This window comes from Brachypodium distachyon, chromosome 3 (assembly GCF_000005505.3).
Source record: "Brachypodium distachyon strain Bd21 chromosome 3, Brachypodium_distachyon_v3.0, whole genome shotgun sequence".
NCBI lineage: Eukaryota > Viridiplantae > Streptophyta > Magnoliopsida > Poales > Poaceae > Brachypodium > Brachypodium distachyon.
In genome coordinates this window covers 48,607,082-48,674,159 of record NC_016133.3, presented here as the reverse complement: position 1 = coordinate 48,674,159, position 67,078 = coordinate 48,607,082, and the positions used below count along the sequence as shown (strand labels likewise).

The following is a 67,078-nucleotide window of genomic DNA, read 5'->3' as shown; positions in this document are numbered from 1 at the left end:
TGTATTTCTCGCCTAAATTGATGTGGATTTGGTCGTGTTTGTGCCTGTGCAGGTTTTTGATGAAGCTGAACAACGAGACGGTGACCATCGAGCTCAAGAATGGCACCACCGTCCACGGCACCATCACCGGTATGATCTCTGCCATCTTTACTAAGACTAGGTTATTATTTATTTTATTTTATTTTGGGGGGGGGGGGGGGGGGGGGTCGTTCAGGATTTACGAGGGTTTGCTGGATTAGCGACGGTGTTTAGATAACGTGATTTAGGTTGGAGATTTGTTTCCTTGCATGGGCTTTGTGAACGAAGTGTGGCCTGTTCGTTATGGGTTCTGTACAAACTAGTGGATTTTTGTGCTTAGCTTTTGTGTTTGCGATGCGAATCTATGGAAATGGGGCAAGCAGAACTGGTGGTTGGTCTTCATCTATGTGTTCGAGTTGCTGCAGTGTCCAACTAGTGCAGATTTGAGCCTCATTTTCCCGTGCCCTTTCAGATGACCTGGTTGAGTAGTCAAGCATTTTGTCTAATTTGCTTCATTTTTGCATCCCTCTGTAGTTAAATTTGTTAGCTTTGTAGTTTGTAGTAGTAGTGGAGGTTGGGAATTCTGATGGGAAATGGTTGATTGGTTTGCTTGGGTCAAATCATTGCAATATCCCGATTTCAGCAGGTAATGTTGCTTATTACTTTGTAAACTAAACATATATTGGATAACTGTTTAGCGATGAGAAGACGATGAAAACCACATTCTTAGATTAAATGCAGAACTTGGAATACAAAGACAAAGACAAGATCAGACGTAACCTAAAATGTATTTCTGTACAGAATTATCTTCATTGTGTTATGCATCCCTTAGCTTTTTGTAGGAAAACTTTGAGTGGACAGTTTTCTATGTCTTGTTAAGTAAGCTTTAATTGCTTTTAATTAGACTGTCTGTAACTTGACACAAGCTAATAGATACTCCAAAGAAAATTTCTGGTTGATGGTCTAGTCTTGTTTTCCATGTCCATTCTAAGTTAGGTACTGGTGAAAATTGAGAGTGCACCATCTATAGGTTCCATAGACCCTGCGTATATCTATCTAATAGACATCGGTGACAGAGAGCATGTTAAATCATTTTACAGACTTCATTGTGTTTGATAACATGAGCTAATTGACTAAATCAATTTTGCAAATGTAATTTTGACAGTGATAATGCGAAGTATGTAGCGCTCGTTTCTGAGCTGGTTATAGAATACACAGGTTTCTAGGTTATGAAAATCTAATTACTTCAGATAAGTAAAGTTGATCTTGCTCAGAATTATACTACACCATCCAGTAAGTAATATCAGCAGGATGAAACAGTCTCGTTGGTTTGTTGTTTTAACAGCGTTTCACTCGATTCGTTTAAAATCACGCTAATGTTACTATTTCATGACCAACAGTAAGTTAATAAATACCACTTGTAGAATAACTTCTTTCCAGGAACGTGGAGGAAATGTTGTTTTAGATTTTCTTTACTTCTAATGTATCTAATGTCATTATATAGGAGACCTTCCTGCAAGTACCTTATTGGTATGTGAATCTATAATGACATGAGATATGTTGTTCGAGTGAAAGGCTAAGAGCACTACATTTTCAAAAGCTTATTGGTCTTGCAGCCATATCCATGTGGTAGCATTTCTGATGGAGCATTTTCATATGAGTTTATAAAAGATTGCCTTTTATCAATCTCTAGGTACTCCCTCCGGTCGGAATTACTTATTGAAATATTACATGTATCTAGACGCTTTTTAAACATAGATACATTTCATATTTGGGCAAAATTGAGACAATTAATATGGGTCGGAGGTAGTAGCTTTTTTTTTGCCTCAGCATCATGTGTTGTGGACTGCAATCATCTTGAAAGTGTATTCATTCAAAAAGCACTGTATGATGTGTCCTGAATTCTTGCCCGTTTTGTAGGTGTTGACATCAGCATGAATACTCATCTGAAGACTGTGAAGCTCACATTGAAAGGGAAGAATCCTGTTACCCTTGATCACCTTAGTGTTAGGGGAAACAACATTCGCTATTATATCCTTCCTGACAGCTTAAACCTGGAGACTTTGTTGATTGAGGAAACACCAAGGGTGAAGCCTAAGAAGCCTACTGCAGGTTTGTTATGTGTTTCCGCCGGTGTTTGGTCTACTTATTTTCACTGCCGCTATTGTCTGATCAAACCTTTATCTGAAAGCAGGGAAACCTATGGGGCGTGGGCGCGGCCGTGGTCGTGGGCGCGGTCGTGGCAGGGGACGCTGAGCTTTCTTATCTTCGTTGGAAATTTTGCACTGCATGCTTCTGTGCAATGTAATCTTCTCTCTTGCCAGTTGTACGGAGTAATATTCTTATGAGCCAAGATGTTGATGCCAGCTGTTCTTGCTGTGCGTTTTATGTTGGTGTTCGACCTGATGTTCAAGAGAATGCTAGCTCGCATTGTCAGTTTACTGTGTAATGATGCTCTTCTCACTCTTGCAAATGTCGTCAATTACATCTCTGTTTCACAATGCAATGTTTGATTGGTACCGTGCATGATAAAAAGAAGTGCAAGGTTTTAGTAATTTTGGAAATCAAGCAATGCTTTACCCCATTACGTTTTTCAGCGAGCATGCATTGCAATGGCAATGCTTTGACAAATATTACGAGATCTGCAAAACATTGTTAAACAGGTGCTGATGAGGGTATAGCAGTATAGAACAAGTCTAATTGCTACATTTAACAGATTTGTTATAGCATAAGGCGCCGATGGAATTGATAGATTTTTCAGAGATTTTTTGTAGATCAGTTTCTTGCTCTTCTCTGTTGTTGATCTTCTTCTCTTGGTTCTCCGTTCCGATTGCTAGGCACGAAGGAAAATGATGAGATGCATTAGAAGTAATGCAATGATTAATTCGTTAGTTGTAGTGAAGAAATTAATCAATAGGATCGCATGCATGTAGGAAGCAGCATCATGATTGTTCTTCCAATCCATTGATGCATACTTGTCCTTCCGGTGTAGATTTGTTCGCTGGCTTGATTGATTCAGAGATCGGTTGCTTCTGATCTATCCTCTATAAAAGCATGTGCGCGCATGCTCTACGCATGATCGATCTTAGGTCGATTTCTTCTTTGCCTGCCATGTACAGAGGCCTTCCGTGATACTACTTCTGCTTGTTAGGTCAATTGATCTGATCTCTATGGAGAGCAACATGCTGAGAATAGAGATGTAAAAGATATCGAAAGTAAAGCAAATGATTAAAGCGTGTATTCTTTATTGATGATCATTGTATATAAAGGATTACAAGCGGTGCCACCAAAAGGCGTCTATTTGAAGAGATGTTGGTGGCAGATACATATTAGAAGAAGAGGGAAGGGATGTATCCTGGATTCCTACATATTTAACATGTGCTAAATATAATTCTAACATATTTTACTTTATAGAAAGATTGCAGAGACAAATACCGTGAGTCTGGCAAAATATTGTTGCACGGGATCCAATCAGAGTACAGTGCCAGTGCGATTGCCATACAACCAGGTTTGTGGTCCACGAAGCATTATTACATTGAACAAATGAATATTCACATCATTTCATTTAGATACAGACACAAACTTGTAGTAGCCGTAGATGTATGATGTTTACTTTACAGAAAGATTGCAGACTGTAGGCAAGTACCATTGATGAACATTTGCTCACCGATTACAACGTCAATGGTGCAGAGAACAACGATAATCTGGCCAGCTATTTCTTTTCCTTAAACTCACTAGGCAGCATCAAAATATTGCAAGGAACATGTTTTACACATGGCTTCATCGAAAATTGACTTAGCTGCAGCAGCCACCGCCTTGAGAGGACGAGCCAGCACCACCTCCGGATGCGTTGGGGACAGCGTAGCCAACCTTGATTCCGTAGGACTGCAGCAATTAGGAAAAATAACATTATAAATTCATAAGATAGTTGCAGGACAGGAAAACGGCATCTCATGTGATCAGAGCAGTCCTACCCTAGCAACTTAAACACAAAAGCAAAAGCAAGCATATATATCAGAATAATTCAAAATAATTACCCTCCTCAGGACCATGAAAGGTAATTGAAATGTTGGTATCATGTTCGTCAACACCATCAAAGGACGAAAACACACATTATTCGGAATACTAAAAAGGTTCTCCTCGGGAAGAAAAATATACTCCACTAAAAAGGAAGCCCCAAAACTACACAATTAGATTGTAAGTAACACAAGAAGATGCCTAATGACAATAATACAGAAACATGTATCAAGCAAAGAATATAATTTGAGACTGATATGATCAACACTCATCAAGTTGATGGTTTGATGATAAAATGCCCACGTGAATCACATGATGTCACTTGCAATTGCTACTGAGCACAAATGATGGAATTTGTGGACATGCCCAAATATGCCTGTTCTCCCACCCAAAACATAGGTTCTTACAACCTGATAAGACCCCCTCTAGACTTTTGTGAGATTTATATGGATCTGTAATTCTGCAGCTCTGAAAACCCCTAAGGTCACACATGGAACACGCAGCGATGTCACCTCGAAAATCTTTGTATTTTCTTAATAGTAAAAGATTGTCACCTTTTAAATGTTCTGACAAATGATGCGCACTTCTTTGCAGTATAAAACATAAAACTACCAGATGGATGGCACAAGGACTTAATATCAGATAAAGAAGATTGAATTCATTTATTTGATCTCAGTAGATCTCAGTAGTTACCTTTGATTAGGAAACAGGAAGAGACATAAATAAAAAGGAAATGCAAGCAATTAAAAACTAACCTCATTAGATACATCAAAAACACCATCTTGGATTTTCTTGTATATTGTCCCAGCGGTCTTAATAAATGCCTGCATCAAACAGAAGGATGTGAGGATTTTTCAGAGAAAATGTAATAACACAGAAATGCATTCACAATAAACCATTAACCATACCTCCTCAACATTTTGTGCTGTTTTTGCAGATGCCTCCATAAAGACCAGACCATTCTCCTTGGCAAACTGTTCACCTTCCTCGTAGCTGACAGCACGTCTATGAGACAGATCACATTTGTTTCCGATAAGCATAACTGTCATGTTGGCATTTGCATGCTGCCTTGCATCCTCTAGCCAGCTTGCGAGATGGTTAAAAGTCTCCCTCCTAAAGTATGGTTAGTCCAGTGTAAGCGTCATCAGTATGCACTATGCAGGAATTTGAACACCATAAGATGTATATTTCCAAACCATTAAAGTACCTGGTGATATCATAAACCAAAAGCGCACCAGCAGCCCCTCTGTAGTATGATCGAGTTATAGATCTGAATGATTCTTGGCCAGCCTGTAATTTTTAAGAGATGATAGTATGAGACGGATGTGATTGGTGACATCAAACTCAACAAGCATGGTATATCCTGGACTACAGAAACAGGCACTCAGCATAATCAGATGGTGATTTAGTTGAGCAGTCTCCACTACCAAACCTTATTGTGTAAATAAGCAAAAGCAAATGAGGACATACGGTACAATGAACAAAATAAAAACATGATTAACTCATAAAGTCAAGTGGCTATATAAGTACCCCCTCCGTCCACAAAACAGTTTCACCATGGGATACGTTCAGTCAAACATTAGAACTCTAATAAAAAGTATCTTTTTGAATATTTAGATTGTCTCATAAAGATCATACTAGCAGGTTTGTCGGAGAAACACTATTGCTTGAATCTTATTAGGCTTTACATGTATATGACATTGAAATAGGTGATAAATGTCATGTTTACATATACAGATCAATGTTGCATTTAGAATGTGCGCCAATGCAGCAATCCCCAAATCAGGACTCACTGTGTGACTGGAGGTAGTAATCCATATGTTGACAGGAAAGAATAACATCTAACCGAGATAACTAAAAAAAAAGTGAATTAGCAAGGACAAAACTTTCTTTTTCTTCAGTGGGAAGGACAACACGATTGAGCACAGAATGTTTGACTCCCGGAGAGAAAGACAATAGTACTACAATACACAACCATAGAATCATCAGCTCAAAACCGTAAGCAGTAGCAGGAAAAAATAACCACCATTGTGAATTGCTGACCAGAACTCAGCAAAATTCAAGACGTTTCTTGCCTAGACACAAAGGTTCAGGGATTCCTACAGCGCATACCACCTTAGTTCCAACTCGCAAGGAACAGGAACGGCACAGCATACGGAAGCAAGCAAGCAAGGTAACTAGCAATATTGCAATAAACAGAGCACGCACCGTGTCCCAAATCTGGAGCTTAATGGGCTTGTTGTCGATGGTGATCATGCGGGCGCCGAACTCGACGCCGATGGTGAGGTCGTGCACGGGCTGGAACCTCTTGTCGGTGAACTGCAGCAGCAAGCATGACTTCCCCACGCCTGCAGGAAAACCCAATCAATCACGACGCGCACCGAGCAAGCAAATAAACACACCCCCGCACGCGCGAGCGCATGGCGAGGCAGATCCCCCCGCGCCGCGCCCATAGCCAGGAAACCAGAGCTTATCAGTAGCCGCGCGGATCCGATCCTAGCCACCCTACCCACACGTGTGTACTGGAAATGGACAATCGAATGACGTGCAGATTGGGGGAAGAGAGGGGGGGATTGTGGTAACCTACTAACCTGTGTCACCGATGATGATGTACTTGAAGAGGTAGGCGTACGACATCTTGGATCACGGCGTAGGCGGCGGCGGCGATTGGATCGGAGGAGCAGCTTGTGGAAGGATTCTAGCGGATTCGGTTGGTCCAATAGCAATAGGGCAGAGCCGGAGGGAAGAAGGAAGGGGAATTTGCTTGGGGATGCTGTCCTGCGTGGAAGGGTGGGGAAACGAGACGTAAACCGACGCGCGGCGACAGCTATTTGGCGCTGGCGACGTGCACTGAAGAGGGAGGTCGACCAAAACTCGAGAGGCAGGCAACGGTGCGCCTCGCTGGATACACCTCCGTTGCTCGATCGGGCCTTCGGGGCTAAGGAACTTTTTGTGCAACATTCATAAAAAAAAAAAAAGCTGGAATTTTTTTAATCGGATGGCTACGACTGTCGACTCAGAAATAAATATTTTTAAGTTTGCAAATTTTGAATGTATATAAACATGACTTAGTGTATAGATGCATTCAAATTTAGTCAAAGTTGAGACATTCTTTGTTGGACGGAGGGAATATGTTTTTACCTCTTTGTGGTTGAATGTGAACAAACATCCTCGATCCAAGGTGACAAAAAACAAAACTTGAATGCAATGAGTGAACAGCTTACTTGTCAGTTGTCACTAGGTAAATATTGCGATGCGTGACGAACAGGTCAAACCATGAACCAAGAGAGCTTACCTAGCGAAGGCAACATATTTTGTCTGAATGATAATGCCGCAGGTACGACTGACTTATTTTGTTACACCCAAGAGTGAATTACTACATTTGTTCGGGTTTATAAGGTCTGAGTGTGTTCCAAAATTCACCAATGTAACTAACAAGATACATATTATATTGCACGAAAAAATATCATTCCATTTATAGTCAACTGATACTTTTTTTATATATAACTTACTCCCTCTGTTCCATAATTCTTGTCGAAATATTACATCTATCTAGACACGTTTTAGGAATAGATACATTCATTTTTGAGTAAATTTGAGACAAGAATTATGAAACAGAGAGAGTATATTCTATTAGTTCGAATTGGTGACATTGAAACACGTGCAGGTCGGGGGAGACAGTAGTTGAGTTTCGCTTTTTCCAAAAAGACACACATCTACTATGAAGGTCACCAGAAGTATAAATCACCTCAAACATAATAAAAATTAGTAAGAGGTACCTAGACCATTGAACAATCCATATCGCAACAACAACCGATGACGCGCTGCGGTCGCTGCTCCCCTACCAGAATCTGCATGACCTTGTTGATGACATTCAGGAATCCTCGTGCTTGTGCCCCTATAAGGACCAACGCCTCCGAGCTGCAACGGTACTTGTCAAACTCTTGAATCCATTTGGAGAATCTGACACTAGTTCGCTCACGCACGACAAGAAATCCTATCCTCACGCGCAAAGATGGTACGAATTTAAGGGGAGGAGCCTAAAAGACATGTGGGCCGGTCCATTTACAGATGAAACAATAGGCGTGTCCCATGCACTAGGCTGGGAGAGAGCAGGCTGGGAGCCTGGGACGTCGGACTGCCGAACTAGGCCTTTGTGACGGCCCATTCTTATAAGGACGAGAGAAAGATATGCCCCAAATAAGGATGATCGCGCAGCGAAAAAGCGATAAAGAAAAATGGCCCATGCAGGTCTCGAACCTGCGACCTTCGCGTTATTAGCACGACGCTCTAACCAGCTGAGCTAATAGGCCTTTTTCAAATGTTTAGCTAGTCCACCCTATAGTAATATTCCTATTAGCGACCTAGATAAAACAGAATGTGTTGTGTTGTGTGCTTGCCGAGCCTGGTATCGCGGGCTTACCCCGGCTTTGGAGGGCGTGGTTGGCATGTTGCTTGTCTCGTGTTTGGAGAGACTGTCACCAGATTCGTCGCCCACGTACGGTTGCCTGAATCGGAGACGACAACCTGAATTGACGCTGCTGGTTCTCTCCCGGATAAGCATCCCTCCTGCCAGCTTCATTTTTTTTTCCCTCTCCGACAAGACCCTTTGGCCTTTGCGTGCCCAAAGAGAACCCCCGCATGTAGTTCTGGGCAGCTCTAGCGGGTGAAGAAGAAGAAGTTGTTGCTGCGAGCTCCGGATTTGTATTCTGTTTCGGTCAGTCATCCTCTGATCGATCCGATGCACGTTTTGCGATCTGCATATGAAGATCGTTCGTTTTCGCAGGTGTTAACATCCCAAGCCTATCGTGAACCATGCTGCATACCAAATTACCAATTGCCAATCGATCGTTGACTCGGCCGAAGACTGCAAGGTCCCCGTCGCCGTCGCGCTAATAATTCAAACGAGGAGAAAACCACGTCTGTCTTTTGGACTGATTAGTCTACCGCAGTTCGCGTCAGGGGAGGAAGCCTTCGTCGTCACCCCCTCGGTCCAGCTGACCAGATTGCCATCATTGGAGTCTGGACCATCATTTGCCAATGTACACAACAGTTGTTTGAATTTTCCTTTTGTTGGCGCGAGATGGCAACATCATACAGTTGTGTATATTCAGAATCACATCGCGATTTTTTTAGTTGAGTTAGAACACCTTCTAACCCTAGCCCCCGTGCTCCCTGGGCGACACAGGTGGCGACTCCCACCCCGCGCCGCCACCAAGTCCCCTCCTCCCCTTCCTCGGCGGCGGGGCCTCGTTTCTGTGGTCGGGGTGCGGCTTCCGGGCTAGCCGTTCGCGGCGTGCTCCTTCCAGGCTCCATGGGCGTCCGCGACGAGCTCTCCATGGGTGTCGTCGGGGCAAGTCTCCCGGGCTGGCCGGCGGCTTGCTCCGCGCGGATCTGGGATCTCGCACCCCCGATCTGCTAGGGGCAGCCGGGGGGGGGGGGGGCATGGAAGGGCGAGGCGTGGGCTTCCATGGCGGCAAGGCCGCGAGGGCTGCAATGGCGAGAGCCGGCGTGGCGCAGGCTGCCTCCGAGGGTAGCGGAGGCACGGGCTGCCTTTGGGAGCAGCGGAGGCGCGGGCTGCTGTGGAGTAGTGGGGGGCAGCGAGTTGGCTGGGTTGGCCGGCAAGGTGGTTGGGGTCACGGATTTGCAGGGCGTCGTGCGGGCGTCAGATGCGTGGCTACTGTTGAGGCGTTCCGGCCGGGTGGGCGTTGGGCTCTGTGGTGTGCGGCGAGCTCTGTTGCTGCCATGGAGCGGCGGTGGAGGAGGTTCTGGTGAGGCTTTCTGCTTGGGTTCATGCGTTTTTTCTCTCGTCGGTGGTGGATTGTTGGTGGCTGCAGGTGAAATCCTTGCATCGACGATGTCGGTGCCGGCGACGACGGCGTCCCCCGACGTCGTTTTCCTTCTTGAAGGCGTCGTCGCGCATCCCACGGTAACCCACCCTTAGCATTCGAGGTGTCTCCGAACGAAAGCTCAGATCTAGTTTACTGGACCGGGCAACGGAGACGGTTTAGGACGTCGTTTTCTCCTTGGAGGCGTTGTCTTTGGAGCCCTCATCTGACAGCGGTGAATGTGACGCGGTGAGTTGTGGATGGGCTTCGCCAGAGAGTGCGGCTTCGGGTAGCACGGGCTCGCCGATACGTGAGTTGTACCTGTCTAGGTGACCTCTTCTTCGCTCCGGTCACCGGAGAAGCCCGGCTCTGCCTACCTTCTTCTGGCGTTAGGAGTCGTTTCCTGTCCGTTGTCGTTGGAGCGAGTGCCGGTTCACTTTTGCGTTTGTGACTTGTTTGTCGGTTTTGCTTTGTACGGTTTTCGGTTCGGTTTTTCTTATAAACGGAGCCATTCTATTCTTCTTAATGAAATGCAGGAGCACCTGTCCTCTTGACGAGGTTCCGTAAAAAAAAAATCGCATCGCGGTCGGGGAGAAAAAGGTTCTGTTTGACCGCCCTAAAAATAACAATGCGAATCTCCCAAGTTTATCACGAAATCGTCAAAACCTTGGAGCTGAAGGAGCACACTGGCTTGGCCACCAAGTTGGACACTTTGGAAATCAAAACCCACTGCACACTGCGCGCGTACTCTCCGCTGACCGCTTGGCCACTAGGCTAGCAGCGGGACAAGCAGTACTCCTTCGGACCTTCCTATCTAGCGCCCAGTTCGTTGGAATCTTTCGGACGCGGTTTCTTCCGCGTCAGAGGAAACAGGGGAAAGCGGAAGGACAAGACCAGAATAAAGCCAAGTCTTGTAAACAAGTGGCGCTCCCGGCTAGAGCACAAAGAGTAGCGCTCGCTTATAAAAAGGCCCGCGGCCTAGCAGGGGAGGACACACACTCTGCTTCTCACTTCTCACAGTCCCCAATTCTCAATTCTCACCACCCCCACTGGAATCAATCTCTCGGCAGTCGGCACACAGAAGCAGTCAGCAATGGCGGTGAAGCAGAAGATCGTGATCAAGGTGGAGATGGCGAGCGGCAGGTGCCGGTCCAAGGCGATGGCGCTGGTGGCGGCGACGCCGGGGGTGGACTCGGTGGCGCTGGCCGGGGACGGCAAGGACCAGGTGGTGGTGGTGGGCGAGGGCGTCGACTCCATCAACCTCACGAGCGCGCTGCGCAAGAAGGTCGGCCCCGCGGAGATCGTGCAGGTCGGCGAGGCCAAGAAGGAGGAGAAGAAGTCGGCAGATGCTGCCGCCGCGATCAACTACCCTGGCTACTGCTACTACCCGTACCACTACCCGCCGCAGACGGCGCTCGTCTACGAGCAGCACTACCCTGCCGCTGTCGCCGGCTACGGGCACGGGTACCCCCTGTACGCGGAGCCGGAGCGGGACAATTGCTCGATAATGTAGAACAAGCTGGTAGATTAGCACGTTATAATCCTTATACTTGCTGGTTTTTTGCAAGCCGTGTGGAGACGAGCGCCATCCCAATTTAACGGCGACTGCGAGTGAAGATTATGCATAGTCTGTTTGTTCTGTGATTTAGGAGTACTTGTGAGGCCTCCATGCGGGCTCTCGAGATTAATCGATCCTGAAGCAGTAGGCCGCGACAGACAAGCTTGAAGTTCATGTATGTTGAAACTGCAAAGGAGGCCAATTGGGGAAAGCATGTTGCTCCCAATAAGCAAAGCCATGCCTATGTGCCACTGTTAGGACTTGGCTTGGGAAGCATCAACGGTACAAATGTGTAGATTTCAAGTTTTCAAACATGGAATGTCTGAGATGATATTATTTTATCGAGAGTTTGTATAAGAGAGATTGGTACCTAATTATTTTTGCCGAAATTAATTACATTTCGAACAATTACATTCGTTATCTTGTGTACCTAGAAAAAGAAACCCATTCATGTTGCTCACTTCTTCTCCATTTCACTTCCTCTCCATTTCCACGGTTCAAACCCTCCTTTCGCCATACATACATGCGCGTTACTGCTGACCATTTGATCACGAGTAAAAATAATAAAAGAGTAAGAAAAATTAATGCAAGCCATTCCCTCGTACTCATATCTGTTATCGTGAAGACTAATAACCATTTGATCCTCACGATGGAATCTGTGTACAGAGCCGCAAGAACACCTAGGAAAAAGAGAATATCATCTTGTGAATTGGCCTAGTATTTGTGTACCTAAAGATAGTGGAGGATTAGGGATCTTGGACTTGATTGCAATGAATCAGAATACTCGAGGAGTCGAGGCTGAATAGGGTGAGCAAGAAATATTTACAAAGACACGTCTTGTTGCAACAAAAAAAAGGAATACCAAAGGATCACATTTTTGGCAAAGCTTGATGTGAGTGAATCATACGTAGTACTCCCTCCGTTTCTAAATGTACTAAAACAACGTCAAGTATTTAGGAACGGAGGGAGTACGTTTTAGTACATTTAGAAACGGAGGGAGTACTTTTCAACTGTTCTCTAAAATAAATCCATAGGAGATGAAGCTGAAACACAACTTTGGGAGGATGCTTGGATAGAACAAACTCCATTGGCTAGTAGATTCCATAGATTGAACACTATCACTTTCACTAAATGTGTGACTATGAAGCAAATCAAATACTCCCTCCGATCCCTCCGATCTATATTAATTGTCGAAATATTACGTGTATCTAGATACTTTTTAGTCATAGATACATCCATATTTAGGCAAATTTGCGACATTTAATATGGATCGGAGGGAGCAGGTATGTTTTGACATTATTCGGTTTAGGATAACTCCGTATGATAAGACATTTGAGCAATGTTAGGAGTTGTGTGAGATCGCAAATATGTGACAATGAGTCGCAATAATGATACTGTGAAATGGACAATTGGTCAAGAAACGCAGTTCTCAATAAAATCCTTATATTTGCAGCTCAGATATGGTAGCTTGGTGGGTTATATATTTTAGTGGAAGTTGAAAATACCTCTAAAGATCAAGATTTTCGTGTGGTTGATGCTTAAAAATAGCATCCTGGGTTATATATTTTAGTGGAGTTGTGTGCAAGTTTCGGATTTTTTTTTTGACGGTTTCTTTAGTGAAAATATTGAGGGGACAGGCCATTTGTTTAAACTTTCAAAAGGTTGAACATCATCATAATAGTAGACCCTTTTCATACCACTGAGAGTAGCTAGCACATAATCTTGTGATGATATACTAACAGAAAGTGCCGTTATAACACTTGAATGATTGTTAATTTGTCGTAACGATATACTAACACAACACTCCTTACATGCAAGTATCGAACTGCTCCTGCGACTATGTTTTACCACACCCTGGTTTGAACGTTGGCGATCGGACTTGCAATTCGGGTCGTGGAGTTGTATTTTCAACGGTTTCCTCTGTTTTGGACGTTACGAGAATCAGAATTGGATGCGCGTCCCAGCAGTTGTATAGGTTTCGGTCAAACGTGGACGCCACTGGCTTTGGATGAACCATTCCCTAGATTACCGTCGAACGCCATCGCAACGAGCTCTCGTCTGACCGCCGAAGATCCATGCACATATCAGCGCAAAACAGTAGTACCTCGCTGGCGGAAGAGATGTTTCAGGACGGACATGTCCAACGAACTCTCAACTCTACCGACCCCCCCTAGGCACTAGCTTAGCTTAGGCCAGTGCCGATCAATTATTTACTCTGCAATTAACTGGGCACAGTGTGTGAACCCGTACGTCCCGCGTCCTCCCCGTGCGCGTCCACTTCAGCGTTCCTCTAGGGGGGAGGGTGCTGCCGTGTGGCATGGACCGCGAGTCGGTCGTCTCGGGGTCAAGCTCTTTTGTTGTTTTCCGAGGGATCCTTCGCGAGATCTCTGCATTCGTAGAGATTGTGGTTGGAGGGTTGGAGCCGGACGTTAATAAATAAAGATGTAACGGTGTTTGAAAGTTAATAAAGAAGTGTGTTAGTGTAAAAGAAAACACAGACGCAACCACTCGCTTTCGCTTGGTGCGCGAAGTTGTCACATCTGAAAAATTCCAAGCGTGCTTAATTTGAGCTGTTGGTTCAATCATGCTCTCCCTTTCCTTCCCTTTGAAAAAAAAAGGAAAGAGGAAGAAGGGGAGGAAGAAAGGTACGTTACGTTTTTCTGGGCTAATCTTGTGTTTGTTTGCAGTCCCCATGGGTACGTACAATTAATCCCATGCGTACGTATGCCTGCATGTGCTCCTTGATTAGCGTAGCATCGCACCTGGTTGGTTGCTGCGAACGTTCAAGGAGGCCATTGGGCAGTTAACTAAGTAAGAAACACTACTACACGTACTAGTACGCGGTGCCGCGTTACCCGGCCCATTTTTCTTTTCTGTTGCTGGAACATGAATGCGACGCGTTAGCTGAATGATTAAACGCCTGGATCACCCACAGATCTGCGTTTCCGTCAGTAACTAACCTTTTGTTTTTAGAGCAACAGGGCTGAGCGTCGTCCCTGTTCCCTTACTCAAGGCCGGTACTTTCGAGTCCTGACACCGGTAGTAGTGCAAAATACATACAGTAGTAATTACGCGTCGGTAATTAAGAACCAGTTGCTTACCTGCTTAACAAAAATGTATCACAAGTTCAGAGCCATATACAAACACGTCAGTACGCGTAGTCACTGGAGATCACCGATTAACTATCCCGGGGGTCAGAGTGTGCAGCAGCGGAGTGGTACTCGCCACTCTAGTTCTTAATTTCCCTTTGATTAGCTAGGCCCGACAGAGCCATTAAAACGGCGAGCACACTCGGTTCCGTGTGGAGCTCAATCGATGGACATGTGTGAGGTTCAGGTACAATATATCAGCGTCACGAATATTCAAACTTCTATGCCGACCGTATTCTTCCATGAAGGCGACGGCTTCGTTCCGCCCACCTGCCACGGCCTGAGGACCGGCGACTATAGGTCACTATCAATATACGCAACACGTCGCCGTACGTACAGAGGAGGCTGACATAACTGCTCTGCATGAGCGAATATCTATTTTGCTCGTGAAATCAGGATATGAAATCGACTGCAGGCGTTGCTGTCCCGCAGCGAAGATATTTGAGAGTCTCGGATATTGAATACACTCAAAGATGAGGAATTAGTAATCGATGGAAGACTTGCGAATGCTTGGCCGCTACGTTGCCCACTGACTAGTCGCACTCGTGCGCACACTCGCACTTGGGTAGATGACGAAGCTGTAGCGTACAGAGTGCAGTACCTGGAAGTCCGGGAGGGAGCACCGAACACGGTTTAGTGCAGCCGAGTCTTCTCTTGAGCTAACGGATCCGCGGAGCCAAGTCCTAAACAAATCCTCGACCCCCTGACCAAGTACAAGTTCAGAACCTCGCTGTCTCTAATCGATCCCCAGAAAGGCTTTTCTCTGCGCTCCCAGCTCCTATATAACTCCATCCCGGCGGCTTCTGATCTGCCACCTCCACGGAAAACCCTCTACAAGCTAGTCCTCGCTTCCCCCACTTTTCTTGCTTCCGAACCTCCATTAGCCTAAAACATCCCCACCCCGCCTTTTGTCCTCTGAATCCCTGTGATAATGGCGCAGAAGATCGTGATCAAGGTGCAGATGACTTGCGACAAGTGCCGGTCCAAGGCGATGGCGCTGGTGGCGGCGTTCGTGGGCGTGAACTCGGTGTCGCTCGCCGGGGACGACAAGGACCAGGTGGTGGTGGTCGGCGACGGCGTGGACTCCGTCAAGCTCACCAGCGCGCTGCGCAAGAAGGTCGGCCCCGCGAAGCTGATGCAGGTCGGGGACGCCAAGAAGGAGGAGCCGGAGAAGAAGAACAAGAATCCCGAGCCCACCGTGGTCGAGTACACGTCCTACCCGTGGCAATATTACCACCAGCCGGCGCCGGTCGTCTACGAGTACCCCGCCTACGGCTACAACTCCCGGCCGGGAACCTGCTCCATAATGTAGAACTGTAGATACAAACTTGTAGAGGTCGGGAGGAGATCGAGAGATATACCACGGATATTTTCTGTTTTTTTTTTTTTGATTTCTTTTCAGGGTTTAACTTTGGTGTTGGATTGCAAATGCCAAACGTGTGATCTGTGTTGTGCTAATAGGAGTATATTGATTATTGAAGTGGTGTTGTGATTAGTCGATGGATTTCATTTCACGTGCTACAAGCAATATATTTCCTAGCAAAACGTCTGGGACCAAACTAGCTCCAAATTAAGGATCATGGGGAGAGATTAAGAAACGGACGTCGCAACGACCCAGGTTTTCGAAGAGAAGTAAGTTGATAATGACGAGGACGGAAGTACTGGTTCAAAATCTTCCGATGGTTGGTGGCTCGATCAGGCTGTTGACAAACTGCATAGGAGGCCCTTCTCGCTCATAGAAGATTAATCACGCTGAGAGGTTGATCCATTCAGGGTGTGATCGAGGCTTTTCGGTACTCCTCTACTACTCAATCTTTTGTCCGTTCACCAATGATAATTTTTCGTCCCCTGCTTCTCAAAATGTACACAAATAGTCATAAAAACAATTGTGTATACTCAGTTTTCGAATTCGGACATCAATTGTTTCTCGCCCCATGCAAAGCAGAATTAGAGTTGACTTGATAGTTATTTTTATTTTTGGCACAAACGAACTGACTCAAGTGGCTCAAAAACTGATGTTAACTTGTCAGGTTGATTGCAATTTCGCAGCCAAAGTATTGACACGTCAGCACTTGTACTACTTCAGAGTTTAGATAGGACGAGGGGGCCATTGATTTTCCGGTTGTGACAGTTGAGAGATGAAAACATACGAAAAATAGTTAAGGCCCCATTTGAATATTTTTCGACAAGTTGAGGAGATGAAAAAACGCTTTTTGATGAAAAAGCAATCTATTGGCGTACTCCGAAGATGACGGACCTCCGGCACCCATTGAGTTTTCATAGAAGAACTAATTACCTTAGACAAGTATTTACAGTACAATTGTACTACTTAAGGGCCGCGATTAATTCATAAAGCTATGCAACAGACGTGCACCGAAACCCAACAAACACAGCCCTCTGCAGCTCTGCTTATGAATCAAGGGGGTCGATCTGCTGGCCAATAGGAGCAGCTAGTGGTCTTCGATGTATGTTTTTTCCTGTCAAATGATTGTGTTAAGGTATCCTTTGCTCATTGCCAACGTGAAGCTAACGGTGTTACTCATGAGTTGTCTAGATTAGCAAATTTTCTCCCCCAGCGAGTGGCTTCATGATCCTCCTAATAGTATCTACATGATCTAATCGTGATTTCTAATGAATAAATTGGTATTTTACGTGTTCAAAAAAAAAAAGCCCTCTGTTCTGCCCATATGTAGGCCATAACCATCTGCGTCGGAGAGTTTGAAGCTCAATTCTCTGATTTCTCATGAAAAAATTAGAGGCGTTTTATGGTAGGGACGAATGAATAAAAGCTCTCCATTGAGCTGATCTAATGGCTTAAATCTATCAATACTGGAAAACCAAAAAAGTAGTATTTAATTTTACTACTGGTAAAAAAGGTAAATCGGGTAGAATTCCAGACAAATCCCCAACGACCCATATGTATCCACGCCGGTGATTTGATTTGTTTTGATCTGATGAGATTGTCTTATACTCCCTCCGATCCTAAATTGTTGTCGAAATATTACATGTATCTAGACGCTTTTTAAGAATAGATACGTCCATATTGGGTCAAATTTGAGTCAAGAATTTAGGATCAGAGGGAGTACGTGATAAGTGTGACCATAAAATATATTTTTTAAATATTTGATGAAAAAAGAGTCATTGATTCACCTCTAAATCTGAATTGTAGTACTCTTTTAGTATTGATTTGTTACATAATCATGTCGCATGGGAAAATATGTATCCAGTTTTTCTTCATTAAAAATGTTTATTGTTTTAATCCAAAATTCATGTAAGATTTGAAATAAACAGAACAACCTTATAACCTCTTTGATCAATTTGACGAGACAAATCTAACCATCGATCGTCTCGGTGTTCTCAAATGACTCACTCTATAAAAAATCAATTTTTGGTTTATACGTCTCTCGGAATTCTTTTTGTTCCTTTTAATTTTCTTATGTAGTCATGTGTTTCATCAAAAAAAAAATCTGCTCGGTGGTCTATACAATGTTTTAAGCAAAAGTTGGTTTGGAGGAAAAAAAACACAATGACATTTGTCATGATATTTTTAACAAGGCGTGTGAATAATTTCTTATATGCATAATAGATCTCCATTTTTTGTAGAATCTCACGCCTAATCTATTAATTACCTTTTTAGGAATATAATATATTAATTACCTAATTAGCTTCTTGTGAGAAGACAAACAAATCTACATATATGGAAAGCTTGACGGAGAATATCGCCTATAATACCAACTTCATTTGAATTAATACTACTCTCCTAGCACAAGTAAATTGTACTCCCTCAGTTTCTAAATACTTGTCGCTGTTTTAGTACAAGATTGTACTAAAATAACGACAAGTATTTAGGAACGGAGGAACTACAGTGAAAGTGTCCAAAAATTAAACGCTCAATTCTCCGTGTTTTTCGAGAAAAACTCAACTCTCCGAAGCGTTTCTCTTTTGGTTTTTCCGTCCGTTGCTTTGCCCGGACCAATCGCTCGTATGGACTGGTCTTCTGGCCTGGCGGCCGTCGCCCCATAAGTCAGAATCGGATCGATCAATCTCGGTGCCAAGGACACACACCCAGGCACTCGATCACGGAGTAATGGTGTTGTGCGCCTTCCTAACTGTTAAGAGTTAACAGGCTACGGGGCCTAGACTACAATTAATCCCATGCGTACGTATACTGCATGTGCTCCTTGATTAGTATAGCATCGCAGCTGGTTGCTGCGAACGTTCAAGGAGGCCATTTGACAGTTAATTAGTTAGCTGGGTCAGAAATACTGCAACGCGGTGCCGCGTTAGCCGGCGGCCCCTTTATTTCTCTTCTTTTGCTCGAACACATGGATGTGCGCCGCGTGAACTGAATGATTAAATCCCTGGATCGCCCACAGTTGTGCGTTTCCGCCAGCAACAGGGCTGAACGTCGTCCCTGTTCCATTACTCAAGACCGGTAGGGAGTACTACTTTTGAGTTGGACATGAAGGGGTCGGCGTGGTTAGGGTCGAACCACCGGATCGCTGTACCGGTTCAGCAAAAGCAATACTATGGATCACAGGTTCGGCCCACAAAGTTTTTGGGTCTAAATGGATTCTGAACCAATTGAACCAATGGTTCACCGAAACAAACCTTCCCATCGACACCGAAACAAGTGAGGTATTCATTAGCGGTGTCTCCAGCTATAAGGTGTACGATAAGATCTCCAGCAACGCCTATTTCACGTGTAAGCAACTCTCATGGTGATATTCGGATGGAAGAGAATGAAGATGACGACGATGATGATGATGATTACATAGTTGATCAAGATGGAGATGGAGATGGAGATGAAGATGAAGATGAAAATGAGGATAACAATGCGATTGAGATTGCTGCAGCTGTAAGCACCAAAAAAAAGAGGAAATTTAGAGCCGAATCAAAGGAGTATGTGCGTGTCTATGACGAGGAAGGAGAAGTAATAAAAGGAGAGTGCAAGCATTGCGGTACTAAAATTTCAGCCAAGCAAGGGGCAGGAACCAGTGGGTTAAAAAATCATTTGAAAAGGTGTGAAGTTAGAAAAGATGCTCTTGGGGTATTGAGTCAGCTCAATGCTACTCTCGCGTCACCTAATGGAGTTGCACTTGGACCTTGGAGTTTTGATGCTGCGGTATCAAGGAGAGAGCTAGTTAAAATGATCGCGCTGCACGTATTTCCTTTCTCAATAGTTGAATTTGTGGGATTTCAAAGTTTTGTTGCAAGTCTAAATCCAGCATTCAAAATGGTGTCGAGGAGAACAGTGAGGAATGATTGCTTAAAAGCATTTGAGGAGGAAAAGAAGGCTCTTAAAGTTATATTTGAAAGTTCTAGCTCGAGGATATCTTTGACGATGGACATGTGGACATCCAATCAAACCTTGGGATACATGTGCGTAAACAGCTCACTTCATAGATGAGTCGTGAAAAATGCAGAAAAGAATCATTAAGTTTGCTGTTTTGGAGACACCACATACTGGAATTGCTATGTACAATTCTGTTTTGAAGTGCATTCAAGATTGGAAGTGTGAAGATAAAAAAATTTCAATCACTTTGGACAATGCTTCTTCTAATGGTGCGATGATCAAGCTATTGAAGCCCAATTTGCTAGCAAAGCACATGCTAGTGGGCAATGGCAAGTTACTCCATCAGTGGTGCGGTGCACACGTGCTAAACCTCATATGCCAAGCAGGGCTTACATTTCTGGACCCTATCATGGGCAAGATTCGAGAGAGTGTGAAGTACATTACGGTGTCTCAAGGTCGAGAGGAAAAGTTTGCTCAGATTGTGAAACAGCAAGGCATTACATATGGCAAGGGTCTGATTCTTGATGTTGCAACTAGGTGGAACACTTCCTACCTCATGCTCAATACAGCCAAGCATTACAAGAGCGTGTTCGACTCTCTTGCTGTCCAAGATGTGCATTACACATATGCACCCACTTTTGATGAATGGGAAAGAGTGGAAGTAATTTGTAGACTGTTGGATGTATTCTATGATGCAACAAAGGTCATTTCTGGATCGAAATACCCCACATCAAATCTGCATTTCCATGAATTTTGGAAGGTCAGGATTAGATTACAGATTGAAGAATCTGAAGTGGATCCATATATATATGACACTGTGAAGTACATGAGAAAGAAATTTGAGAAGTATTGGAACCTATCATGGATGGCATTGTCAATTCCTGTCATTCTTGATCCACAATTCAAATACCCCTTTTTTCAGTTTCGTTTCCAGCAAGCATTTGGTGACAATGCCCCATCTCAATTCTCTAAAGTGAAAAGCTTGTTTGGACAGATGTTTGATGAATATGCCGAAATGAGCAACTCAGGGTCCACACAACAAGAAGGTGTTGATATTGGAATGGGCACGGATAATAATGACTCATTGGCGGACTGGGATCATCACCTAAGTCTTACCACCACCTCTTCAAATCTGGCACGGTCAGAGCTTGATAGTTATTTAAAAAAAACTCCTATTACTCGAAGCGATAAGTTCGATATTCTTAGTTGGTGGCAAATGAATTCGGTTGAATTCCCAATACTTGCCCGCATGGCCCGCGATATTCTTGACGTTCCTGCTTCAACGGTGGCTTCCGAGTCGGCGTTCAGCACTGGCGGTAGAGTCATTTCTGACTATAGGAGTCGACTAACTCCTGAGGCAGCTGAGGCACTCATATGTTTGCAAGATTGGTACAGAGCATCAGGTAAATTGATTGCAACTTCCTGTAATGCTTCAAGTTCACAAGATAATAATTTGTTTATCCATTTTTCATATGCAGGTTCATCTGAGCTGACCATGGAATCAATTGATGACATGCTTGGACATGAAGGTAGTTGAGTGGTGGCACAAAATCTGAGCTGACCATGAAATCATTTAGTGCAGCAGCAAACTGGTTTTGGTTTGATTAGTTTGGTTGTATCTGATTATTCTGGTTGTATCTGACACTAACTACTCCCTCTGATTCTAAATGCTTAATTTAAATTTGTTCAAATATGGATGTATCTATTTTTAAAAAGTGTCTAGATACATGTAATATTTCGACAACAATTTAGAGTCGGAGGAGTACATGGTAGTTTGAAATTAGTGCAAGTTGTTCCTTCGGTATACGAGTATGCAGCTAGCTCAGATGGATTTTGGTAGTGTAAGCTTAGTGCATGTTGTTCCTTACGTACGCAAGTACAGGTTCGAACCTAAAGATCCATTGGATCACGTGGATCACGGATGTTGTGCCGATGGAGCAGATCGTTTTACTCCTTTGCACCTTAGGTACGGGAAATTAGGTTCGGTTCAGAACCGGTACAAACCACGCCCACGCCTAGGACACCGGTAGCAGTGCAGAATAATGCATATCGAAAGGGTATCATAAGAAAGTTCAGAACCACAAAACAACACGTCAGTACGCGTAGTCACGGGAGATCACTAGTACGGAGTTAATTAACTAGCCGGGCGTCAGAGGGTGCCACGGAGAAGCACTCGTCACACTAGGGGTACGCAGGCACGCTACGTCAGCACCACGACTCTTCGATTGGCCGTCTTCTTCAATGAAGGCGACCGCCGACCGGCCAGCCAGTGGCGAACCATTGGCCACGGTGACGACCGGGCGACTAGGTCACTCTCAATATACGCAATACGTCGCCGTACATCCATATTGAGACTGACGGAACTGCACTGCATGAACGAATATTTGGTTTTGCTCGTAAAATCCGTACTCTTGCTCCCTGGTTCCTTCTCGCATTTTCCAAGATATCGACTGGAGGCGTTGCCTTGCCTGTCCCGCAGCAACGAAATTAAGAGTCCCGGATGTTAAACATACTACACTCAAAGATTAGGAATTAGCAAATAGCAATCGATCGAAGGCCCGGGAACGCGTGGTCGCTAAGTTGCGCATTGACTAGTCATACTCGTACGTACACTTGCACTTGGGCACATCCGCACATGCACCTGTAGTGGTACTGTACTTGGGAGTCTGGGAGGAAACACGGTTTATTGCCGTGCCGAGTCTTCTCTTCAGTTGAGCTAACAAAGTAACAGACCTGACTACCGGAGCCAAGTCATAAACGAATCTTGGCTAACTCATTAGAACTTCGCTGTCTCTAATCGATTCCATTCCCAGAAACGCATTTCTCTACGCTCCCAGCGCCTATATAAACCGGCGCCGGCGGCTTCTCTGCCCCTTCCACAGAAAACCCTGTCCATTAACCTGAAACTTCCCCACCCCGTTGTCCTCTGCTAATGGCGCAGAAGATCGTGATCAGGGTGCAGATGACTTGCGACAAGTGCCGGTCCAAAGCGATGGCGCTGGTGGCGGCGTTCGTGGGCGTGAACTCGGTGTCCCTCGCCGGGGACGACAAGGACCAGGTGGTGGTGGTCGGCGACGGCGTCGACTCCGTCAAACTTACCAGCGCCCTGCGCAAGAAGGTCGGCCCCGCGGAGCTGTTGCAGGTCGGGGACACCAAGAAGGAGGAGCCGGAGAAGGTGAAGAACCCGGAAGGCACCACCGTGGTCGAGTACACGCCCTACCCGTGGCAATGTTACCACCCGTACCCGTCGCAGCCGGTGCCGGTCTGTGAGTACCCCGCCGGCACCGCCTACGGCTATCACTCCCGGCCGGGCACCTGCTCCATAATGTAGACACTCATGTAGATACACACCACCACAGAGGCCGGGAGGAGAAATATACTTTTATTTTATATGATTTCTTCAGGGTATAATTAACTTTGGTATAGGATTGCAAATGCCAAAAGTGTGAGCTGTGTTGTGATAATAGGGTATATTGAAGTTTCTTTGATTACTCGATGGATTCATTTCACGTTCTACAATCAATTTCTGAACAAAACGTCTGGGACCACAGGATGACGGGGGAGATTAAGAAAAAGATCGACGACGCAACGACCCGGCTTTTGGAAGCAAAAACTTGACAATGACGATTACGGAAATGGTTTCCAGATCTTCAGACGGTTGGTAGCTCAGGCTGTTGACAAACGGCATAGGAGGCTCTTATCACTCCTACAAATTAAATATTAACTAGCGGGTTGGCCCGCGCAGACTGCACGGCTAGTCTCTTATAATGAAACATCTGTATGTCTTTGTTTCACTTAGGTGTGATTTCTTTAAGGTAATTTAGAATTTTTTTTAGACATCTATTACACTCGTTTATTTTACCCTTCATTATTATTTATGTACATGCGATGTAGTAAGTATTCATTTTTATCCGGCCCAATTTGTACCACAGAGACATCATCCATTGGCATTTACGACAAAAAATAGCCTGTACGTTTCATATGAAATCTTCCTTATTTCTTAGTGCTCTTATCTGGCACTTCATGCGTTCGGTTGCAGTGTCGATCCGGTTCCAGTTGGTGTTTTTGTGCGAGGATGGTGCTTTTGGTCGATAGCTGTTGCCGTCGGAATAGATTCGGTGACGGTGAATCTTTTGATGTAAGGTGGCCGATGGGTCTTGCTAGCCATGTTTTTTTCATCCGATACACAGAGAATCCATCCTGTATTCCTATTGTATTTGTTAAACTCGACCCCCTTTGAGTTATTTATTTCCTATCTGCTTTATCTATGCTAACAACACGAAATCATGTAATAAACACCTCATATCAGTTGGAATGTGACATGGCAGAATGTCACCCAGAGTAAATTGGAGTTGCTTGAGTGTGTTTGGATGGTGTCTGAAGTGTACCTTACCAATTTTTTGGCTACAACCAATTTTTTTTGTTTGCTTGGATGATGACCAATATTTTGGCAAGTCAATGCCTCCTTACCAATCTTAGCTTAAATTTTTTTTGTTTGCTTCTGACTTTCAAAATAAAAATAAAAATTTGTTTGCTTTGTGGCTGCTCGTTGTTATGGAAGATTAGGCAAGATGTAAAGGATGCATGTTGATTTTTTCTCTCTGATATAAATGATTTAGTTTCAGACTTTTGGGGTCATTCATAGATTTTTTTTTCAGAGAGAAAAGTAACTTCATCAATGTGGACATGCCGGAGCCTTTGTTTATGACTTATTGCCATTTTGTTGGATTAAATCTTATCAGTTCTCTCCCTCTTGCTAGATTAAATCATAACCATTGTTTGTAACTTATTATCGTCAGACTGAATCTTGAACCACAAAACTAATGACACACACGATGTATGAGGACAATAGTGCATACCAGGCTGCCATGATGAAGATCATGCAAAGCTAATCGCGGTGCTCTCCTTGTTACGCGAAATTCGTCCGGTGGTAGTCCTAATTCCTAAACCTGATCTGGGAGACTTGATCCACCCAAGAACTCTTTAATACAGAGTTCTTTAATATATCATCTAAAAAAACTCTTTAATACAGAGTGTAGATCTTTTGTGTGTGTTTGTTTGTTTGTTTGAGAGAGAGAGAGAGTTGTATTCGTATTAGAATTACCAACCGGCAATCAGTGAAATTCGCTATGTGGTAGTACTCTGAACCTGAACTGGGTGACATCATCCACCCAAGAGTTAATACGGATGTAGGTCTTTTGTTTGTTTGAGAGAGAAAGAGAGTTGTATTCCTATTAGAATTTCCAATCGGCAACACGTGATAAAATTTGATTAATATTGATATATTAGACAGATTAATCTAGACCGTATGATAACTTTTATAAAATCTGAGCCGTAGAATTTCTGCTACTTTAATTAGATATTAGATCCACCTGCCGCAGCACTCCTACAAAAGGATCACACCCTTTTCTGTACTCCTCTAGCACTACTCAATCTTTTGTCTGTTCATCAATGATAATTTTTGGCAGGCTAGACAGCCTCCCGTCGGTTCGCCCCTTCCATCGATTTATACAGTAGATTAATCAATGATAAGAATGGAGTACTGTAAACTAGTAGTCGTATATTAGTAACGGCACAACACCTGCAGGAATAATACATGTTTTAAGAAAATAGTGTATGATTAATTAATTATTATCTTGGATGACATAATTCATATTTATTCTCATCTTAATAATTTGCGTTAGATGGCGCCCCCTTTCTTTCTCTTCTTTTGCTCGAACACATGGATGTGCGCCGCGTGAACTGAATGATTAAACCCCTGGATCGCCCACAGTTGTGCGTCTCCGCCAGCAACAGGGTTGAACGTCGTCCCTGTTCCATTACTCAAGACCGGTACGGAGTACTGCTTTTGAGTTGAACACGAAGGGGTGGACGTGCTTAGGGTCGAACCACCGGATTGTTGTACCGGTTCGGCAAAAACAATGCTATGGATCACAGGTTCGGCCCACAAAATTTTTGGGTCTAAATGGATTCCGAACCAATTGAACCAATGGTTCACCGAAACAAACCTTGCCATCGACATCGAAACAAGTGAGGTATCATAAGAAGTTCAGAACCACAAATCAACGTGTCAGTACGCATAGTCTCTGGAGTAGTGCTAGCCGGCCGTCGGAGGGTGCCACGGAGTAGTACTCGTCACAAATGGGTACGCAATGTCAGCACCACGACTCTTGGATCGGACCGTCTTCTTCCATGAAGGCGACCGGCCAGTGGCGAACCACTCACTGGCCACGGTGACGACCGCGTCGACCGGGCGACTAGGTCACTGTCAATATACGCAATACGTCGCCGTACATCCATGTGAGACTGACAGAACTGAACTGCACTGCATGAGCGAATATTTGGTTTTGTTCGTACGTAATATCTGTACTCTTCCTCCCCGGCCAGTTCCTTCTCGCATTTTCCAAGATCACACATTCAGGATATCGACTGCAGGCGTTGCAGCAAGGATATTAAGAGTCCCGGATATTAAACATACAACACTTTTTGACGGAATAAACATACTACACTCAAAGATGAGGAATTAGTATCGATCGAAGACCCGCGAATGCATGCGTGGTCGCTAAGTTGCGCATTGACTAGTCAGACTCGTACGTACACTCGCGCTTGGGCACATGTACCTGAAGTGGCACTGTACTTGGGTGTCTTGGAGGGAACACGGTTTATTGGCGTGCCGAATCTTCTCTTCTCTTCTCTTCAGTTGAGCTAACAGACGGGACTACCTTAGCCAAGTCATAAACAAATCTTGGCTCTCCCCTGACTCATTATATTAGAACCTCGCTGTCTGTCTCTAATCGATTCCCAGAAACGCATTTCTGATCTGCGCTCCCAGCGCCTATATAAGCCGGCGCCGCCGGCTTCTCTTCCCCCTCCACAGAAAAGTAGAAAACCCTCTCCAAGCTAAAGCTAGCTACCAATAATCCATTAGCCTGAAACGTCCCCACACCCCGCTAGCTGTCCTCTGAATCCCTCTGACAATGGCGCAGAAGACCGTGATCAAGGTGCAGATGAAGAGCGACAAGTGCCGGTCCAAGGTGATGGCGCTGGTGGCGGCGTTCGCAGGCGTGCACTCGGTGTCCCTCGCCGGCGACGACAAGGACCAGGTGGTGGTGGTCGGCGACGGCGTCGACCCCGTCAACCTCACCAACGCGCTTCGCAAGAAGGTCGGCCCCGCGGAGCTCGTGCACTTCGGAGACGCCAAGAAGGAGGAGCCGGAGAAGAAGAAGAATCCCCAAGGCACCACCGTGGTCGAGTACACGCCCTACCCGTGGCAACATTGCCACCAGTACCCGTCGTCGCAGCCGGCACCGGTCTACGAGTGCCCCGCCTACGGTTACCACCCCCGTCCCGACACCTGCTCCATACTGTAGATATACACCATGGAGGCCGGGAAATTTGTTGAGTTTCTTCAGGGTTTAGTTAACTTTGGTATAGGGGTTGCAAATTCCAAAACGTGTGAGCTGTGTTGTGCTAATAGGTATATTGAAGTTTCTTAGACTGCTTATAGTGGGAGTAACTTAGGCAGTAATATAAGATGTCAACTAGGCATTTTGGTGACATGACATGGTATTAAATGAATAAAGAGAGTGAGGTGGTAACTAGATATGTTATCATAACATCACACAAACCAACAAACCAAAACAAGATGAGTCTACAATCTAATAAATGCATGAAACAATGTATGAGACCACATATATGTTACTACCCACTGTAATTTAGACTAGCAACATATACTTCCCACTGTGACCTTCCTTAGCAAAACGTCTGGGACCAAACGACGCAACGACCCGGCTTTTGGAAGCAAAAAGTTGACAATGACACGGTTGGTACTTGGTAGCTCAGGCTGTTAACAACGGAGGCTCTTCTCACTCCTAGAAGATTAATCGCGCTGAGTTGAGAGGTAGATCCGTTTAGGGTGTGATCCTTTTCTGTACTCCTCTAGCACTACTCAATCTTTTGTCTGTTCATCAATGACAATTTTTGGCAGGGTAGACATCTCCTGTCGGTTCGCCCCCTCCATCGATTTATACAGCAGATTAAGAGATGGGGTACTGTACACTAGTAGTCGTATACTAGTACTGGCACAACACCTGTAGAAAAAAAAAGACATGTTTAAAGAGAATATTGTATGATTAATTAATTATTATCTTGGATGGCATAATTCATATTTATTCTCATCTTAATAACTTGTGCCAAATCAAATGATAATAAAAACAATCAAATGACGCAGTTGGAAGATGATGAACTGTCTACATCAATTTAGTCTTAAAAAAAGGCAATATTTAATTGCCGTACATAAGTTACCTTAGTTTTTTTTTTGAGAATCAGTATTTACTTTGTTTTCTTCTGGGAATCAGTATTTTGTCGTAAAATTGTACTACACTACTTAGAGGCCCAAGATTAATCCATATAGCTATATATGCACTCGACGTGTACCGAAAGCCCAACAAAGCCAACCCCCGGGTCGGGTTCGTCTGACGTGTCATCTGACATGTGGGCCCGACCTGTAAGGAAAAATGTCAACTTGCTCAATCACGTTATTTTGGGCTTGTTGTTATATTATGACTGGAAATGTGTGATTTTTTGGACAAATTAGCAAAAACGGTGTCTACGTGAGAAGACTACCTCAATATGTGTGGTTTGTGAAATTTTCTCAAGAATAAACACAACCCTCTGCTCTGCCCATGTGTAGGCCACAACCCTAAAATAAAAGGTGCTCAATCCTGCATAATCCCTCTCCTTCTTTCTTAATGATGTAACTCTTGGTACTAATCATCAGCAATAAAGAGGGTTTTCCTTTCAAAAATAAATAAATAGAGAATTGAGCACCTTTTTGTTTTTTCAAGAAAAAATCAATTCTCTGATACCGTTCTCTTTTGTTTTTCCGTCTGCTGCTTTGCCCGGACAAGCGCTCGTATGGACTGGTCTTCTGCCTGGCGGCCGTCGCCTCAGAATCGGATCGATCAATTTCGGTGCCAACTGCCAAAGGCAGCTCGCTGATCCAGCCCACCGGTCACCAGCCCAGGAGTCCAGGACAAATCCTTTTTTTTTTGTTTAGAATGAGTCCAGGACACATCCAGGCACTCACTCATGGTGCTGTTGCACTTGTGCACCTTCCTAGCTGTTAAGCGTTAACAGGCCTTGGGCCCTAAACTACTTTGAAAATGTCAAGGAGGATGGCTTGGTTGCAAAAATCACAAATCTGTTGATTTCCTTCCACTAAAAAAAACTGTTGATTTACTACGAGTATTTGAAATATAAAGATCTATAATTTTTGCATAGAGAGAAAATCGATGTAGTTTACGAAAATGTGCAGGAATCAAGAGATAAACCCACGGCTAACGGCCTTGTAGATGTTCGAAAAACAATTACTCCAATGTCTTGTACTCCCTCTGATTCATAATGAGTGGACAACTTTGTACTAAATTTCTGACATTTATTATGAATCGGAGAGAGTAGTAATTGCTTGTTTTCATAAAAAAAAGAAACCACGGAAACGTCTGATGCGTAATCAATCGGTCTACAAAAGAACTTTACAAGGCTTCTACAACACATCATCGAATGGTTGCTTACGTTTGGTTTGACTATAACGACAAAGATGTAACCACTTCCAACCTTCCCCTGGAATTTGTTTAGGTTGGCCATTTGGTACCACCTGCACTGTCGAGTACTAACAGGTCAGGTCGCATTCTTAAAACCAAAGTACTGACACGTATTCTAAAATTTTAAAAGAGCGTAGTACTACTAGTAATTAACAGGTCACCCAAACCAGTGCCCACCGCCCGATCACAAGGAGACTCTGGCGTTTAACGTCCGAGATACAAGTACATGGCGCGCTGTGTGATGCATGTCTCAACCAGGTCAAGTCTTATTTGCAGCGGTCAAGCGCCGCGTTGTGTTTGCTCACCATTGGATGCTTTGCATCAAATCTTCTGTAAACTAGTACTCGGATGTTACAAAAAAAATACGGCACGCGTAATTGCCATGAAACCGACTGGTTGTATAAACCTTCGCCTGTACGGCACAGCAGCGCTAACTATACTACTACTCTCTCCGTCGTCCCACAGCACCATATAAAGCGGGCGGACACGCGCTGCTCTGTGCATCGATCATCACCCATAAACACTCGCTCCAGCTTGGTTGCTTATTAATCAGGCCGTACTCAGCTCAGGATCCAGGTGCAACGATAGCAACAACATGAGGGTACACATCTCTTTACCCTGTTTCGGTTCTGCGTGGTACTAGATTCTAAGGGATTCTTTTGTCAACAACGGTTTTTGACCGATTTGTATCCTGATGGTGTTGCACGTGCGTTGTTGCAGACGGAGATGGTGATCAGGATGCAGGCGGGCTCGGAGAAGGGCCAGAACTCCAAGGCCATGAAGATCGCGGCGGCAATCGACGGTGCGCATCTCGGGAACCGGGATCAGTTTCCTTTGAGTTCCTCTGTTTTCTCACCGAGATCACTCTGCAATTCGCTCAATGTGTTTATATACGGACGTTTCAGGAGTGGAGTCCGTGACTCTGGCCGGGGAAGGGCGGAACCTGCTGCGCGTGATCGGCGACGGCGTGGACTCCAACTACCTGACCAGCAGGCTGCGGCGGAAGGTGGGCCACGCCGACATCGTCGAGCTGCGGACCCTGCAGGCGGGCCGCGACTACCATTCGGCCCAGGCCGGCGGCCCGCGTGGCGACGCCGTCACCACCTACGGCCAGTTCGGTAGCAGTTACCCCGCTGCGGCCAGCTACTCAGAGTACTACAGCCACCAGCAGCGGCCGTCGTACGGGTACTATCCGCCGACGCCCTACTACGGCGGCAGCACCGTCGTGCACCACGAGTACCCGGCGGCCGGCGGCGACCCAAACGGCTGTTGCATCATGTAGCGTCGTACTATAGTACTCGCCCTCGGTTTGGTGATTTTGTTGTTTGTCTCTGCAGCCTATAATTAACTCGTGTGAATTAGCAGCAGTTGTGATCAGTCGGGGCTTATATTTTTTGTTGGCCATCCTATGATCTGTAGTGCTCTCAGTCAGATGTTGTTTGGACTTTGGATTTGTAAAGCGAGGTGTGGAATGCGCGATGTTTTGTGGCAGCTATATTATAACTGTTGGAATGGAAATCCTGCATCGTCTCAGTTTAACTGTGTCAAATCTGGCTATCGCGTACACGCAGGTCGCAGTTGCATGCAAAGACAGAATTGTCTCTGAGTAGCAAAACACGGCCGGGAGAATTCTCCAGGCACTAGCGAGAAATTAATCGGATCAGTAAATTTCGAAAAACCACGCTTATTACGGCTAGGGCTTCACAAAACTACGGTTGGTGCTAACAGTCTCGAAAAAACACAACTATTCGGCCTGTCTTTCACAGAAAACCCAAATTAGGAGAATTAAGGCATTTGATAGTATTTTCGACAGGTCAGGCCCACCTATGAGATGCCATGTGGCCAAACTGGGTCGTTTCGCCACACCAACACCAACACCAACAACTTATCCCTTAATGAGTCGGGTCAGATCCTAATGTGACGTGGTGACGAAAACGAGTTGGTTTGGCCACTTGGCATCTGAGAGGTGAGCCCGACATGTCGAAAATACTGTCAAGCGCCTTAATTGCTCCCGATTTGGGTTTTGCGAGACAAACCGCCCGAATTGTTGTGGTTTCTTTATACTATAAGCAACAACCGTGTTTTTGTGAAACCCTAACCACATGAATTGTGATTTTGTGAAATTTACTCTAATCAGATCGATTCGTTGAGAAAATTACATTGGTTTCTCTGGATGAAGAAAAATTAGTGAACAGAGTATAGCAATACATACGAGGATAGATACTAATTTTTTTTTTGCGCGTAGTTGTTTTTTATTTTTTTCTCATCGATTCCCCTTATGTCACACTGTCGTGTCATTTGATTACGACGTTGCGGTGATTCGCGGCGCCGCTGGGTTCCCCACGTCTCCGCCGGCGACAGGTTTTGGCTTGACTACCAGCAGACGCGCCATCCAAGGCTCAGCGGCATTGTTTTCCGGACGAAAGGACGGTGCAATTGCCAATCGCCATGTCGTGTACGTACGGGGTTTAACATCCAACGTGGCCGTGGCTTGGTCAACTAGTAGAGCACAATATAATACTGCATTGCCGGCCGGCCGTTTCCTTTCCTTGCACGATTTGTAGAGCCCGAGATTTTTAAGCTTGCCATTTGGCCACTTGAACTTTAGTACGCTTGGTGAATTTAATCAGTGTTTTCCTGCACACCAGGAGCTAGTATGCTTTCTCTCCATAACAAGAGACACGCGCATCGCTAAATTTTCAATTTGATTAATTAAATATGTATGTTTTTTAACAAACATTACACCATTATATTCTTTATCGAAAAATCTTTCTAATGATATAATTTTTTAATTATTTAATTTTTATTTAGTTAGTTAAATTGAAAATCTAGAGATACGTGCGTGCCTCATATTATGGGACGGAGGGAGTAGAAAACAACTACTAGTATAAGTGTATAGCCTTCCTAAAAAAAAACACATTGAGAAAATAAGTTGAAGAGGGGCAGTAAAGGGCAAACGAAAGAAGGCGTGAAAAACAATGGAAACACATAAGGAAACTAGTCTGAGCAAATGAACTAAGGAAAAAAAAAGAGACGAAGGTCTTAAATACTCTTTCTGTTTCTAAATTTAAAACATGTTGGTAGTCCTAGATAGTGAAGTGCTCATGGGTTAAAACTAGCATCGAAGTACCGCCTCAGATTTGCCCAACTTGAACATGATTTACTAGCAATTTGTTTGGAATTATCAAGAATAATTTGCAAATGGTGTTTCAACTAGGCATGGGTGTAGGCTGTTGCCATACTTGTCTCGGGCCTATCTCTGCCCCTGCTACTGCCATATTTCTATTCATTTGGTTGTATTTATACTTGTTGTAATAAAATGAAGCCGTTAAATGGATCTGGAACGAACCTTAGGCATGCACGGTCAAGCCATCGGCCAAGGAGTCTCAACAAGTCAATCTCTCATGCCACGGTCATTGTGACGACATTCGCCATAAAACCGCCGTATACGCCAACTCTTCGCTTTACTCATTGCGCATTGGTATCCTCTGTATATACTAAGTGTTGTTCGAATACGATAACAAAACTTTACATTTAAAATTAAGACTTGCACCATTATGTAGGAGTGCTACGCTTCTAAACAATCATGCAACTTATCACTAGTTGAGAACCAACCATCGATCGGTTCGGTGGTTAGTGCCATGGTTGTATCTAGCCTAGTAAGGAGCAAACCCCATATTTGACATCATGTTGTGTCTTACATAAAGATAGATTGTCCTTTCAGTAGTAGATGACGTGCATGTCGATAACGAGGCATAAGGTGACTTCATCAATCTAGAGACTCCACGATTCTAGTCTGCAGCAGGCGTAATATGAGTGTGTGCGTTGGTGGTGCATGTGTGTTTGTGTGCGCGTCTGTGTTGTAATCGGTGATTTTAAGAAAAAAATTATCACTAGCTTATGTCTTTTGACTAAATTATCCTCCATAGTCATATTATGTACATCCTAAATATGTGAAAGTATCCTGAAAAAAATTAAAAAAATGATGTTCTTTGACAATAATTATTTTGAGTAACAAGCTACCGTAGGGATCACGTTTGCTAAATATTAGTACCTTGTTAATGTGAAGATGTTGACGGCTAATAACTTATGGCCGGAGAGGTTGCCTACGAACACTAGAAGAGTAACAACTTGGACGAAAGTATTCACAAATGGTAGTAGTCAGTATGTATTATTTTTTTCATTATAGAAGCGAGGGTCACGTATTTCTTTCTTTTGCAATGAAGGTCATGTATATCTGTGAAATTCTCTCTGGGTAGAAGTCCTCTCTTCGATACAACTATCCAAGCCGGAGCTACCGAACAAAGTCTTGTAGTCAAAGGAGGCATCACTTAAATATCTGAACTTTACAGCTTTTGTTTATCGTTGATGATTGAACTTTTAAAGCCTATCGTGGATGGTTGTTTTACCAACCAATTAAACCAAGCACCTTATATATATGGTTTGTTGTTTCGGTTTATGGTTCCACGTCGATCATAGGAGGTACAACAGGACTTACATAAACAGAATACCTTTTTCATATCAAGCTACTCTTTTGAGAAGAGTGATCACAAAATTAAGCTATGTCTTGTTATATTTTCCTACTCTTTCCGACCGGTATTACTTGTCTCAAATTTGCCTAAATACGGATGTATCTATGTGTAAAAAATGTCTAGATACATGTAATATTTTGACAAGTAATACCGGCCGGAGGGAATAGTAAAAGTGGAAGCTTGATTGTTTCCAAAGCTGCATCAACCTGATACAAACAACAAAGTTTATACCATTGCAGAAGCAATGTACGCAAGGTAATATAAAATGGTTTAGCTTCGTATGCCTTCCTTTTCGAGAAAAAAAAAACTTTGCCAAAGTCAAACTTTTTAAGATTAACCAAATTTATATATACAAAGGATGTCTCAACTTTGATTAAATTTGAATGCATCTATACACTAAGTCATGTCTAGATACATCCAAATCTTGACGAACTTGAGACATCTTTTGTTGGAACTCTAAATTCGTTTCTCTTTTATCAAATCGTCATTATATATATCTTCATATTATTATCTGAGATTGTAGATATTAGTATAGTTTATAGAAAAATTGATCAAAATTTGAAAATATTGACTCAGAACAAGGACACAATATTATTGGTCATGTGTGAGGACCTAGCTAGCTTTTAGAAGTAGAAAAAGAAGAAGAAGGAAGGAGTTACAATATAAGAGTAGTACAGGACCTTCACTCTTTCTGTACTTTGGAGGCAGGAAAAGCACACCCATCTGCACAGCTTCCTTGGGGCGACACAGCAGCAAAGCAAAAAACCATGAGGGTAAACACTAACTCTGATGTTTCTTTCGAAACCTGTACTTTCTTGTTTGTCTATTTCTTCTGTTACTCTTATTCGCGATTCTTTTGTTTTATTTCTTATTAGACATGAACACATCAAATTCAACTTTTGTTTGGCTTACGAAGCGTGTGTTATTTACATCCGTAAACAAAATTTCAGAAGGAGATCATCTTCCGGATTTACGTGAAGTCCGAGAAGTGCCAGACCAAGGCCATGAAAGTGGCAGCGACGGTTAGCGGTGCGTATACACACGATTAATAGAGATTGTCGTTCAGTAATCAGTACGGAGTACTACTGTACTTACTTACTTCCATGGAAGATCTCTTTGCTTTCTGCATATAACCGGGAGGAGCATGGTATGTATATCTATCTGCAGGGGTGGAGTCGGTGACGCTGGCGGGCGGCGACAAGAGCCTGCTGCTGGTGATCGGCGACGGCGTGGACTCGAACAAGCTGAGCAAGAAGCTCAAGAAGAAGATCGGCGCCGCGGAGATCGTGGAGCTGCGGACGCTCGACACCTTCGAGGTCTCGCCGTTGCAGCACCACCCGCACCCGATCCCGGCCAAGGGGGCTCAGGCTCATCCGCCGCGCTCGCCGTACAACAACCAGCAGAGCCAGATGCAGTACAATTACCAGTACGGCGGCGCCGCGGGCCCGGGCCCGCAGAGCCCGTACAACGCTTACCACTACCACCCGTCGCCCATGGCCATGGCGGCGCAAGGTGGGTACGGCTACAGCGGCCAGGGGGAGTACGGCTACGGGCGAAGCAGCAGCTACTCGCGCATGGTGGCAAGGAGCCACCCGGGGAACTACTCGCCGCTCATGGAGAGGCATGACTACTACCCCATGGACCACTCCTTCTCCTCCTCCGCTGCCGCGGCCGCTGCTGGAGGCGGCGGCGGCGGCACCACCACCTACAGGTCGGTGCCCCGCCGCGAGGGCAGTTCGGGTGGCTGCTGCATACTGTAATAGCTAGTCGCCGCCGCGCGCCGTGACGGCCCGGCGTTGCTGTACAGTAGTAGTACTAGTATCATCATCCCCGCTAGCTAGCTCCGTCTCTTCTAGTGAAATCGCCCTGTTCTTATCGGGGTTTTCTTTTACTTGTTCTTGTAATTAGTTTTGGAAAGTTGATTGTAACTGAAAACTTGTTTGTAGCAAATGTTAATTAAGCAGTCTTCGTCGTCGGATGGATTGAACTGGGCAACTGGCAACGGATGTTTCTTGTTTTCATCAATGGGGTATGGACAATGTTTTTGCAATCCGATTGCACAAGGTAAGGGAAGAAAAAGCATCAGGACTCAGGAGCTTGGTTCAACCACAACCAGAAACCAACTGATCCATCAGTTCGAGCTAGCCTAGCTAGTTCATGTGCAAGTGTGCAACATGGTTGCCGTCACATTTTTGCCAGCGGCAGCATTGTAAAACCGACCGTCGATCTGTTTTGTTGTCTGTCTTCTTCTGAAAGTTGTGATGTTGTTGTGTTAATCGCTGCTGTTACAATGGCATGATCAAACTTGCGTACTCATCTGAACTTAGCTAGCTGGCAGCTGGCTGCAGGTACGTGAATATCAGTATATACACGTATTTGATGTTGCCAGGTAGTGTTGTTTGCAACTCCTCATCGAGTTCGCAGAGTAGCTAGGGGAAATCAGATGGAATTTAAAAATAATATTTCTAGTAGCATGCATGTCGCCGTCTGTATGTACAAGAGATAACAAATACAAATGGTGATGAACAACAACAAAGTCATTCTCATCGATGAACTCACTACTCGATCGTCCAGACCCTTTATTTGCTGAGACTATATATTATCATCACTGTGCTGACCCCAGACGCCTAAAAGGATAATTAACTAAGCGTGCCAGAATGCTTGACTGGACTCCAAATCGTTGGCAACTCGGCACTAGCTGCCGTTTTGAGTCCGGTGATTTTCTAAGAGGGGTTACAATCAATTATTAGCAGTACTAGTAGTGAGATAAGTATAAAATGTTAAATGTAACCATCCAAGCTTGGTAATCTACATATATCTAGGTGCGAGTGTGATGATGGCGTGGTGTATCATCCCAGATCTAACAACAATCCATCTCCATGCCAACTTAATTTATATTAATTTCTAAAATATTCTTAATCCCAACGCCTTTTTTACAAAAATCTTATCACTCGTGTCAATCCATGCGATCTTGTCTGTTTGGGCCTTTCCAAAGTCAAGTAAACGCTAGCTTCTTCTAGCTAAAAACTAAAGCTAACTAGCTACCAAATGAAGTCGGCGTCGGTAACCCATATTTCCCAACTGTGAGATGGACCACCGAGGAATTGTGGTGTTCGCTGACAAATAAGAGAGCTGCATCGTGCATATGCTCTCCTCACCTGCTGTCCAGCGTTGTCACGTGCTGCAACCCTCCTTGACGAATTCTCTCTTGCGCAAGCTTGACGATCGAGATTGCCGTTGGCTCTGCATCATCTTGTGTTGTGCTGTACAGCAAATCGAACGGAGTAACGAAACAATTTGTGTATTTTTAGGGGACATGAGTTGAAAACTAATGATAAATATGTACGCTCCTCCGCTCCAACAACCACCTCTCCGTCAGCTCCTCCCCTCCAACAACCTCCTCTCCTGCAACCTCGCCGTCGCCGGAGGACGCCGTCGGGCAAAGCTCGTGTGGTGGTGGGCGGCGGCAGGGCCTTCTCCCTCGCTGCGGCTTTGGGCGCGGTTGTGGCGGGTCTTTGTGTGGCCGTTCCGCCCCTCCCTCTCCTCGCGGCCGGTCCCCATCGGTGGTGGTAGCTGCGCTGTCCCGTTGTTGATCTGTGCGGTCAGGTGGTGAGCGGAGGTGGCGGTGTGTGGCAGGCGTGCTAGGGCATGCCGATGTCCAGATCCAATACGCTGCAGGTTCGGAAGGGTGCGATTGTCGGTGAAAAACGAGCCGACCTCGGTCGTGGCGGATGATGGCGCGTCTATGCGTCGTTACCTTGTCAAAGAAGGCATCGATCATTCTTGCGGTTATCGCCCCCTCACTCAGATTGCTCTGGGGGAAACCCTAGATCTGGGTCTTCTTGGACCAAACGATTGCGATCGTCATGGAGCATCGGCGAGAGGGTCAAGAGGTGGAGCGGCGGGGCGTCTTTTGCGTCGATGATGACGAGTCGCGGCGGCATCGTGCAGCGGGGTCTCGGTGGCGGTCGCGTGATGATGGGCGCGTGCAGAGCGGGGGCGCTGGTAGGCGTCGTGGGGACGTTGATGGCAGGCCTGGCAAGGCCAATGCTTCGATCCCTATCCTGAAGTTGGGTCAGTAGCAGACGGCGGCGGCTGATTCTGTAGCGTGCGCATGTGGTGTGTGCTGAGGATCTGTTGAACCAGTTGTGCCCTGGTGCGGACTCCGGATTTGATGTGCGTTGGTGTGTGGACAGGGAATGCGGCCCCCTTTCATAAAGTTTGTGGTTATTGGCAATTTATCGTCCGAAAGGTGGGTTTGAGTTGATCGATGTATTCATTTTGTCTGATTTGATGAATAATTTAATAAAAAAGATATGTCCATCATTTTGATGTAGAGGCCGGGTGTCATCCTCCTTTTGAAAAAAAAGAATGAGTTGAAACTAATTTTTAAAGGGGTGTTTTTTGAAGAACTTTACTCTGTTTTAGGAAATTTGAAGGAGTTTACTCTCTTTTTTGTGAGAAGAAGAAATTTACTCAAAAGAAGAAATGCGTCGCTTCTTCGGTTCTTCCGTTTCTCAAAAAGAAAAAGAAAAGAAAAAGAAAAAGAAAAGGTTTTTGCTTATTCCTTGACTCAAGTTTTTTCCGATCCCCTTTTTTTTTAAATTGTTTTTTTTCGATCCTCCTTCCCAGACTCGATTTTCGGAATCCTCTTCTCTCCAGAGCATTCAATCGTCTGCGGCGACCATGCGGGTAGCCTCCAGGGTCGTCGTCCTCGTCCGAGACGCCTCGGGCTACGGCGCCGCCCTCGCTGACGCACTCCTACCGCCGCCGGGGCTCACGAGGTACCGTTGCCCCGTAAAACCCTACCTAAATCGTCCGAAAACACGCAGCTTCCGTTAGCTGAGTCTTCACCGGTGGATGCCCTTGCAGGGATTCCTCACCCTTGGAGCTCCCCCTCGACAAGTATGGCCTCAAAGGTGAGAAGGCCTCCGGCGAGCTCGTAAGCTTCTCCGACTCCAATTGCTCTCCTCAGGTAAGCGGGTTTTCTTGCTATCTGATAGATCCGACTCGCTTCCTTCAAATCAACCTTCAGGGCATGGAGAAATAATACTAATAGTACTAAGAATTAGAGAAGACCACCTTATGTTTGCCCTATACGTCTTCTATTGTATTATCCCTAATGTCTTATGCAGCAATTAATACTAAACTTACGCGAAGTACATCTTGTACAATGGAAAACCTAGCTATCTTTTGGGGGAAAACTTATTTGTTGGATAAAAAGCCTACTATTTCTGGAATTATCGTTTGTTTAGGAAGGGGGGGGGGGGGGGGGCGCACATCATGTACAAATGTTTATGTACCCCTGACCTGTGAGATTAGTCCCATTTCAGCTGTTTGTTAGGAGATTGCATGGTCTCCGTAGAAACATGTGGACCAAGGTCACCGCAACCGTAAACTGTACTACGTTCCAACTATTTGAAAGCTGTCAATCGCAGTTTCTTGACCTGTCTAGGAATGTAGCTTGTGTTGAAGTCAGGCTCAGAAACTTAGAAGATTGTATCATATCTTTGATGGGCTGATGTAATTTGGAGTTAGCGAAAATTTGTTGCTGACAAATGGAGGAAATATGGCTTCACTATGAAGTATGAGCAATAGCTTCTGTACCGTTGTTAAAAAAATATAGTGACATCATGGTTTATTCGGGCATAGTTTTTGCTGCGACCTTGCATCCTGACCTTATTTGTACAAGCTTGTTGTTTCTGTGCATCGAGATTACTTTTGCTTCTGACCTTCCTTTTACTTTCATAAGTTTACCTGAAGTACGATTTTGCCTATATAGTATATCTGCATGGATATAATGCTAAGAATTAGCCTGTTCTGTCTGGCCAGCATTAAAATGAAACTTCATGATGGAACAACTTGAGGCAGCCAATGGTAAATAGTTAACTTTTCTGGTGGCTTGTCTGTCTTCGTGCCATCTTTTGTTCTATTTATTCGGTCTGTCTTAGATGGACTGCACGAAATGGCAATTGTTCAGGGAATATTTAGTTTATGGCATATGTCTTCTCTTGTTTTCATGCTACTCTGTTAAAGGGTAACAAAGTCACACTTGCACCTAACCACTGGTTCGTGTTATATACTGATGTATCCTACAGTCATGAGGGTTGTAGGCCATGGGAGGTTAGCGCGTGTTCAGTATTAGACAGAGTCAGTATTCATAATACAGTTTTACATTACTGGAAACATTATTTTGGCAATTATTCTATACGATGATAAATTTCCAAGTCAATTTTTTTCCAATTGAATGCCTCCAATCTGCACTCAAGCTCTGTTGATTTTTGCCAGGTATCCTTTTTTGTTCTCCCGGACTATAAGCCTCCAGTTGCTGCTTGCGCTATGAATGAGATTTTAGCATTGATTTCTTCCGAAGCTTCCCCAGTTCAGCCGATTATAATAGTCCCATTCATCACAAGATCGTCAAGCTCCTATGGAATGGTCCGTACAACAAAAACGGGACAGCTATCTACACTTTATGGTTCTGAAATAGGGGCAACAAATGAATTTACTCACATGTTGGTTGATGGAACCACAAAACCTCCTCCATCTTTACAAATACGCAGTGAGCCAATACTATGTTTGCTGGAAATGGTGTGTGTGTTGAAGATACCCATAGTTCTTCTTGTGGCATCAGGTGGGCAGCACCAAGGCAAAAGCTCATCGGATACTGACCTTGAGGTACAGCTTCACTATTCACTAAATTTAAAAGCTTTGCAGCTCTCCAAACCATTGATAGTTTCCTGTATTTCTGCTCTCCTTTCCTTTTATCATGTTTTGTTTTTCTCTTATCCTCTGTGGAAGCTTCACCTAATGGAATGGTACATGATACAAGAATAACAGAACTGGGAAATTCTTATTGGTAGTTTTAGTGACAAAACTCGAAACCAACTTCATACAAAGTAGCAGTCATGAAGAGTCTAGGTACCTTGAAGCTACTAATGCTGAAACCAAGATTGAGCTGTATAAAGTTGTATACCAAGAATCCAAAAATCCTTGTCCTTTTTGTCTGGTCAAATAGAAAGCAAAAACACTATGATGTTTTTTTTTGCGGGTGAAAAAAAAAACACTATGATGTTTGTGAATGACTCCTATGCTTGTGCTCAATGGCTTGTTTACTAGTTGTATATGTGGCTAAGGATGCAAGCGGCATACCTGCTTGGCCCGCAAAACCGGATGAAATCGTACAATTACTACTAATAGTGTGCAACTCCACCGATGCTTGATTCGGGTGCTGCAGTGCAGAGAGCAGTCTTTTGCGGGCCATCACTTGCAGCCTTACATCATAGATTAATGTTTGGAAATACGAACTTCTCAACATTTTCAAGTTTCGACCAACCATTTTGAACAGAGAAGTATATTAAAGAAACTGTTGTTTTTGGTGAAACGGCTCAGCTTTCAGGCAGTTCCGTCTGGATTGTCATATACTACCTCCGATCCTAAACATTTGAACTAAAACGATGACAAGAATTTAGGATCGGAGGGAGTAGTTTGTTTGTGCATGTTCTGGAGAGTTTTCCTACGCAAGTTGTCACTACCTTAGATAGTCTTTCGTGGCTCGATGCTTAAATGTTTGTTGTCTCACGTAATCTATACGTGCTTTGCTTCTGCAGGTGCTGCAATGCTTAGGAGATCACTTGGGCAGGCACATCAACTTGGAGTTCTCCAAACAAGCTGTTCTTGAGAGGGGGGTCGAGAAATTGCCAACCGTCGAGGAACCATGGCGTGAGCTTTACCGGTGACAATTACAAAAGAGGAAAAGAACCTCACCGTTGTCCGAAATATTCTGATGCTGCCTTTAGCTTTATATAATCCCTCACATGTTAGATTCGGATGTATCTACATCACCATACCTGTCTATCAACAATATTCTGGGTGTGCTAAGAATTGTAATGTCGCTCGTTGCTTTGTAACTGTCTCGAATTTGCCTCACAACTTCAGTCGTCTGCAGTTCAAATTTGCTGCTTTTTCTTGGAATTTCAGATATTTTATAAGAAACGCTGGAAGTTCTCCGACCTCAGTCATCCGCAGCTCAAATTTTGCTGTTTTTTGTTGGAATTTCAGTTATTTTATAAGAAAACGCTGGAAGTTCTCCGAATGTTGGCAAATCAAAATCCTCCTTTATAGAGCCTGGCGTAGACGTGGTTCGCCCCTTCTTTGGCACAGCGTCTCCGCGCAAATCTTGAAGAAAACCATTGCTGGTCAAAAGCAGCCTGAGATCGCAAGCTCCCAACAATGGCGAGGCGGCCGTGAGTAGTGTCAGCTGCCGAGTGCTGATATGCCACCGGCCTCCCCGCCGCCTCCACGTCCCCCGTCTTCTGCATCTCCGCTTCGATGGCGCCCTCGCCGAGCTCCTCCGGGTCCCCCGCCGCGCACCTAGCGCACCTCAACGCCATCCTCTCCGCCCCGAACTGGCACCTCCACCCTTCGCTCCCGCACCTCCCCGCCCTCCTCGCCCCGTCCCTCCCCCACACGCTCAATGTCCCGCTCCCGGTCCGCCTCGCTGCGGCGACTGCCCGCGCCGCCGCGCCCTGCCGCCACCTCCTCGCCCTTTCCCTTCCCATCCTCTTCCGCCTCCACTCCCTCTCCCCACCGCCGCTCCGCGGCCTCTTCGACCGCCCCTTCGCTTCCCTCCTCAACCACCTCTCCCGCTTTGGTCTCAACCCTCTCATCCTTCGCCTCTTCGCCTACATGCACCTCCACTCCCCGCCTGCCCCCACGGGCGCTACCTACAATGCCCTCATCCGATCCCTATGCCGCCGCGCCGATCTCGCCCGCGCCCTCCGGTACCTCAGCCTCATGGTCCGCTCTGGCTGGTGCCCTGATGCCTACACATTCAACTCCTTGATCATGGGTTATTGTCGCACTCACCAGGCTGACGCCGCCCGTGACCTGTTCGACAAAATGCCGCTGAGAGGATTTCCACAGGGCGTGGTATGCTATACTGCAATGATTGAGGGGTTATGTGAGATGGCAAGGATTGATGAGGCGTTGGAGTTGTTCGGGGAAATGGAGCAGCCGGACGCGCATACATATGGGGTATTGGTAAAGGGGCTGTGTGAAGCAGGGCGGGGGGAGGAGGGGCTTCAGATGCTGCAGAGGATGAAGAAATTGGGGTGGCGTCCAAGTACTCGCGCTTATGCTGCAGTCATCAATTTCTGGTGTAGGGAGCGAAAGGTCACCGAGGCTGAGGAAATGCTGGATGAGGTGTCTCATAAAGGATTGGTGCCATCCGTTGTTACGTGCACTGCACTGGTCAATGCATATTGTAAGGAGGGGAGGATCAGTGATGCAGTGAGGGTGTTTGAGGCGATGGAGTTGAGGGGGTGCAAACCCAATGTGTGGACATACAATGTGCTGGTGTGCGGGTTCTGTAAGGAGGGGAAGGTGCACAGTGCAATGGCTCTGTTGAACCGGATGAGAGCACATGGAGTAGAACCAGATGTTGTGACATACAATTTGTTGATTCGGGCCCAATGTCTTGATGGGCATATAGACAGCGCTTTCCGATTACTTCGTTTGATGGAAGGAGATGATCTGGCTGCTGACATGTACACTTACAATGCGTTAGTGGATGCTCTCTGCAAGGATGGGAGAATCGATCAGGCTTGCTCCCTTTTTGATAGCCTTGAAGTTAGAGGCAAAAAACCTAATTTGGTGACATTCAATACATTGATAGATGGGTTATGCAAGAGTGGTAAAGTTGATATCGCATCGTCATTATTCGAAAAGATGGTATCAGCAGGTTACACACCAGATACCTATACGTACAGTCCATTCATTGAAAACCTATGCAAGATGAAGGGATCACAAGGAGGTCTGTCATTTATAGATGAGATGCTAAAGAAGAGTGTGAAGGCCACGACAGTCAATTATACAATTGTAATTGACAAGCTATTCAAGGAGGCAAACTATGGATTGGCCACAAAAATCTGGGGTCAGATGGTGTCACTGGGTTGCAATGCTGATGCAGTCACTTATACCACATCTATGCGTGCTTACTGCAATGAAGGAAAACTCAGTGAAGCAGAAAACGTTTTGACTGAGATGAACAAAAGCGGGGTTACTGTAGATACAATTGCATACAACACTTTGATGGATGGCCATGTACGTATAGGACAGACAGATTGTGCAGTCTCAACCTTGAAGCACATGAAAAATACTGATTCTATGCCAAACCAGTTTACTTATATGATCTTGCTTAGGCATGTTTTACAAAGGAGGCTACCAGAGAGTGTGTCTTTGAATGCAGCTAGTGTTTGGAAGACCACAGAGCTTACTGATATCTTTGAATTGTTTGAGGTGATGAAGAAGAATTATATTATTCCTAACACAGTCACTTATTCTGTAATTCTGGAGAGGTTTTCTGAAGATGGAAGGTTGAATGAGATGACGTCATTGGTTTCTTGTATGAAAGATGATAAGCTATCTCTGAATGAAAATATCTACACTTCTCTCATTAGTTGTTTTTGCAAATCAGGACGGCTTTCAGATGCATGGGCATTGCTTCACTCCATGATTGAACATGGTTTTGTACCACGACTGATGTCCTATCAGCACCTGCTTTGTGGCCTTATTAGTGAAGGGCAAGATCATAGGGTTAAAGAAATATTCGGGAACTCTAGATGGAAAGACTACAATCCTGATGAAATTGTGTGGAAAGTAATTATTGATGGCCTGATAAGAAAGGGTCATTCAGATATATGCCTGGACATGATATCGAAATTAGAGCAGATGAACTGCAGACCAAGTAATCAAACATATGCAATGCTGGCTGAGGAATTGTCTAACAGGGAATGATATGCTGCAACAATCACCAGTTGTGCAATGCAGTTGAGCAAGTTTCCACCAGTTGTGCAAAATGTACCTTCTCAGGGGCTTGCTCCAATGCGAGTTGTATTCAACTATAGACACCGGCAGTGCATATTGGATGGATCATTGAACAGGCACTGAGTTCATGCTTTATTGTCCTCTCAATGGTAGTGAATTGATTCTTAATGTTTGTTATTACTCTTTTATCATACTAGCATACTTCTAGTGCTGAGAAAGTTTTTGACCAAAATGTTAGGTATCAAATTAATTGTATACCACATATATGACCGCAAGCTACATTTCTCTTACATACTGAAGTGGCACTTAAGTTTACTAGACTAAGTAGACTTCACTGGGTTCTTGAACTAAAATTAAACCAGTGGAGGAGCTGTTATCCATTGGTCTTGAACTCTTGATGCGCAGTGCAAGAGGCAATTGACATGTCATTTCGGGAACTTCGCATTGGAAGATCCACTAATAAGTAGCAAACACATTGATTAGCTTCAACGTTTAGCGAAAATGACACATTTGTCTGAGCTTATTCTGCTCAGTCTATATCTAAAGTAGTTCAAAACACCATGAGTAACCTATGGCATCCAATTGGCAGGTTATTAATGGCCCAAATCTATGAAAAGGGACTAGGGAATATTCATAAATACATTCCTGAAAAAATGACATTGCTTGGCACATTTTTCTTGGGTTCTCCAGTGCTCTTGTTGGACTTCCTTTTTTTTGTGTATGTAGGGTTATAGATTTTTCAAGTTGAAACTTCTGTTTGGACAATGGTGCAGTTAAATTTTGAGTTGATTTTGAAACTGAACATTTATATCTCCAAAATCATAAAGCTGACATCATGTCATATTTTCTTTTTCAGGAGAATCCATTATTAAACTTTAAAAGAATGCTTCTACGGAATGATCTGAGAGTGAGCATGAGACTCCAGATTACGTATACATTTACACCAGAGCTTCCTAGAGTTATACAGTTTTCAGCTTTGCTGGAGCCAGAAGAGTGCAGCTGGTTCCATTTTGTATATGATTGATTGATCTGAAGAAAGTAGCCGAGTCTTAGCTCGGTTCCAGTATCTGTTCATTTGAGTGTTTGTTTTGTGTTAGCTGTCAAGGATTCATCGCTGGTATCGGGTTTCCAGATGAAGTACCTTCTGATGTAGGTAGCTGAGCCATTGCTCAACCTTGGCCCTGTCAAGGATTCATCGTTGGTATCGGCTGGTATACACATTTGACAGGGCCAAGAGAAAATTGGAATGCACTTTTTGACAGTGACAATCATTTTTTGTAAACCGTCACCATATGAGAAGATAGCCCTCTTTGACTTGTGCATTCTGATTCCTTTGTTCTCGTTCTGGAATCCGTATAGGACGATTTTTCTTTAGTTCAAGACAATTTACTACTCACGTTGATTACCAGCTCGTTGTTCTGTACAGTTGCTGCAATCTTATGAATATCACTTGTAAATTTGAGTACGTGTGTGCATACCCCCTGCCACGTTAATACAAATCATGAGTTCCGGGCTTGCGGCTAGGGGTGTTCAAACTTCAAATTCGGTTTGTATTCAAACCGTGGAAACCGGTGAATACAGCATTACAGCCGTAGTTCAATGCGTTAAAAAAATGGCAACACCTGAAAATTAATCTGCTTCCAGCCTATATATAAGCTCACGCTTTGTCTCGTCGGTCGTTGGACGGTTGGAGTAGATCTGCTTTGCTTCCAGGGCTTACGGAGTGCTTTTTTTTAGCCTGCCCTTTGGGAAAGACGTTGCCGGCTGGTACTTCAACCTTTGGATCCAGAGGACGCGCGGGAATAACTCTTTTTCCTGTATTGTATAGTTTCCTTCACCAGGAAGATAGGCATGACTGACGAGTGGGCGAGGTTGGTTCCCCAAGCGGAACTTAACGAGAGCAAAACCGACGACACGCTCTCCATGACGACCGGGCCCGAAGATCTCTAGACCAACGGTGTCAGTGTCTCAGCCACCCGCCACGTACCTTTTTTTTTTTAGCGACCCGCCACGTACCTGTTCATGGGCAACTATGCCTATCCTCGTCAGACGTCCACCTCAGTCGACAGAGGCAGCCGAGGCCCGGTCGTCGCTCCCAAGCAGAACAAACAACAGTCGCTGTCCGTGTGGGCCCGCACGGCTGGCGCACGGCCGGGTGGGTCGTCCTTGCGTCTGTCTGTGGCTCCCAGATCCGGAGCCAGGTGTGGTTACTGCTGTTGGTCTCGGTCCCCTCGGATGGTTAATGAGATACGGGTTCCTGATCATTTTAATTACTAGCGCTATGCAAATAGTAACAAAAGGATAATAATATCTCCATTTCACAAGACCTTCGCATCAGCTAGAGAAAAGGTGAAATCAAGTTTCGAAAAAGGAAATATAGACAAGTTAACGAGAATGAGAGCATATTCCTTTTTATTTCTCCATTTCCTAAAAGGGAAAGGTTTGTGTACAAATAGGAAAAGAAAAAGGTAAGAGGACACCTACAAACCAGCCAGATCAAAGTGCGAACACCACTTCTAGTGAACTTGAAAGTGAAAAATATTTATCACTAACTTATTGAGTTACATTCCCAATCTTTGCTACAAGCGCTGGTTCAACAAAAAAAAAACTTTGGTTCAAGTTGACCAAAAAAGTTTGGAACAAAGAGATCACAGAATCAGACATGACACAGACACATATAATTTTATGTATTTGCAGTACTATATCTACAATAGAAAGCATCCTCTAAAATCTTTTGGGAAAAAAATTGAACCAACGTTCTTCATCAACCTTTATATAAAACTATTTTTGTAATTGCTCGATCGAGTTTTTGTACACTCGTGAATATTTACTCAAAAGTCAAATCAATTTATAAAAAAGTTCATCAATCATCTGTTAAAAATTCAAAAAGTTAAAAAACAATCATATTTGTAATAACATCCATATTTTTGCAGTAAAGAACCAACATATTTTCACGGTTTAAAATTTTGAAATAAGTTGTATGTTTTTATGAAGAAATGAAAAATATACAAAATATTCATATTTGTACTAACATGAATATTTTTAAATTAAAAAAATCAAATTACTTTTACAATTTTAAAATTTAAATAAGTTGTAATTTACTGTATTTACGAAGAAACAAAAAAGAAGCAAAATTACCTCATGAGTTTAGGATAAAGCGTTTACGGTCTTTGCCCCTGGGCCGGAGCCCATTTATCTCTGCTTTTTTTTTTTCTTCGCTTTCTTTCCTTCACCCCTCCCTCTTTCTCGGGCATCTCGCTGCGGGCGCCCCAGCCCCCTCGCTCGTCATCCTCCTCCCGCACCGACTGGATTCCAGTAGCGCAAGCGCCGCCACCGCCACCGCCAGTTGATCCACCCTTTGATTCTACCACTCCCGACCGTTTCTCCTCCCATCACCCCACAAATCGATTCTGCCTGTAGCTCCCCATTTTATCTCCTTAATCTCCCCTAATTCGTGACCGAGGCAAAAATCAAGGCAGGGCGGCCGCCCTACCTTTGCCTACTGGGTTCTCCGCCCGTGCGGTTAGGAGTCAGGATGAAGTCCAAGACTAATAGGGGCATGCAGAAGGCAGTGCGGGTAGATCACCTGCAAGGAGGAGGACCGAATTGGGTTCTTGTTGCTGGAGGAGTTTTGCTAAGCACACTTTCAGTCAAGCTCGGGTGCAAAATAAAGCAAATGTTTGATACGAAGCAGCAGGATACCACTTCCAAAGGTTTAGTGCTACCATTTACAGTTGGAACTTGGAACTCTATCCCCCTTTTCATACTCTTTATGCTCTGTGCTTACTATGCGAAACTGCAGCCAAAAGAAGACCTGGAGCATGTGAATTGCACTCAAACCTCTGCCGGTTCCGTGACCAATCAAGCTGCTACTATTGTATTTCAGGTGCCTCTTCTGTATTTGGTATATATTCTATTGCCTATTTCTCATTTCTGGCTGAACCTCTTAGTCTGTACGGCGTTGGATCTTTTTAGCCTGCCTTAACTTCAGAGTTAGCATACAACTGTCGTAGTAACGTACCAGAGGATTCTGAAAATATCATGTGTAAGTCATAGAATATCTGCATGCACTGCATACATCCAGTGTGCTAGAAGCATAGGTGTGCAAGTTTGATGCATAGAAATTTCTGCACACTGGTCATGAGGCAAAATGTCAATCCCTATACCAGCCGGTGTAACAGAAGCATAGGCATAATGCCTGCTGTGATGTTCACAACATTGAATTGCTTCTACCTTTTGAAACTCACTGACAACTCTATTCCCTTCAACGGTAAGCTGGTTTGGCAGTTGCAAGCGATGGGTCATTGGGTTTGGAAGTGGAACTACAATGGGGAAAAGGTCAAGATTTTGGACTTTCTGTCCGCAAAGAAATAGTAGCATTTGAAACAGGAAAGATTTACTTTGGATATTATTAGTAAATCCCCAAGGACGGGCTATAATCCAAACAAAGGAGTAGTTAGCGGACAGTCCGAATTTCAACGATTAAGGAGAGGAATGAAACAATTGTCTTTCGCAATAAATTATTTTTTCAGTATTGATTGGCAGACAATTGAAAAACAAATCGTAAATCTAAAACTTCAATTGTTTTTTCTTTTGTGTCTGGGAGTTGTTGTTTTGTGTCTGCCGGTTGTTGTACTAAAGAAACATCGAAGGCGAGAACATACAAATGTACCAAAAGGATAGTTATGTTTCAGATATGATCAACTTGCCATCTTTACTGATTATGATCTTGTCTCTATTAGTTTCCTGTTTTGATGTGGCCTGAGGCATCACGTGATGCTATAATACTTGAAATTCCCCTTTTTTCTTTTTATAATATCTACAATGCATGCCAATCATGTAAAGTTGTAAACAGCCTTATAAGCGTACCTAATATATGTAAACAGCTGTTTACAAGGCCTGAACAGTCATTATTTAAAATACTGGAGATGTTGGATTAACATAAAAACATTAGTTGCCAACTATATAAGATTTTTGCATAATTGGGTTTGCAGAGCAGTTGTTAAATCACTATTAAGTGTGCTAGAATTCTAGCTTAAGTTTGTAATGGTTTGCATATTGCAACAAATAAGTTCTTGAAACATAAGTGTGGGAGCAAAGGTGGCTTGGTACTTGTAAGAACTTTTCCCTTTAATGAACTTATGGCTTTTAAATTTGTGAAGATTGGGCACCTTAGGTTGCTGATGTACAGTGTAGAGAAATTTCACATTTCCAGGATCATAGGAATATTTGCTAGGCCAGGGATAATTTGATGTACACTGAAAAGTACTCCCTCCTTCCCAAATTATAGGTTGTTTTAGATTGGATGCGAGTGCCAACGTCCTCCCGCGCGTGCACGAGCTGGCCGTAGGATCATTTAAGTCACTAGCGAAAAATGCGGAAAATAGCTTGTGTGTCCACGCTAGGGCATGCATAATTAAAGGCCATGCTGATGTGTGCATGGATAATGCCCCGCGGGTGCATGCAGTAATTAATTACTTGGGTTGGAAAACCACCAGTGCACATGCATGCTAAGTTGCTAACTGCCATGAAAACCAAAGCTTACGAGTTACGATGCATTCAGCTCTTAGGTAGTCAACTAAAACGACCTACTTTGTGGGAAAAGGAAAAAAAAACTAAAACGACCTATAGAAAGGACTGGTTATAAAAAGAACCTAAAGCATTCTTGTGTCGTTCAACTTGCTGAATTTCCTGGATTAGTGCTGCTGTACTGGGCACTTGGTGGAATTTTGTCCACAAGTTATTGTAAACCTGCAGTCTCCTTCGTTGTCTTTCTTGCTCAGTACATTGTGTTGTAAACAGCACACGTTTAGTGGGTTTGGATACTTGGATAGTTGCATTGCTAGCTTTGCATGATTCATATGAGTAGAGTCTTATCTATCATTATCACAAGTTGAACCTCTCTATTGGCTGTTAAGCACTGGGATCTACAAAATAGCATTTCTGTCCTACTGGCAGTTTGGATATAAGTTCAGCAGTTAGAGACACGATGATGACATCTTAGTTCTTGGGTGTTTCTTAAAATATGCTGATTGAATTGAGGTAAGGCATGTTTAGTTGGATGTCATAACTTGCCACACCTATGTTAGCCAAGTTTTACTCTCTTATCTAGTGTGCGGTCATTTGCCAAACTTGTGTCATGTCATTTACACATCTCGCATACATTGGCTAAGGTGTGGCTATCAGTTTGTTTACTAAATTAGGTGTAAACTCAAATCTCTTTGTGGTAGAACATTTTTTCCAGAAGCGGAAAATGTTGAATGTTGATTGTCATGCGCAGGGCATTCAGATGGTGAGGTGGAAGTCAATCATGGACCCTCAAGTCCTTTATCAAAATCAGCCGAACCGTCGCTTCCACTTGTAAAGATACCAGGGCCAGAATCAAGCAAAGACAACAATGGCGTCATGTGGATATCATCACCTGACCGGCTTGAAAATCCTCGTAAACCATTTCAGTACTCGAACAATTCTGGCTCTCCATGTGTATCAGAATCAGGGTCTGACATTTATAGCAAGAGAGAGGTCATACAGAAGCTGAGGCTGCACCTCAAGAGACGTGATGAGATGATCATGGAGATGCAAGCTCAGATTGCTGATCTTAAGAACTCTCTTGCTATCCAGGAGACACAGTCCTCAAATATGCAATCTCAGCTGGATGCCGCTAACCGAGATATGTTTGAATCTGAGCGGGAGATTCAGCATCTGAGAAAGATCATTGCAGATCATTGTGTTGCTGAAGCACTTTCTCACGATAAGCAGTTGCATGCTGGACATTGGCAGTCAGATGCCACCAATGGCCATGCTAATGCCTATACTGATAGCAGTGTTGATGACCCTGAGCTGCAATTTATGGGTATCGAGAAGAAGAAGGGAGAGGTGGAGAGGGTGGAGATGCTCAAGAGGGAGGTCGGCGAGCTGAAGGAAGTCATCGGAGGGAAGGACTTCTTGCTTCACAGCTACAAGGAGCAGAAAGTGGAGCTCTGCTCTCAGATCAGGGAATTGCAGGGAAAGCTATCTTTGCAAGTGCACAACATCTTGTAGGATTGATACATAATGTTTGGTTGCTAAAGGAGCCCTGCTCCCATTCACCACTAGTTTGCAAGGGAAATCTGTCAGCACACAGCCCAAGCATCCTAGGATATTTGCAGAATGTTAGGTTGATTGGCTCCTTTCTTTTCGGTCGTATTGCTGCTAGGTTTTGATTTGCTTTCGTTCTCTCCAGTTTCCTCCCTTGGTTGATTAGTGGTAACCCTTTTCAGTTGCCAGACCTAGGATAGACCTAGACTTTACATGTTTTCAGTTTGCAGGCACATCTGCAGCGTTTATGTTCATAAGATTTTGATTTGACACTGCTGTGGGCGGTTACATCACATATAATTGAGCTCCTCTTCTTTTCATGCGCTAGGCAGTGGTAGCCAGATAGAGTTCTGTTTTTGGACAATAACGAGTCTTCTCTAGCTCTGCTCTTCCTTTGACCTATGCAAGAATTCCAGCGTCACTTATTTTAGGGGATACGAAGCCCAGATCATACCCATGTGCACAAGTACGCACTCCTACTTAGTTTGGTCAAATGGCTCCCTCCCTCACATGGCGAGAATGATCTGTTTTGTTCCATGTGAAAACGAAGGGCTGCTGCTGCTGCTGCAAAATTCACAAGGCTCATTTGTCAGCGCATGTTTCGTAAGAACAATAATCCATACCTTATCTATATCTGAATGTCTTTTTTCCTTCTTTGAAACTAGCTTTAGGCTCTGTCCCCTTGCGACAATATATCTGTGCATACAATAACACGTGTCAGATCATATGACCTGGCTTGGCTGAACGAATCATCACATCTTGCTGTCTGGACTTGATATCTTGTCAGTGCAAGCTAAACTGCCGTGGATATGCGATGTGCTCACCTTCAAAAAGAAAAAGGAAATGGATAATGCAGGTTCCTCAGTTGTGATGACACCGTTGCAAAAGGGGAGAAACTTCTAAACATGCATATGGTCCAATTCGTATTAACTATCACGACCGGTGCTGCCTATGCTCCCATTTTGCCATCCAATTTTATTTCGACCTCTTTGGATTCGGTTAGCGGGTGAGCTGTCTATTCCTGGCATCAAGTGTTGTTCAGCAGCGCCGGTGAAGTCCAACTGTTTTGGGGGTCCAACATCGGAAAACATAAGTCGCATCCGCATATTTAGAAGTTCGAATGGACGCTCACTGGAGTTTCATTATAGCAATAAAAAAAATACTACTCCGATTAGTAGCTTTGGGAGGTGTGCAAAGAATTTTTTGTCAAAATTTGAAAACAAGCAGGTTTGGGAGGGAGTATACACACAACATTTGAACGTGCAAACACTTATGAAAATATATATAAATATACAATCTCTATTGTGCTGCAAATTACTCCCTCTATCTCAAAATAAGTGTCGTGATTTGTCTAGATATGTTTCGTTGTGTGTAGATTCGCTCGTTTTAAAGTAGAAAATGCGACACTTATTTTGAGACGGAGGAAGTATTAGTCTATCTTTCCTGTAATTCTTCTAAAGATATGCATGGTTAAGTTTTTAAATTATTTGTTAACGGATTATCATGTTGTAGTTCGTCCTACTACCATGCTTGTTTTCATATTATAGAAAGAGTGAAATTCATTTTAGTAATTATAACCGTGTTTTGAATGAATGAGAAGTTTATTTCCAAAAAAAGAGATACCAACAATAAGCATGAGTATTGGCAGATCACCCGGTCTCTCTCTCTCGAACACGCCTGGAAGCGTGTCATTTTCATTAAGAAGAAAGCGCAAAGAAGCGCGAGTAACCAAAAGTTACAAGATTTACAATATATGCACCGCACCCGCCAACGGCGAGGCCAAGAAAGAAAAAAACACGACTGTCCTCACCGGACGACCTAAGACGGATCCCTAGCTAGCCTAGACCTACGGCCAGCAGATCTTGAGCCAACTTGGGGTCAGAGCAGGTTAAAGAGACACCACTAAGCTTCAAACCACAATGACATGAGACTCGCCTTTCCCACCTCCAGCCCTAGGGCAAAGAAGGTAGAGCACAAGACCTAGAGGCCGCTTCACGACAGCTGCAGGACACCCCAATCTGCGAGCATGACACCAAGACCACCCTGGCCAGCCCCCCACCAATACGCCTAAGAAGGAAGGCCAATCTGGAAGCAGATCAAGCCCCGGTCGGCAAGTAGAGGAATTGCCCGGACTGAATTGGGAAGGATGCATCATCTAGGGAACCGACAGCGACGAATATCGCGCCCTGAAGTCCAACGCCCAGAGCAGAGGATCAACACCGGCTTCACGCTACCACCAAGCCTCGCTGCCAAGAACAGAGAGGCTGCCATCTCACGCCACGACACTCGAACTATCACAGGCTACCAAAGCAGTGCCTCCAAGGAGGGTACGACACCAAGGTGTCGCCACCGCTGCCTGGTTCGGAGCTGTGGCAAACCGAACCAAGGGTTTCCCCTGGAGCCTGAGGATGGAGAAGGAATGGTAAGGGGGGCCACGACCACGCCTCCAAGGAGATAACGGTGCCCGCAGGCGTCGCCGTCGTCGGCACCGAACGCTGCCGGGCAGGGATTTCGCGACCCAGAGACCCCCATCGAGGATACAAGGTGTGACGGAGACAGGGAAGCGGCAGCCCGCTGGAAATCTCCACCGCTGCTGGGAAGCGAGAACCACACCGTCGTTGACGAGGCTAAGGAGGCGCCTGCAGATCTCAACTCAAAGCGGAGCACCGGCCAGAGCAGTAGGGACATCGCCACCAGGCGCGACCAACCGCAAGCCGCGCACACCTTCACGTCGTCGTCAACAGGAGGAGCAGAGGTGCCAGCCCCACGGGAGGAGGAGGAGCAGCTCTAGCCCGAGCGGAAGGAGGAAGAGGCACCAACCCCCGCGGGAGAAGAATCAGCAGCGCCTAGCCCCAGCAGACGGAGGGGCAGGGGAGTTCACGCCGCCGCCGCCGGCCGCCGGTGAGGGGAGAGGAGAGGGTGGCGGCGCTAGGGTTAGGGGGTGGGAGTCGCCCCGTAAGTCGCCACAGGAAACTCATGAGACGCAGGGTGGGAGTAAAACGGTTCAACATTACATTAACCCCTCTCCCTCTCACGACAATGAAATGAGGGGCAGAGGCGAGCGTTAATTGTAATTTTTTGTTTTTACTAAGGGTAGCTTATCGTTTTCATCTAAAAAAAAGCTTATCCTTTTCACGAACAAGAAATACACTATATTTCTTGCGCAAGGCACATGAACCTTTTCTAACAACAGCATTAATTTTACATCTTCTCATATACTGTGTAGGTGACATATATGTCATTAATATGTGTACTTTTGTTGTACAAGAGTACATTGCATCTCTGAAGCAATGCATGTAATACCTACATGTACTGTTAACATCTTATCAAGTGAGCAAAACTTAGCGTCCATTTAGTAGCTACGACTAGTACTACACTGCACGCATGTTTAAGGCATTGCATTTGCATTACACATTACTCCATCTCACACAAAAGAAGTTGCCGAATTGAAATACAGAAACTTCTTATAAAAATATTTTCTCCTCCAAACATCCAAGAGAGAAAAAAAAATGTTACTCCTACTCCTTTCATTCGTAAATCGATACTGTTAACATTATTTTTTGTATATACTGCTGTTAAGAAAATATTGTTAAAAAGAATTGATCGTAGGCTTTCTAAGAGGTCAATGTATTTACCAACGGGGGGTTTAGAATTTTCCTTTGCTCGTTATAGCAAAATTCTGGACTATTTTTAATTGGTTGAAAATTTGATTTACTCCTGCTTCAGATATTACTATTTTCTCTTCTAGAAAAGCTTTCGTTGGTAGCGTTCAATAAATTCTGGGTCCGTAGAGGTGGTTTAGAATTTAGAGTACTTAAATGCGGGAGAGCTGTCCTCTCCTGTGGCTTTGGTATCGCCATTGAATTGCTTCTCTCATTTGACTTCACTGTATCATTTGCAATTACACCCTCCGCATAATATGTAATCACACATAAACATTTCGCTGTGCCTAAAGTGACTTAGTTGCAAAGAAAAAACAATCATAGCGGGGCTTATATTCTGTCAATGCAAAATGTGCTGTAAAAAAATGTCAATGCAAAATGCTATTGGGTGGACAATCACTTATTAACTATGTCATGGACATAAAAGTAGAGTAAATCTAATATCTGTCATGTCATCCTAAACCCAAATATGTACTTTGTCGTATTTTAAATGGTAGTATGTATTTACGTAAACACTGAGAGATACTTCCATATGAGATATATTTGAGATGGACTATGGGCTGTTTGCTCCTCATTTGATGCTTAGTGTATGTGATTCTTCGCCTATACTCTGTACCAACTAGGTCGATCAATTTACCTTTCCTATTGCTGATGCACCGCTCGCCGAATCGCCTATCTTGCCATGCATCCGAGAATGCTCTTGTACAGCCTTGTTCGCTCCAACACCTGCTCCAGCAACTCATCAAATGTTGCAATCGCCTAGTCAACGGCTATGTTGTATTCATTGTATCACAAAAATTCAAATCCAAGTTAATTGACCCTAGACTTGAGTAATATAACTATTAATATAAATATAGTGTTAATAGTGATAATGTGAGCCCATTTGCATCCCAATCTTAATTACTCGTTAGCTAGTACTGTTCACATGTGAATCGATTTCTTTCTGTTTCTTGTCGTGGTGGGAGGGGACTAGTGAACCCCTCTCAAACCCTACACAACGGTCGAAAAAGATTTGCCATTTTCTTGTCAGGTTTAAAATTTATATGAAAATAGTGCCTAGGCAGTTGTCAAGTGCTTTTACACGGCGCTCAAATTTGAGCTGTTAGATCTCTATCCAACGAATCTCCACACAATATCCTCACCTCACCAAAAAAATCATATGGGTCAAATCTCAAAAGGAAAGAAACACACTCAAGAACTTATTATTAGCAATTCTCATGTAAGAAGGGAATGCGTTTACTTCATTCCAAGTTCCAACCCTCAGAAAAAATGGCCAGTAGACAATGCAAACCTCGTGTAGTTTTACAGCAATGTAAACGTGAGGCCAAAGGGGGTAAGCCTTGCGTCCATATTGCAGCAAGGCAATTTTTTTAGTAGTACTAGAAAACAAAATGCACCTTTTCCTTGGTGTGGATTGCAGAGTTTTCTCCATCAATTTGCTCAAGAAAAAGACAATTCAGTCACCCCAAGATTGTAAGATTGGCCTGCAGGACGTCATTTTGTTTTAAAGAAACCCTGCTTAATATAACAATATTCAACAGGCACACATCACCGGACCGACCATTTCTTTTTGACAAACTTTTTAGAATTTTCCCAGAAACTTGTACTTTAAGCTACCCAAGGACATGTTCCACAAATTGAGGGGCCGATCTGTAAATACAACTAGAGAGAGAGAGATAGGCATCGAAATTCAATGCACAGCTCTGCTTCTCATACCTTTTTATTAAAGAGTCCATCCTTCCGTTTGGAATTGTTTTTCCAATTCCCAATTCTCTCGTTCGTTGGGCTCCCTGCGATCCAATCCCTCGTTCCATCCTCGTCGGGTTCTCTCGCAGCCCGCTCGTCTCCCCCGGCGGCGCTTCTTTCGGTTTTGAGAGTAGAAAGGAAAGAAGAGAGTCCCGAAACGAAGGTGAGTTCTTGATCCTTGTCTCTGATCCCCCCATCATTTCTTCGCCCTTTATCGCTTTTTCCCGTCCTTGGTTTGCATGATTGTTTCGCTGGGTTCATTCATGTGAGTTCTTGGTGTTGTTGATTTCGAAGAATTTTGTTTCCTCTGCTTCCTCGCCATGACCCGGCCGTTTTGTTCTTCCAAGTTCTGCTAACAAGATTACTACTAATCTGGGCTAGCGTAGAGTAGAACTAGGAAGCAAAATAGTTCTAATCTCCACGGGATCGAAGGCACAACTTATTGAGATTTTGCTGCAACATCTCCCCAAGTTTTTTTTTCTCTTCTCTTCAGTTGCTAGCATTTACTCCGTATTTTTCTTGCTGTTGTGTTCTTCTTCAATGCTCTGCTCGCCTGTACTATAGTTACTGCGGTGGGGGCATACTTACCTATCGACAGGACATCTGCTGCATGCAGTTAAGTCCATTAAAAAAATTGAAAATGAAAGCTTCTTTTCTTCGGCCAGTTTCTTGGGCCCGTTTGTTACGGAGGAATCGAGACACGAATCTCCTCCCCGGTACGCTACTCCTACCTGTTTAGGTTCTGTGCGTATTGCGTTCCTGCCGTATTTGCGGTGAGTGTTCTTGCCGTTTTCTATATAGCGGGAGAAAGAGAGAGACTTCTTGCTGTTCTTCACGAGCTTGTGACAACAAGTCCCCATTGATTTGGTATATCTTCTGTTCTTCTTCTCCTCCTCATGCTGTTTTATCTGTTAATGTGGCAACAAGTTCAAATCTTTCAAGTTTTTAGGTTGTACTCCGTACTAGATCCGATTGTACGGTTGTAGCACCTTGTCTGGGTGAGTAGCATATCGAGGACACTCGGTGGGTGCAGACTGGGTCTGAATTTTGATGCTTATGTTGCACGTTTCTTCAGTTTCTTTGTATGCGTTTCTGTTTCTTTTTTTTTCTTTTTTGCGGTTTGTACTGGCCCATGCAAATAATGTGAAGCCGGTGTGGTGCCTGGACAGTTTGCAGGACTTTGTTGCGTCGAGAACATCTAGTTTGCACGAAAGTGCAGCATGACTTTTTGGCCAATAAACAGTGGGAGGAACAAGACATGCTGAATCGCTGATATAAACTTCTACCCCTCTGCCTTCCTTGCAGGAGATACACAACTCTGCTTTTCGCAGATCGGTGGCTCGGTGATGGCTAGGCCGTGTTAGGCTGCAGATCATGAAGCTAGGTAACTGCTATTTCAGTTGCACCTGTTACTGTCTTTTATAAATTTGATGCAAATCACCGTGTGACTGTGTGGAAGTTTACATCATTAAGAAGAAACAGACTTTCTTGTTTGAGAAAGCAGAGCGAAAGAAAGTTGTGCGTGCGTGTGTAGATGCGTGGTTTGGGCTTGGATGCAGTATATGATGGATTTTACTCTCCAATGACCAAAATCTCTTTGATCAATGATGGCAGAATACTCTTTGTTCTTTTCAGACTGGCCGTAGTCAAATGCTACCCATAGATAGAGAACTAAAGTAGTCAACTGCCATTTGGAAGTTGAGGCGTATGCCTGCTTAATGGTCAGAACATGTATGACCAGCAAGTGGGTTTGGATGCAAACAAGTATCGATGATGCATTACATAACCTATTTTTTTGGAAATTAAAAGTAATCCTAAGAAATAGCTCTATCTGAAATAAATAAATGAAATATATGTTTTTTCAGCACCTTGTGGGCACTGATGGTGATATGAAATATATATGTTCAGGTTGCAATCAGCCTCATTTGCAGCTCTACCTGTCTAAATTGACCTTGCTTCCAATCATCTATGAGCATCAGCATCTTGATCATGCTATGTGGGATGCTGAATTCTCATGGTGGACCACCAGCCATACACTCATATTGGTTCCACCAGCCACTTTGTTGAAACTGTAGAAAGAAGTGCCTCTATCAGGGTTGTCATGCCTTTAGGACAATGGTAGTTCGGAGTCACAACAAAAATTTGAATGCTTGTACTTGATTAAAGGTACGCAGCAACCAAAATGAAAAAGAAGCAAAACTGCAAAAGATATTCATCAGGTTCAGTTTACACGTCATTCTGTAGGAATGGGCCAAAAGATCTTGTATCATGAAATCATCATTAGTTGGTTGTGTATCAATTATATATCATACGATAGCTTGACTATTGATAGAGACATCATGTTGGTACTGCAATACAAACATGACATCTGTTGAGAATATATTGATCTGTTATCTTCTGATAGTCTTGATGTACTTGTACTAACACGAGATACAACAACTACATGATATATAATATTTCTTGTGAACTAGTTTGTAGGAGTGAGCATTTTGCAAAGAAAATGGTTGAGGACAAAAATCCAGCACAAGATATGGTAGACATAACTGGACATGTAGTGCATGAGAGTGCTTCTTATGACAAGGATGTGGTGGAGATAAAATTGCCAGACAGTGATATTTCTTCTGATTATTGTGGTAATTTTGTCAAGGATGTCTGCATTGATGATGGACAACCTCCTCCTCGGAAGATTTCAGAAGGAAAAGTAGCAGATGAAAAGCCGTCTCCAAATTTTGATTATCAAAAGATACATGCAAATGGTGATCCAAGATATGGTGTAGCAGATTACGCGACAAAATCTGCCCATGAAGTAAAACCAGAAATAGTTCTACCTGTTGGCTTTGCTCCTGATAGTAACAACGAGAAACAATATTCGTCTAGAGAAGAGTATGATCTTGAAGGAAGGAGCAAGCTCACTAACATTGCTGGTGATCTCAGTGAGAAGAAAATAAGTTTGGAAGAATTACTTAGACTTGAAAGTGCAGAAGAATCCCAGCAAAAAGGCGCAGTAAGCTCTGAGAACAGTCAAAACCATATGCCCTCTCTTCATGGAGAAGCAGTTGGACAGGTAGACCTGCTCACAAGTACTTCAAATTGTTATTTTCATCATCATTACCATCATAGAATGTATGCATTCGCAATACAAAGAAAAATCATCAACCTAAATTCAGCGGTATCCTTCAGGAGAAAAAAGAAGTCCAGTTTTTATCCTTGAGTTATGGCAAAAGTTCACATTACAACATTTAACTGTAAAATTGTTTGAAATGCAACCTTGAACGGTTGGAAAAATCTAGTATTCACCTTCAAGTGGTTTCCCAAGTGGGTTTGATTGATGTTGCATGCTATGTTGCTTCCATGTCATCAGATTCCATTTTTATCCGTTTCTATTATTTTTTTAGTAACTTTTGTGAAAGTTCTAATTCGAATGGAACAGTTTATTTTAGATTGCAAACAAAGAGATAATAAGATTTAAAATGCATGTACATGCTTTAGGATGGTAAATCTTTTTACTCAAACTTTACGATGTTAATATTTGTTAGACAGATTATTAATTAAAGACGGACTGTTCTGCAATTGTTTCAGGTTTCCTTAAATGATTGTTATGGAATTGAAGCTATTGCATCGGAAACCAGTGAGCTTGTTAATAATAATGTATATAGTAATGAGGATGCCGGTGATTTCCTGGCAACAACGTCCATAGAACGTGATGCAGCTGCATCATTCGATGCGCGAGGACCGAACCAAGTTGATCACTATAATCCTTTTGTTGGTCATGGGTCACCAGAGGGTACATGTCAACCTGAGTGCTCTACATCAGCGGACATAGATGCTGCTTCCACTGGACCCATCTGCACTGCTGAAAAGACTGATGAAGTGAAAACAGATGAACCCAGGATCGATGCCCTGAGTTCGAGCATCACAGAAAGCAAATCATCAGAGAAGAGCAATGATCAGGATGAAAGTATTGCAATTGTGCATGAGGCAATAACTGGTGAGGTGGATGAAACAGCAGTAGCTACAACATCATCAACTAACAATTTAGATCCCAATGCTGCAAACGGGGACAATAATAAGAAACTGGAGAATGATGATATCACTCCTGTACATGATTCCACCCAAAGTGATGAAGGAAGTTGCCTGGACACGATGAACCATGACGTGGTTAGTAAGAGTTCTATGCAGACAGAAAAAGATAATCTGGGTGAACAAATGGTAACTAATAGTCCAAAAGTAACATCTGAAATTGGACATGGCTATCCACCCTTTGAGCCAGGCTTGTTCGGGCCTAGTATTATGTCAGCTCCGGTGTCAAACTCTGGTCATATTGCTTATTCTGGCAACATCTCTATTCGGTCGGATAGTAGCACAACTAGCACCCGGTCGTTCGCATTTCCAGTGTAAGTATCTGTGCTTTGAGTATTCAGTGTTCTCAGATTTATTTCATTAAATTGTATTTTTGGAGAGAAAAGTATTCTGGTTAAGTTTCATTTATCTGTTCACCTGCAAGGCTGCAACATCAGTAATGAACACCTGGCTGATCTTCTGAACACCTACCTGCTGATCTTCTCGTAATTATACTGATCTGTCATGAATACTTTCCTAAACAGACTGCAGAGGGATGGGATCAGCAGCCCGGTGAGGATGGCAAAAGGAGAGCGGCGGCGCATCAGGCGGCGGCGCAGCTGGAGGAAGGGTCTTCTCTGCTGTAAATTCTGAGGGTGCATATTTTTCCTTCCACCATATCCTGCTTCCTTTTACCAATGATGTTGCAGGTTAAGTTAAGTTGATGGCTTGTTGGATTTATCAGTGGCTTGTAATTTTTATTATTGGGTGAGTAGAGAAGTGAAGAGGTATATATAGTTGTAGCGCCGCAATCATGTTTTGGAACTCGGTGCTATGCGAGTTGCCGCAAAAATTAAATTTATTGGTTTTGGTTGTTTGAAAGTTGTTGCTTGATTCTGATTCCAAAGACATCAGACGTGTCTATGTACAGAAGCACAGGGTACAGTGAGTACTTTCAACATTCACTGAAATAAGTTTGCACGAACACATGGTCACAGCGCGTCCGGATCGAGAAGCGGGTGCGACAAGGGGTATACCTCTTTGACCCCTTCTTCGGGGCTCTAATTGGAGACAGGGGTCAAGAACCAAACGACTTTGGTTCGACCACTCTGGTGGGTCGTGGACCTGCCAAATTATTTACAAGATTACAACTGTTTTCTATATCTCTATATTATATGTCGGATGAAAAAAAATCCCTGGCGTAGATTAGGCATTTTGCAATAAATAAAATAAAATAGGCCCACAAGTCAGGACTATGACCCATCTTCTTAGGAGGACCACAGGATGCTTCGTGATCAGGGCAGGAGGACCACAGGATGCTTCATATTTTTTTCTGGACCGGAGGGTGGAGGCTGGCGCGCTGGACTTCTATGGCTGGAACCTTGACATTGAGTCTTTTGACCTGGTAAGTTTTCATGGAGCCTGGTGTCTGGTGCTAGCAACCGGCGGCGATCGGGGACGGGAAGGCGTTCCGTCCTCCGATCCCTCGTGACCCCAACCTTCGATCGAACCCGGGTAAGGCCTAAGGGGACGCAGGCCCGGTCCAATCCCGGCTACTATTGACAACTGGGTCTGGGCCAGCGCGCGCGCTTGTGAAGCCGAAAACTTGATTTAGTCCCACACGGCTGCCGGGAGCGTGGATGACCAGCTTAAAAGGGACGCTCCGGCCGATGGTATCGCCGGGCTTGGGCAGCGCGGGCCTGTAACTCCAGCTTGGGAGGGCAAAAGAGTTGGTAAGCGAAAGGGATCGGAACATAAATCATGTCTCCTGTCCTGGGTAGGTGCTGATTGTGCCCCTATAAAAGCCAAAGCCAAATAGTCTCCAGCCCTCACAAAGCCTGGCCTGCAAGTTTAGAGAAGAACGAGAGAGAGTGGATGCCCCTATGATGTATGTGTTGTTGCAGCAGCCTTGGTTCCCCTATGTGTGAGACATTGCCCTATTGAGAGGAGACATTTGCCCCCTATATACTGGCCGTCAAATTGCCTTGGAGGAGAGAGATGATTGTTTCATATGCAGATGAGAGACATTGCCCTCCTATGATGTTGTTGTGTAGAGAGATGACATGTAGTAACATGCCGAGATGAGAGACATTGCCCCCCTATGATGTGTTGATGTGTCTAGGAAAGAGCCTATGATGTATTTAGGAAAGAGAGATGAAATAGTCTCCAGCCCTCACAAAGCCTGGCCTGCAAGTTTAGTGTTGCAGCAGCCTTAGTTCCCCTATGTGTGAGACATTGCCCTATTGAGAGGAGACATTTGCCCCCTATATACTGGCCGTCAAATTGCCTTGGAGGAGAGAGATGATTGGTTCATATGCAGATGAGAGACATTGCCCCCTATGATGTTGTTGTGTAGAGAGATGACATGCAGTAACATGCCGAGATGAGAGACATTGCGCCCCTATGATGTGTTGATGTGTCTAGGAAAAAGCCTATGATGTATCTAGGAAAGAGAGATGAGACATTGCCTCCTATAATAGTTGGAGGAGAGAGGAAACATAATATAATAAGGCAGGCTAAGTGGGGAAGACAATGAAGAAATATAGGCTTTTGGGCTTAACACACGAACCACTCTTACCAACTCTTTTTAATTTCCTTAAAAAATCAATTCTGTTTTGCTATACTTTTTGTATAATTTTAATTTCCTTAAAAAATCAATTCTATTTCGCTATACTTTTTGTATAACAGTATGAAAGTGATGACATTGTTCAAGGACCAAGGTTGCTGCACATATTTATAGGGAAAACGATGTATGTAGTAAATATTTTAGGTACTTCTGGAGAAGTGTGGTTTGTTCTACTTGTATTCCTATTTTCTAGTACAACCTTTTTAACATTATTTAACATGAGATATATAGCATTTCCTGAGTTTGCAAGTTTGCATTTTCTAGTCAAATGCGTGGAGGCTAGATCAAGGGTTTTGTGCAAAACAGAGCTAGGATTCTACAATTGGATAAAGACCATCGATGAAAAAGATTGTTGTTTGCCATTTTGAAAATAATACTCCTTCAATTTTGGATACCAGGTAAACCAATGTGCTGGGACGAAACTTGCTACTGATTGATTGATTTCTGGCCTCACATAAGTCAAATGAGACCAAGTAGTGGCCTAGGACTAGGACTACGACCAAGTAGTGCCGCTTCTTCGCCTCTGTCGCGATCGACCCATGCGCTGAACGTTGTTGTCGCCAACCAGGTTCAGACCGTTGGCTCTTCCCCTAGGGACATTGGGCCGGGGGTTTGTCGCGGGCTGCATGACCCTGTTCCCGTTTTGTCCAAGAACCTAGGTTGGCGGTGACAGGATGAATAGTGTCGTCGTGTTCTAGTTTCTAACGGCTGGACAAACAGATTAAAGAGGAATTAATAAAAAAGACTTGACTGATCTAACTAAAAGAAAACAAATCAAGAGCTTGTTCTGTAGTTTGCTTACAGCTACAGGGACTGAATCTAGACAAAAATACAAGCAAAACACTCAAGATCAAGGGAGAAGCACATATGAGAGAAGGAAAGATTTCACAGAATAATTAAGTAACAACTATATTTTTGTGTTTTTCAGGGTTTTTTACATCACAAGAAAAATCAAGCAGAGAACAAAAGGAACAACTAATTCTGAACAAATAGAGAAAAGTACACTAATTTCTCAACAAAAAAAAGGCTCAATCTGTGGCAAGCATACTCATAGGAAAACAGAGGAAAAGAAACAAATTTGTCTCTCGTTTTGCAGGTACAAATCAGCAGCAACAAAGATTAAGAAAGGGAGAGACTAGAAGACCATTACAGAGAACTCCTGCATGCTTAACGGAAATCAATGGTTTGGCTTGGAGCAGGGACAACAGAGGATGGAGACGAAGGAAGAATTCTTGTTCAGTGCTCCGGTGATCTTGGTGACGGTGTCTCAGCTAGGTTAAGCGAGGGTGCAAATCCATCTCCATCTCCATCGTTTTCCTTTCCTCCCTTCTCTTCTTTTCTTTCCTCTCTTTTTTTCTTTTCCAGCCCCTCTCGATAGAGAAGATAACCTCCCTCTGTACAGAAGTGCCCCCTAAGTCCTGAGATGGTGGCCTGGCTGCAGCATGGCATTGCCATTTTTTTCATTTTCCCCCTGCGGCTTTTCTCCTTTCTCTCCAAGAAGATCCTGAAACTGTCACTTTCTCTCTGCACTTTGATCCCTTAACTTGCTTTTTCTTCTCCTTTTTGTGCAACTCTCACGTGATAAAGTTTCTTCCTAGTAGGTAAGGTCCAAATTGAAGAATTAGTTGCCTTTTCGCACCCTAACTGCAAAAGAAAAACAACAGCCTGTAAAAGTTGTGCAAGAGAGATTTACAAGCTTTTCTTACTAAATTATGGATTAAATGCGCTGATTTCGTCAGATATCTGAACCAAATGCACACGACAAAGCCTGAAAAAAAACTATATATGGCAACCACTTACCCTTGACGTTCTAGCCCCCGGAATTCTCCCTACGCCGTCCGGCCCGGTCCTTTGGGTTACCCACTGCGTGCCAGCTTCGCATTCTCCGAGGTTGGGCGATTGCTTCACGAGCCACGATTCATCGCTGCAGCCGGCTGGGCCATCCCGTTTCCCTGCCGTCCCGGCGGCCGAGGATGCCCATGCCTCTCCCGCTGGCTCTCCCGTGATCCAAATGAACTTCGCCCAGGCTCTTCTCTCCAACCCTCATCCCTTCTTCTTCACCTCCTTCAAGCCCTAACTTCCTCCTTCGCTGCTTCCGCTGTCTTGCACCGGACCACCAAGTGCGCGACTGCCGCGAGCCGCTGCGCTGCCAAAGTTGTTGGGGATTCGGACATAGGCAGTCCTCCTGCTGGCGACGCTCAGGTTTCCCTTCTCCTCCCCCTTCGGTTCAAAAATTGTTATCGTCATCTCACTCTCTCTCGGCCTCATAGAGTTCTAACTCTCCCTCTGTGTCTCATGTCTCGGATTCCCCAGCTGCTTACGACATGTCCGACTACATCCCTCTGGACGCCGCGGCCGAGATCGTCTCCTCGGACTCCTCTCACCACGACTCCGACTCGGACCGCTCCTTTGAGGACAAGTTCATGGTCCACGACGAGTAGGGATGGCACCCGCAGGGTATGGGTACGGGTGGAGCCTTCCCATACCCTTACCCTTTCTTTTTGAGCTTACCCGTTACCTGTACCCGTACCCGTACCCGGCAACGGGTACAACCTTTTCCCGTACCCGTCACCCTTAGGGTAAACGCGTACCCGCAGGTAAAAATACCCATAATAAAATTTGATCAACAACAACACGTTCCTTAGAAAACGGCATCATATTTCTCAAAACCGCAACAGTCTTAGTCATAAACGATACTACATTAGCACATTATAAACAACAACAACACATAAAAAAATGATATATTATTTAAAACGACAACACATAATGCTAAAAGCTGCAACACATTGCGAGTCTCGCTTCTTTGCCAAGATCGCACCCGTTTGCGAGTTTATGGTATGGGTAAACGGGTACATGGGTATGGGTAGTGTATTCCCATACCCGTACCCGCTCTACCCGATGGGCATAAAGTTTTTCCCATTTACGTACCCGCGGGTTAAATTTTTGACCCAAACCCGTAACCTAATGGGGATTTACCCGCCGGGTACGCAGGTAATGGGTACCCATTGCCATCCCTAACGACGATCCCCTCATCTTGGAGGAGCCCGAGGAGCCCCTGCCCGAGGCCGCGTCCGACACTGC

The 67,078-nt window shown here is 44.2% G+C and overlaps 13 protein-coding genes and 1 non-coding gene across 19 annotated transcripts in view; 12 read left to right on the top strand and 2 right to left on the bottom strand.

The window, feature by feature from the left end:
* Positions 1 to 2,524, top strand: part of LOC100846329 (small nuclear ribonucleoprotein SmD1a) — a 2,751-nt gene extending 227 nt beyond the window's left edge. Inside the window, exons 2-4 of the mRNA XM_010237307.3 lie at positions 53 to 129; positions 1,939 to 2,130; positions 2,213 to 2,524. Coding sequence (XP_010235609.1) covers positions 53 to 129; positions 1,939 to 2,130; positions 2,213 to 2,274 — 331 coding nt within the window. The 3' untranslated portion in view covers positions 2,275 to 2,524. The remainder of the gene's footprint in view (positions 1 to 52; positions 130 to 1,938; positions 2,131 to 2,212) is intronic.
* A 933-nt stretch (positions 2,525 to 3,457) lies between these two features.
* On the bottom strand, positions 3,458 to 6,882 carry LOC100846022 (ras-related protein Rab-2-B). The gene is made up of 6 exons (XM_003575198.4): positions 6,627 to 6,882; positions 6,244 to 6,383; positions 5,243 to 5,325; positions 4,944 to 5,148; positions 4,791 to 4,859; positions 3,458 to 3,903 (listed from the first exon to the last, which is right to left on the bottom strand). The coding sequence occupies exons 1-6, from the start codon at positions 6,670 to 6,672 to the stop codon at positions 3,814 to 3,816; spliced, it is 633 nt and encodes a 210-aa protein (XP_003575246.1). The 5' UTR covers positions 6,673 to 6,882; the 3' UTR covers positions 3,458 to 3,813.
* Positions 6,883 to 8,274: 1,392 nt separating this feature from the next.
* On the bottom strand, positions 8,275 to 8,348 carry TRNAI-AAU. Its single transcript has one exon. It is a non-coding gene; the product is annotated as a tRNA-Ile (tRNA).
* Positions 8,349 to 10,815: 2,467 nt separating this feature from the next.
* Positions 10,816 to 11,814, top strand: LOC100845716 (heavy metal-associated isoprenylated plant protein 47). The gene has a single exon (XM_003575197.4). The coding sequence runs from the start codon at positions 10,957 to 10,959 to the stop codon at positions 11,374 to 11,376; it is 420 nt and encodes a 139-aa protein (XP_003575245.1). The 5' UTR covers positions 10,816 to 10,956; the 3' UTR covers positions 11,377 to 11,814.
* Positions 11,815 to 15,174: 3,360 nt separating this feature from the next.
* On the top strand, positions 15,175 to 16,091 carry LOC100845416 (heavy metal-associated isoprenylated plant protein 47). The gene has a single exon (XM_003575196.4). The coding sequence runs from the start codon at positions 15,502 to 15,504 to the stop codon at positions 15,880 to 15,882; it is 381 nt and encodes a 126-aa protein (XP_003575244.1). The 5' UTR covers positions 15,175 to 15,501; the 3' UTR covers positions 15,883 to 16,091.
* Positions 16,092 to 20,275: 4,184 nt separating this feature from the next.
* LOC104584280 (zinc finger BED domain-containing protein RICESLEEPER 2) lies at positions 20,276 to 21,403 on the top strand. The gene is made up of 2 exons (XM_010238517.1): positions 20,276 to 21,269; positions 21,345 to 21,403. The coding sequence occupies exons 1-2, from the start codon at positions 20,276 to 20,278 to the stop codon at positions 21,401 to 21,403; spliced, it is 1,053 nt and encodes a 350-aa protein (XP_010236819.1).
* A 1,257-nt stretch (positions 21,404 to 22,660) lies between these two features.
* On the top strand, positions 22,661 to 23,357 carry LOC100845606 (heavy metal-associated isoprenylated plant protein 47). Its single transcript, XM_003572617.4, has one exon. It carries the CDS (start codon positions 22,799 to 22,801, stop codon positions 23,195 to 23,197), a length of 399 nt encoding a protein of 132 aa, XP_003572665.1. The 5' UTR covers positions 22,661 to 22,798; the 3' UTR covers positions 23,198 to 23,357.
* Positions 23,358 to 26,647: 3,290 nt separating this feature from the next.
* On the top strand, positions 26,648 to 27,425 carry LOC100845307 (heavy metal-associated isoprenylated plant protein 47). The gene has a single exon (XM_003572616.3). The coding sequence runs from the start codon at positions 26,844 to 26,846 to the stop codon at positions 27,234 to 27,236; it is 393 nt and encodes a 130-aa protein (XP_003572664.1). The 5' UTR covers positions 26,648 to 26,843; the 3' UTR covers positions 27,237 to 27,425.
* Positions 27,426 to 29,908: 2,483 nt separating this feature from the next.
* LOC100844997 lies at positions 29,909 to 31,007 on the top strand. The gene is made up of 3 exons (XM_003572615.4): positions 29,909 to 30,069; positions 30,189 to 30,270; positions 30,374 to 31,007. The coding sequence occupies exons 1-3, from the start codon at positions 30,064 to 30,066 to the stop codon at positions 30,748 to 30,750; spliced, it is 465 nt and encodes a 154-aa protein (XP_003572663.1). The 5' UTR covers positions 29,909 to 30,063; the 3' UTR covers positions 30,751 to 31,007.
* A 3,631-nt stretch (positions 31,008 to 34,638) lies between these two features.
* LOC100843985 lies at positions 34,639 to 36,021 on the top strand. Of its 2 annotated transcripts, none has more exons than XM_014900685.2 (3): positions 34,639 to 34,773; positions 34,951 to 35,029; positions 35,168 to 36,021. In XM_014900685.2, the coding sequence occupies exons 1-3, from the start codon at positions 34,768 to 34,770 to the stop codon at positions 35,758 to 35,760; spliced, it is 678 nt and encodes a 225-aa protein (XP_014756171.1). In that variant the 5' UTR covers positions 34,639 to 34,767; the 3' UTR covers positions 35,761 to 36,021. The 2 variants fall into 2 exon arrangements, with proteins under 2 accessions (XP_014756171.1, XP_014756172.1); XM_014900686.2 differs by having other exon boundaries at positions 34,663 to 34,773; positions 34,876 to 35,029.
* A 2,589-nt stretch (positions 36,022 to 38,610) lies between these two features.
* On the top strand, positions 38,611 to 42,017 carry LOC100845108. Its single transcript, XM_003575195.4, has 4 exons — positions 38,611 to 38,784; positions 38,873 to 38,975; positions 40,289 to 40,678; positions 41,611 to 42,017. Exons 1-4 carry the CDS (start codon positions 38,687 to 38,689, stop codon positions 41,737 to 41,739), a joined length of 720 nt encoding a protein of 239 aa, XP_003575243.1. The 5' UTR covers positions 38,611 to 38,686; the 3' UTR covers positions 41,740 to 42,017.
* A 132-nt stretch (positions 42,018 to 42,149) lies between these two features.
* On the top strand, positions 42,150 to 46,207 carry LOC100843678 (pentatricopeptide repeat-containing protein At5g65560-like). Its single transcript, XM_024462367.1, has 2 exons — positions 42,150 to 44,976; positions 45,684 to 46,207. Exon 1 carries the CDS (start codon positions 42,332 to 42,334, stop codon positions 44,795 to 44,797), a length of 2,466 nt encoding a protein of 821 aa, XP_024318135.1. The 5' UTR covers positions 42,150 to 42,331; the 3' UTR covers positions 44,798 to 44,976; positions 45,684 to 46,207.
* Positions 46,208 to 48,034: 1,827 nt separating this feature from the next.
* LOC100844800 lies at positions 48,035 to 52,224 on the top strand. 2 transcript variants are annotated; one of them, XM_010237305.3, is made up of 3 exons: positions 48,035 to 48,540; positions 48,630 to 48,731; positions 51,108 to 52,224. In XM_010237305.3, exons 1-3 carry the CDS (start codon positions 48,363 to 48,365, stop codon positions 51,866 to 51,868), a joined length of 1,041 nt encoding a protein of 346 aa, XP_010235607.1. In that variant the 5' UTR covers positions 48,035 to 48,362; the 3' UTR covers positions 51,869 to 52,224. The 2 variants fall into 2 exon arrangements, with proteins under 2 accessions (XP_010235607.1, XP_003575242.1); XM_003575194.4 differs by having other exon boundaries at positions 48,037 to 48,540; positions 48,630 to 48,713.
* Positions 52,225 to 57,244: 5,020 nt separating this feature from the next.
* Positions 57,245 to 62,280, top strand: LOC100844489. Of its 4 annotated transcripts, none has more exons than XM_010237304.3 (5): positions 57,245 to 57,475; positions 58,618 to 58,696; positions 59,791 to 60,376; positions 60,892 to 61,706; positions 61,917 to 62,280. In XM_010237304.3, exons 3-5 carry the CDS (start codon positions 59,813 to 59,815, stop codon positions 62,023 to 62,025), a joined length of 1,488 nt encoding a protein of 495 aa, XP_010235606.1. In that variant the 5' UTR covers positions 57,245 to 57,475; positions 58,618 to 58,696; positions 59,791 to 59,812; the 3' UTR covers positions 62,026 to 62,280. The 4 variants fall into 4 exon arrangements, with proteins under 4 accessions (XP_010235606.1, XP_010235604.1, XP_014755451.1 ...); XM_010237302.3 differs by having other exon boundaries at positions 59,784 to 60,376; XM_014899965.2 differs by lacking the exon at positions 57,245 to 57,475 and adding an exon at positions 57,994 to 58,179.
* The last annotated feature ends 4,798 nt before the right edge of the window (positions 62,281 to 67,078 follow it).

What these genes read in the sequence shown, in the direction of transcription:
- LOC100845307 (XM_003572616.3), top strand. Translation starts at nt 26,844, where the DNA reads ATGGCGCAGAAGACCGTGATCAAGGTGCAGATGAAGAGCGACAAGTGC.
- LOC100843678 (XM_024462367.1), top strand. Translation starts at nt 42,332, where the DNA reads ATGGCGCCCTCGCCGAGCTCCTCCGGGTCCCCCGCCGCGCACCTAGCG.
- LOC104584280 (XM_010238517.1), top strand. Translation starts at nt 20,276, where the DNA reads ATGGGCAAGATTCGAGAGAGTGTGAAGTACATTACGGTGTCTCAAGGT. An exon ending in AGATTGGTACAGAGCATCAG is followed by an intron (nt 21,270 to 21,344) that starts GTAAATTGATTG and finishes TTTCATATGCAG; the next exon opens with GTTCATCTGAGCTGACCATG.
- LOC100845416 (XM_003575196.4), top strand. Translation starts at nt 15,502, where the DNA reads ATGGCGCAGAAGATCGTGATCAAGGTGCAGATGACTTGCGACAAGTGC.
- LOC100845716 (XM_003575197.4), top strand. Translation starts at nt 10,957, where the DNA reads ATGGCGGTGAAGCAGAAGATCGTGATCAAGGTGGAGATGGCGAGCGGC.
- LOC100844489 (XM_010237302.3), top strand. An exon ending in ATGGAGAAGCAGTTGGACAG is followed by an intron (nt 60,377 to 60,891) that starts GTAGACCTGCTC and finishes CAATTGTTTCAG; the next exon opens with GTTTCCTTAAATGATTGTTA. An exon ending in CGGTCGTTCGCATTTCCAGT is followed by an intron (nt 61,707 to 61,916) that starts GTAAGTATCTGT and finishes TTTCCTAAACAG; the next exon opens with ACTGCAGAGGGATGGGATCA.
- LOC100844800 (XM_010237305.3), top strand. Translation starts at nt 48,363, where the DNA reads ATGAAGTCCAAGACTAATAGGGGCATGCAGAAGGCAGTGCGGGTAGAT. An exon ending in GCAGGATACCACTTCCAAAG is followed by an intron (nt 48,541 to 48,629) that starts GTTTAGTGCTAC and finishes GCGAAACTGCAG; the next exon opens with CCAAAAGAAGACCTGGAGCA. An exon ending in AGGTGCCTCTTCTGTATTTG is followed by an intron (nt 48,732 to 51,107) that starts GTATATATTCTA and finishes TGTCATGCGCAG; the next exon opens with GGCATTCAGATGGTGAGGTG.
- LOC100845606 (XM_003572617.4), top strand. Translation starts at nt 22,799, where the DNA reads ATGGCGCAGAAGATCGTGATCAGGGTGCAGATGACTTGCGACAAGTGC.
- LOC100845108 (XM_003575195.4), top strand. Translation starts at nt 38,687, where the DNA reads ATGCGGGTAGCCTCCAGGGTCGTCGTCCTCGTCCGAGACGCCTCGGGC. An exon ending in ACTCCAATTGCTCTCCTCAG is followed by an intron (nt 38,976 to 40,288) that starts GTAAGCGGGTTT and finishes GATTTTTGCCAG; the next exon opens with GTATCCTTTTTTGTTCTCCC. An exon ending in CATCGGATACTGACCTTGAG is followed by an intron (nt 40,679 to 41,610) that starts GTACAGCTTCAC and finishes TTGCTTCTGCAG; the next exon opens with GTGCTGCAATGCTTAGGAGA.
- LOC100846022 (XM_003575198.4), bottom strand. Translation starts at nt 6,672, where the DNA reads ATGTCGTACGCCTACCTCTTCAAGTACATCATCATCGGTGACACAG. An exon ending in TTGGTTTATGATATCACCAG is followed by an intron (nt 5,149 to 5,242) that starts GTACTTTAATGG and finishes ACCATACTTTAG; the next exon opens with GAGGGAGACTTTTAACCATC. An exon ending in CAGCACAAAATGTTGAGGAG is followed by an intron (nt 4,860 to 4,943) that starts GTATGGTTAATG and finishes TGTTTGATGCAG; the next exon opens with GCATTTATTAAGACCGCTGG.
- LOC100843985 (XM_014900685.2), top strand. An exon ending in AGTGGCAGCGACGGTTAGCG is followed by an intron (nt 35,030 to 35,167) that starts GTGCGTATACAC and finishes ATCTATCTGCAG; the next exon opens with GGGTGGAGTCGGTGACGCTG.
- LOC100844997 (XM_003572615.4), top strand. An exon ending in GATCGCGGCGGCAATCGACG is followed by an intron (nt 30,271 to 30,373) that starts GTGCGCATCTCG and finishes CGGACGTTTCAG; the next exon opens with GAGTGGAGTCCGTGACTCTG.